The 72,089-nt window shown below is 48.7% G+C and overlaps 1 protein-coding gene across 1 annotated transcript; it reads left to right on the forward strand.

Moving 5' to 3' along the window:
- Nucleotides 1-2,381: 2,381 nt before the first annotated feature.
- On the forward strand, nt 2,382-38,716 carry LOC144147359 (uncharacterized). The gene is made up of 9 exons (XM_077679473.1): nt 2,382-2,963; nt 9,425-9,673; nt 18,951-19,117; nt 19,992-20,777; nt 22,771-22,935; nt 24,628-24,728; nt 26,098-26,351; nt 27,110-27,276; nt 37,719-38,716. The coding sequence occupies exons 1-9, from the start codon at nt 2,900-2,902 to the stop codon at nt 37,902-37,904; spliced, it is 2,139 nt and encodes a 712-aa protein (XP_077535599.1). The 5' UTR covers nt 2,382-2,899; the 3' UTR covers nt 37,905-38,716.
- Nucleotides 38,717-72,089: the final 33,373 nt, after the last annotated feature.

Consider the following 72,089-nt stretch of genomic DNA (forward strand, 5'->3'; position numbering starts at 1 on the left):
ACATTTCTCCTTCAGTGCTGAGTGCGTTTCTGTAACACGTTTCTACTTTGATTGCCGAAGGCCACACCCCATTCGATACGATCACCTTTAGTCAATTAGAAATATCATGCTGTGGTGGTCCAGAAGTTTCATGGCCTTTTCGCATTCCGGAGATCCCTGGCTCGTATCTTACACATGGAGGGCAAAACTTAACCAATTTAATTTTCAATGCGACAAACTGTTTTGTTTGTAGGACCATTCCTGAGAAACGTGGCGTCATTCCGAGAATTTATCGCGCCGTTTTTTTTATCCTTTGAGGAGACGGTCATTTTGTGTGACATGGACTCCGGATTTTCCGCTAGCGTAGTTAACCAGTGCGTTCGCTAAAACACACGCTCCCGTATTCCGTATGTATGGGTCCCGGGAGTTAGCAGGTGTCGGAACACGCGGGATATGCGACCGTTGAGTCCGTTGGCTTTACCGCGGAAAAGTAAACCACCCGAGGAATCACCGCGGTGAAGAAGTGTGTTGTAAATCTGGTGTGGAGGTATCACTTGCGCACTATGCGTTGAAGTAGAGGGGCGTGTCCTGGAGGGCCGAAAAGAGCTAAAGAGGGTGGGCGCGGACTGCACGTTTAGTTCTTCTGAGCACCGGGAGGGCATACCTTCGCGTTGGTAGGGGCGACACCCGACCGTCTGAGTAACGCAGCGTGGTTACTGTGCGTTGCAGCTCCTGCATATTACAAATAAACATCATTTGATGGGAGATCACGTAATATGTCGAGGGCAACAAAACGCTTTGCTGCAAAGCCAACTTTACAGCACGTTTTGGGGGTTTGGGAGAAAGTGATGGCACGCACCCTCGCAGACTGAAGAATTAGGTGTGCCGCCATAGCCGTGACGTCACCGCAGTCTTCGAAGACTCGGGATCTACCAAGAGGTTATACGTGCTCCTTTTTGGCGGACACTAGCCGATGGAAGAAACTATACTGCCTCCAACTTTTTGCGAAACCTTGCGTATTCTCTTCATCCTAAAAAAAATTTCTGAGGGTCTGCTCTGCTACAGTGTGCCTGTCGAGCCGAGGTATAGAAAAAAAGGGGGAATGGGGGGGGGGGGAGGTGCTTGAGTCGCAATTTCGGCGCACGCGAGTGCTTTTTCGCAGTAATTTACTCGACGGTTTGAAGAGCTGTCGCTGTTAGTGAAAATAGGCTCAACTTGTGAGTATTTTTATATAACTTTCCACCATATGCAGAAGGGTGACGTCCAGTTATTACCCTGCACCAGTACTTCGCAAAAGAAAGCTACACACTCCCATTTCCCGATAAAAAAAAAAAAAAAACGTCAATGGCCATTTAGCTTCCAAAGACACACAGCCAAAATTACGTACTTGTAATTATGTCTTAAGGTGGGATGGACAGATCTAATGCAACTAAAAGATTGCGTTCTAACGAAAGGTACACTACATAACAAAGTTAAAGAACATCCATCTTGAAAAGTGGTTATTGTCATACTCATCAATTCTGATGAGCAATGTATGCTGCTAAAATTTATATCATACTCTTCACTTATTTTTTTTACTATTGTATACATGTGTCTTTAGTAGAAAGTAAACCCGGCAATTTGTAACGCAGTGTCAACGAAGTTGTTGTCTCGAGATAGCACGTCGTGCACATCAAATTAGTTAGATGTATTGTATACAACGGCAGACGCTAGAGTACCAATACTGCCGCCGCATACAAGTACATAGCCGAGGTAGTGCACGTATTCCCGGAGCTAGGCTATTGCTTCACTTTGTGGTGATGCTGCTTATCCAAGGATTGTTCCGTTCCATTATAAATGAGAGGAAACATTTACCTCTAAAGCAAAATGCGAGCACGCGAGGTTCTCATGTTTGCTTCAGGTCGTTTCCATTCTCGCACGTATGCATAACGCCATTCCCAAAGCGATAAGGACGCACGTCCCGTTAAGGCGCGGAAGAAACGCGCAGTTCGACGGACGCTGCACTGTTTTGTAAACAACAGGACGACTGATCGATTCCAGCGATCAGCCGTCAAGCTTAGCGGGAGATGAAGCGGTCTCTTCGAAGGTACGCGGCCGTTGCACGTTATGGCTGTACAGCGCGCGTCCAAGCGGAACCGTTCCCGAGCGCGCGGCTGTTTACAGGTGGTCCCTGCGTAAGCACTTCTCTGGATGGCTCGAGGCGCATTCTTCGAAGGCCCGAAGAGCTCAGCGGCGAGCTGTTGGCGACGCGTTTCCACGTTGACGGCCGACGTCAACGCACCTTTCGGCATCCGACGCGAGCTCACCGCTCCCAGAGAAGGAGGCGGCTTCCTGGAGCGCCTTCTTCGGAGTCTCCGCGATCGGCACGAGGGCTCGAGGAACTCCTCGCGAGCCCCGCGCAACATCCGTGGGAACAGCGCCCGCCGCGGCCCATCTCGCGAGGGCCGCCCGATAAGCGCGCTTCCTCGCACGCGTTAGCGCCACGGCGTTCAGATGGGAAGAGCGGCGACAACGCAACAGACGACGTGGGGCGCGACGTCAGCCGCGTCACGCGCACCCGGAAGTGGTCGTCGCGGGAAAGTTTGAAAAAGACGCGGCCGATGATAAGGGCCGGCGAGAGCGCCTTTCGCCCAGCGCCAGTGTCAGAACAAGGTGCGTCGCGAGCGCACATCTGGTCGTCGGGCCGCTGCCAGTGTTTCCCCGACCCCGAGCCCTCCCCCGAGCAGAGAGAAGTGCGCCGAACTCGAGCGGCGCGGGTAATTTTCGACAGGAAGGGAGAGAGACCGGCCGAGAGGAGAAGCCACACGGCACCAGCGAGCGCCAGTCGGCCAGAGACAGCGGTCAGGGTTGCACCTCCTACACGCCCGGGGTCGCGCCAGCGAGTCGGCCTCTGCAGCATCGGGACGAACACGCGGTTGACATGTGCGGAGGCCCCGGAGCAACCCTCGTCGGTCTGCTGCTGCTGCTGCTCGACCTCGCTCAAGGTCAGTTCTAGCCTCCCCTTCCTTGGTGGTCGCGCGATTCCAGGGTTTTGTGGCACTTTGGGACCGGTGGTCATTCAGTCGCCCCGCACGCGCAGCTTTGACAGTCCGTCTTTCGACACCTCGTGACTACGCGCGTTTATGATCCGATTCCTGCGCAAAGATAATTCTCAACGGACTTTGGTTCTTTTTATTTCTTTATTCTTGTTTTTTTTTTCGCATGGGTCGTTTCACATGAGAAACACAAAAATAAGTTTTCAGCCGCAGCAAGACACCGAGACTGAGGCTTTAGCTCTGGATGGTATGAGGCTGGGCTGTAAATTTCATCATTCGTTTTATCATTGATTTTGAGCACTATGAATAGAGGTAAAGCTAGTGCACTAACGACTTCGCTAACATCGCCACCACAATTAAACGCATTCTCTCTCTCTGTCTGTCTCACTCTCTCTCGGTCAAGAAAGCCAAGGAAAGCAAAGGGGAAAATGTGTTAGGTCATTTTATTATTGTAACAGATAGTTTTTTTTTTAAGAAATAAAGAAAGTGGAGAAAAACATGCCCGCCTGGTGGGATGTTTTTCTCCACTTTCTTTCAAGAAACTGTATCTGTAACTGTAACAGCTCGATGTTCGATTGGATAGATTACGATACGGTGAGATACGAAGGCACATTTGCAATAAGGTAATGCCATCACCCGTGAGAATTCCCCCACGCAATTATTTTCTTAGCTATTTCCACTCACAGGGGATCACTGTTTACCTCTCGCATGCGACCTGCGTTGCTTGCAAGCTAGAGCTTTCATCTCGCAAAAACAACAGATTAAGCTATTAAATATCCATGACACTACTGGGGTGAACAATGCGCGCAAATATTGAGCTACCCTGGCTGCCCTTCTGTTGGGTTTTTCTTCTTTTTCTGACTTTGCCTGGCTGAACACACACACACACACACACACACACACACACACACACACACACACACACACACACACACACACACACACACACACACACACAAAAACGAACCTGGCTGTACCTAAAAAAAGAGCTTCAGAAACAGCTTAACGGCACGCGGTCTTCAATCGTAAAAGCTGTCATTTTTGTAACCATAACCAATGACCTATCAAAAGCAGTGAAAAAAGGAACATACACGCCCGCGCGCGCACACACACGCACAAAGGTTCTGCAGCTCCATATAGTTAGACTCCTTTTTTTGTTGTAGCACATTCGCTGGTAATACCGGAAAGGCCACGAGGAGTTGATGCGTTGCAGTTGCTACCTGCATAAGTTTGAATTAGGCATCAAAGCACAGAATTTCAACACGCCGCCGTATTTTACCCCTCCAGACGCCTTGTGTTCGCGCTCACTTTTTTTTTTAAATTTTGGTCAGAAGCAATGTTATGTTTCCGCAAAAGGCACTTCAGATCGATTAGTAGGCCGAGTGGAAGCGTGTATATATACAATTGAGGTGCTGTATCCATCTGTGCTCTCCACCACACGGCAGTCATGCCCATAGTTTTGTGACCTGAAACTAGGGGCGGAAATAAGGTGTGGTGGAGAGGCCGGAGGGATTCGCAGTGCAAGGTACACGTGGGATTCGAGAGAAATGCGGCTTCCAGGGCTGCAACGCGGATCCTCGACCTTGCACGCAGGAGCGGTACAATGAGTGTTCAATTCTGTCTGACTTTCGGCGGCCGTCAAAGCGGCGGCTAACAGGAGCTGTATTGAGACTTTGGGGGAGGAAGGACTGTGGGCTGTGTGAGGACTGCCACAAATGCCGCACGCAGAGCATATTTATGAGCCATATAAAAGGCTGAAAATTGTCTGGAATACTTTGCTCTGTTTGTGGCGAGGGTTGGCGTCATTGGAGGAGGGTGTGGCGACTCAGCGCGTGCCCACACGCACGCACGCACAAATGCTTGCGCGAGGATATATGTAATGAAGATAACATAATGGGTGGCTCAGCCATTCCTTTAGAGGGCATATGCCTTACACGGGTCGAAGTAAAGACGATTTCCATGCCAAGAACGCCTATTTGTTCCAAGTGGGTATATGCTCGAGAACATAGGATACGCAGTCATCCCAAACTGTCATTCCATAGGAAATGGTACGCGAGGGACAGACCCGGGGCCTCAGAGATCGCTTGGGCCACAGACAACAAGGCTTCGCCACCAACTTCTAGTCGCCCTACAAGTAAACCTCAATATAATATACTATATGCTAATCCTGGCGGTTCAATGAGCCTACCATCGGTGCAGATGATACCAGGGAACAAGGTAGGCTTTCCGCAAGAATCCCTTTCGGAAATACAGGCTTCTAGCGGCTTTCCCATGCCCATCGCGAGCCCACACTTGATCGCCTGCTCAACTGCAGCCGTAGGCGGCCGGATCCTCCTGCGTCGGGCCGCTGCTTCCGACGGGACCTGTTTGCGGCGCACAGCCGAAGAAGGCCCAGTACGGGCCCCAGTTCTTGCTGGGAACTGACCGGTCACATGTCAGGGCACTAAGAAAAAGAAGCCAGCGCTTGTTGTCTTCCGTCTGTGCACGTGCTTTCTTCTTACTTGACCGTGGTCGCGTGAAAAGCGGGGAAATATAGTGGGAAGAATCGAAGGGCCAAACCAGCGCTGAGAGAAGGAGCTCCCGCTTGCGGCCTGGAAATGGCCAGTCGCGGTTTACTGCCTCGTTGGCCCTCGCTTAGGCAGACTGTGCGAGCTATTCTGGTAAACATTCTTCCTCGTCCCGTAGCGCACGTGTAAAGGGAAAACCCGGGTCGTGCGTTTGAAAGGGCAGAACACCGGGTACATCGCCACGAATATTATACTCGACGGCATCTAAAGTAATGCCAATGGGAGAGATTCCGAACAAATGCCCCGTTAACTGTGATGGTATTCTCGGCAAAGAGCACGTGGGAGAGGGGGCAACACGAAACTCGCCCTTGTTCATCCCCCGTGGGGTTCCACCTTTCGCCAACTGCTGCTTGCACCTGCTGTGACTTCTCTTGAGAAGCACCCACTCTCAAATGGCAATGGTGAGTGAAACAAGTTATGCGTAACCTGAAATGTTGAGGGGCTTAGCTAACGAGCAGACAGAAAGGGCCATTGCGTGAACAATTTAAATTCAATGAGCTGTGAAATCCGGCGTTGTGTGGTTAGGTCCCACCAGGAAGCACGCGGCATTGTCTTCATTTTTAATCGGCAGATATTATCTATATTACCCAATTCACATAGAATTTATATCCTCTCGCCCCTGATTTTTTGTGGGTTCAAACACCGCTGGCTTGCTTGGTCTGCAAGATCCTCCAAGATCTTTCTGGGCATGTGCGCTACTCGCGAAATCAGAAAAGTCGCTCTTTGCCCCAACATTGTCGGTTAATTTAGGCATATCTTATCGCTCTTAATTTATAATGGGTGGTCTGTTCTTCTGTAACGTAATTTTCGTAAAGGAAAGTTGAAGGGGCCAGTAAAATTGCTCGCATTGTGCAGGGGTTTCGTTTTAACCACGTTCTGCTGACCCTCCAATCTTTCCGTTTTATTTTTTTGCTTCTGCTTCTGAGCATGACGCTAACTTATTACGAAAGGTAAAACAAATTAGACTTATTCATTTTAAAGCTCCGCGGCACCAGCCCTTGTGACTCGTTCTAGAAAACCCCCAGCACGTAAGCAAGCGAGCACGCTGCCCGTTCCGCCTTGACCTCTGGGCTGCCCGTCGGCCGCACGCGGAGCAGCTTTATCGGAGGGCTTTGCGCGCAGTTCCGCCCACGCGCCGTGTGTCCTTGCAGTCTACGGGCACTCGCTGGCTCGCAAGACCGTATCGCATGCTTGGCCCGCCATGAAATCAATAGTCCGCTTCGCAGGATAATGTACGGTTGGTTCACGAAACCGCGCTAGGCTTTCCGGGCATCCGGATGTCGGAGAAGAAAAATAAACGCTCTGCGGTGCACTCCCAAACTCCAGCGGGCTTACGCGAGCAAGACATGCAGGGATGAAAGTATCTGTTGTACGGAAATAATTGCACGTCAACATTTTGCCCTTCTCGTCGCTATTCCTGCCTTTCTTTAGTCGTGTATATCCTCTACGAAAGACTTGCGTTGCACCAATATTCTTGGTGCTCACGGGCAAAGCGAAACATATGAAGTTTATATTCAGAACTAATACTTACCTTGCAAGGAAAATAACAAACGAAAACTGTGTTATTTTTTACGAATACCGTTAGAAGAGTTACGACTGCATGAGAAGTTTTTTTTTGTAAATGTAGCTTGGCAGCGCAGAAGCATTTATCAGGAAAATTGAATAACTGTGGCTTTTTACGCTCTTAAAAATTTCCGTGGGCCTGCTTTGCCTCGATGTACCTGAAAGAACCATCATTGTGTCCAATGGGGCAAATAATAGACATAACTGCGTCATACGCATGACTTAGCGTCAAGTTCTGATCTACGTTGCGGAAATACGCAATGCGAAACTCACGGCTGTCATTGCGTAATGGCACAGCGCTTTTTTCCTACTGGCCATTCGACCTACTGCGATTCGGCTGCGCTGTGGCAAAGAAGAGCCATAATCATCTTTAAGACCGTAGACTGTGCACTATGATGGCACTAGAGCAGCATGGAGGCGCACCAAGCAACACTTTCAACATTATGGACCCATTCACTTATCCTCAGCGCTGTTCCTCTGCGAATATAATTGGTGCAATCGACAGCCTAGACTAACCGCACGTGTGTGGCCAAGTGCAGCGTGCACGCGCATCTTGACCACGATCTTGACAAGCAAGTGCGGTGCGAGTTGGATTCCCCGAAGTGCTCTCGCTGCAATCTGCGTATTGTGCAGTGCTGTGCCGAGTTAACAAGGGAGGGATCTGTTAAGCGGGCACTTTGAAGTCGCCAGGCGTTATCGATTGTTGTGCTCTTAAGAGGTCACGCTTTCGTGCTTTAAGAAACGATCTTCTCTACGACCATCTCCGCCCAAAATGGCGCTCCGCGTATTGCGGCAGTAACCAAAGGACTTCGTCGAAGACAGCGTGCGTTGCCCTCCCCGTGCAAAGGGCAGTTCTTCGAACCTGACCGCGGCGGTCGAGTCACCCAGGATGGCCTTGTCGGCGTTCAGCTGGAAGCCGCGGCCTTGAGACACCTCGCCGGGCTCAGGAAGCGACTCGGCCTAAAGAACGGGGAACGCCTACGCCCGCGGAGGTCGCCCTGGCAGCCGTGAACCACTTGGAAACAGCTTTGTGGTCGTGCGCTATTCTTGCTTTCGCGAAATTTCCGCCGCCGCGCACTGAACCCGAAGAGTTTAATGTGCCGATCCTAGCGCAGAAAGGAGTCCCGTCTTCGGGATGTCTTTCACGCCTAACCTTTAAGCCCACGCCACGTGGGCCCTCGCGCAAGTTCATTTGTGTCCGCGCCTCTGCCGTTCCTCGTATTGCACTCAGGTACAAACTCTGCGAACAGTACTACCGTTTTAGTTTCTAATACCTGTCTTTTTTCTGCTACTTTTATTTGTTTTTCCGACTCTAATAATGAGCGCGTATGATAAGCGATCTTTGCTTGACGGTAATGAAAATATTGTTCTGCATGGAAATTCGATGGGGTGAAGACATCTCTCTCGTCGGGTTAGTAATTCTGCGTTTAAATAAATATACGTGCCTTTTACAGTGAATAAATGTCATGTTTGAATATGACAAAAATCTGAGGTCGGGGCGTTAGCAACAACAGACGGCGCTTAAAACAGGTGGACAAATGAATGTTGAAAAGACACCAAATTTCCAAGGCCGGCAGCGCAAGCATTCTAGTAAACATAAAAAAAGAAATGGACGCCATTCCGCCCTGCGACAGTGGATGTCAATCGAAGCTGTTGTAAACCACTACACATGCTGATGGGGGAGGGTATGAAATGTTCCTCGTTGTATCGGCGGGCTTGTCGCTTGCACTCGGCTTCTCTTGCGGCAAATGCTGGGTCCTGAAGCGTGCGCTCGGCGTCTTGGGCGAGAACTGCTGGGTCCTGCCTAGTCTGAAGCATGCGCTAGCCCTCGAATGACGTCAACCCCGCTCCCCTTTCGAGAGCAGCTGCATACCTAATCTTTACCAGAACCCGGGGGGGGGGGGGGGGGTGCGTTCCCACTGTTCACCGGTGCCTTATCATCCACCATGCGGTTTCAATGCTTGTTTTGTGGTTTTTCTTTACACGAATACTGAGCTCTATGCTGCATGCCCGATTAGCCTGACGCATGCGCCCGGCGTCTTGGGCGAGAACTGCTGGGTCCTGCCTGGGTTTTTTGTTTACGACACGAAATTTTCCGACCAATGAGAGGCTAACAGCTTCGCTGTAAAAGGCAGTTCTAGTCGGCTAAGAGAGTTTATTAGGCCATGGCTTACCGTTCTCGACAAGTCTGCGACGCTCCTCTTCCCTCGTGAATTGGCCCCAGCGGCAGGAAGGGTTGGAGGGTGTCGGGACATCCACTGATGGCGGGCCCGCTTGCAGGATCTACCACCGAGCGCAGCAAGTACCTGCCAATCGTATTCCCCGAGGACAAGCCACCGTGCAGCCCGGGCCTGGTGTGCCGAGACATTACGCTCTGCTCGCCGGCCATCAACCAGGTGCGCAGTGGCGGCAGACCAACCATCTGCGGCTGGAACCGGCACGTGGCCAAGGTCTGCTGCCCGCAGGACTCTCGGGCAGGCACGGGCCGCCCGTACACGCCCGAGTTCATCGCCTTCCGCAGGCCTTCGGGTGAGTCGCTGTTTCTTGTGGGGAGAACGTGCATACCAAGGGTACCTTCTTCGTTGGTGGGATGCATAATGTGCTCTCCATGACCTCATGAAAGAGGCATGCACTGTGGCCAATAGTGGTCGTGGCAGAGCACGAGTGGGGAAGAAATTGCCAACTTACCTAACGCGTTAAGGAGCCAATGAAGTGCCAAGTTCTGTCACCAGGCTAAACGTACAAACGAAGAAGAAAAATAGCAGTATTTGTAGCAACGTGAAAGTACTTTGGCAGCATTCGCAGTCATGGTACGGTGCTGTAATGAGGAGCTGGATCGCTTGATCCGGCTCCTCATTAACGACTCGATCAGGAGGCGGGTGGGCGTATAACGTGGCTCGAATATTACCCTGAAATTTCTGGCTTCATACATAAGAACAACTGGGAGTCGGGGAGAAGGGGACGCTGTAACGTAGTAAATGCTGTCGCATAAAAACAGTCTCGGCACTATATTTTTCAGTAATGGTGTATCATCAGTGACGTGGTGACTGTATATATGTAACTTTTCGATTAATTGATTAAAGACTTAATCGTGATTAATGTTTTTATCGGTTGAAATCACGTGAGCGAAATGAAGCAAGGCTGTCATGGTTAAATTGTGCACAAGCATATTGAGGATCATATTCGTGTTCAAATAACGCGGTGCACTTCACAACAAAAAAAATGCAAGTATGCTCGGGGATAGTGTACTGATTAAAACCGCAAGCTGATATCCAATACAGACGGGAAAATGGGTGCTCTAAATACAAATAAACATAATACAAAAAGCGGCTACCGGGCACACCCCACCACTTTACCGTTATTTAAACCAACTATGGCGTAAATAAACCACAGTTAATCGACGCCTCCTGCATTTACGGCGCGTGCCAATATTCCTGATTCTAGAAACAGTGCGAATAACGAACGCGGTGATAAGCGTCTCACCCGCATCAGCGCCATGATGATGATCTGATCTGCTCAGTGCCTCTAGGATGTGTATGATGTGCTAGCCTGATTTAGTCCTTTTTTATTCTTCTTTCTTTGTGCTCTATCCTTTCACTCCCCCTCTACTCCCCTTCCGCTGCACTGGGTTGTATGCAGGTGACCTCCCTGCCGAGCTCAATATTCCCAGTGCGCTTCCGTTCCTTTTCTCTTCCCTTAAACCACTACAAGAAGCTGTGAACAGGCCTGAGAGAATGTTGATAATAATTGTTATTATATTTTTATAGTTATTATAAAATAATTCATCATTGTTTTTAAACCAATGCAACCGATTAATCGGATTAAAAATTTTAACCGAAGCCAATCCCTAATTATATATATATATATATATATATATATATATATATATATATATATATATATATATATATATATATATATATATATATATATATTTAAGGATTTAAGGTAAGTAGCGACAGAGACACACGAGAAAAACATTCAAAAATAAAAATAAAAGTTTACTGACGTTCAAGGAAGAGGACTTCCTTTCTTCAGAAGTCCTCTTCCTGAAACATCAGTAAACTTATATTTTTATTTTTGAATGTTTTTCTCGTGTGTCTCTATCGCGTCTTACCTTATTTTTTCGCGCTCTGTGCGAGTTTTTGTTTCCAAACTATATATATATATATATATATATATATATATATATATATATATATATATATATATATATATATATATATATATAGCTCCGGGAATACATACATATATTGTGAGCAGTTAGTCGTGCGCCAGCCCTTTGGGACATTGACCGCTACCACAGTTACCTAGGGGCCACTATCCCATACCTCATCTTCCTCTGATAGTCATCCTCATCATCATCTTCCACCTCGGGGCTCGTGTCCGCCTCTTCGCCGCCAGCTGAGTGTGTGTTCCACGAGAGCTACTACGCCTAATAAACGTCCTGTACCGGCTGTCCTTCAAGGCCCTTACAATATACATACATACATATGTAAAACCCCTATACCTTAAGACAATTTCGTCGCCGCAGCTTGACCAGTATACTCAGTGTCCAATCGACCATTCCGCACAGCCAACCAACGAAATTCAGAGAATGACAGATCTGTGTAATCTTGCTCAAAAATGTGATCTGTGCCACAGCACAGAATATATTTTTGAGCAAACCGGACATTTGAACATTTCGAGCAACGCCGAACGTCGTTCTTGCATTACGTAATGCCACATCGCAGACCGAGTGGTTTAGTGAAATCTTGTGCTGGGTATCGTCATTCGGCGAATTCGCCTTGTTCGCGCATGAATACGTCACTCCAGCACACCGTGGTGAAGCTGAAACACAGGATTGTCTCACAGCGTAGTCGCCCACGGCGCAAACGTTACAGTGATATGAGTGACAAGAATGTCAGCGAGACAAGAAGAAGGAGTGCGACAAAGTTGCAGGTTTCTACAGCTAGAGGAAACGTCTTTGTTTTTGTTTAACCGTTGTGATACATCCGGCTGCTGCTAGACAAGTGGGAACGTTGGCACACGAAGGTGCAATGCTTGACCCCTGAACTACATGTGAATGCGCAGGTAACATGTGTTGTAATGCACAATGCATGTTGTCGGCACCGTTGCGGGCCGCCTGGTCGTAGCTCCTGGAATTTTTATTCGCCGCCTGTTATCGCTACTCTTCGAACTACCCGGGTTTGGGAATCATCCAGAAACCGGTCGAGCGGTCCGTGTAGCCTCATCATTTCCCCATATGAAGTTCTCCACGGGGCACTCGTGTGCGGTCTTTGTTAGGTTGGGAAGTATGGCTCCATGGAGCCAGAGAAGAAGTTTTTTTTTTTCAAACACTCGCTTTTTTTTACTGCGTGTTTTCGCTGATCTTGCGCGTACTCGGTGCTGTAGGCGTGCAGTTTTGTTATTTTTCCCTCGGACGTTCATGCCCGGTTGATGGTCTCGTTCTTAGTGACCCAGGGTGTCATTGTGACCCTGACAGTGATTTACTGCGAGTTCGCTCGTTTGCCTCCAACGACGACACTCACGCGGAGTTTCGTGACACGTGCGTTATTGCTGAGTAAAAGCCATTCTTCAAGGTCATGCTTATTTCCCCCCAATCTACCCTTTCTCTAGAGAGCTTCTATTTCCTTGGCACGAGAAACCTGTTTCCCGACATATAGTCAGTGTCCTTTAGAGCATATTGAGAAGCGCGTGATTACGAAACCTGCGCGCCGTCGGTGAATTCCTTGGTGTCACACATCCTGTGCCGGAAAGACTCTGGTTTCCGATACATTAAGCTGCTCAGGGGAATGGGCCGGTTATTTCCCTGGAACGCTCACCAGGACGGTCGGCGAGAGGCGCAGTGGCCACCGGAAGGGCCTGCAATAGAGGGCCGTTCGTCTGTCGCTAGAAAAGGATTCAACAAACGCCCCCTGGTTTAGGAAACCCTCGTGAATCATCCAGGTATAAACTAAATGGGTCCTCGCAATATTTGATACAAGCGTAACAGCGACAGCATAGAACAAATATTCATACACCCATTCAGGATGAATTAAGCTGGTGGTGAGCCCGCACGTGTAGCTTACGAGAGAAGCAACGTGATAGTATTGCGCAAAACGTGTTCCACCGATTGCTTGTGAAGCAGTTGACCTTACCAGGCAGCTGATGCGCATCAAAATTTCAGTGGCAACACGCAGCCTGTTTCCTACACAAAACAACGTAAGCACGGTGGATGCGTATGCAAATGTGACGGCGTTTACTTTTTTTTGGCAAGCAGAAGATACGCGCTTTTACTCCGAATAGACAAAGTCACCGGCCCGTCGCAAAACAATAAAATAGAGAAAGCGGAAGGGGAGGTTAATGCCAATTCTGCAGTCCTAATTGTATTCTCGAGAAGTTCGTTCCCTGATACATAAAATGAGGTGCTCCCACCAAAGGCGTACACAAAGGGAGCGAGTAATTGAGAAGTAAACAGGACTCGATGCGAATTACCATCTACAGAAGTATGGGCGATTGCGAGCAGCCTTTTACGGCAGGTGATGTACTTCGCTGAAAGTAAGGTTCGGATTCTGAGAGGTGAAACAAGTATAGGTTGCAAAAGTTCTGCAGTCTCAAATGGGCAATATTCTGTTCCCTTCACTGCGGTGCAAGGGTTGGATTCTGTAGCAGTGAGCTAGCTGCCTGATTTCCCTTCTCCAATCGTCAAGTAGCAGCGACACGAAGCCTGCATCCTCCCTGCAGCCGGCTGTTCGCGCGCATGGCCTCTGTGTGGACAAGCCTTTCCGGAAGCGTGTTCGTATGCCGAACGCGTTCTCGCCGGTTTCGTCATCGGAGGGGAATCGGCCGAGCAGCGCTGTATTTCTTTTCTAGTTCAAGGGCGCCCTCAAAGGCCGCGAGTGTTATTAGGCCGACGGCGGACGAGCTGTATTCTGTTGCCACGAAGGAGCGAAGAGTTGAATCAGCTGGCCCGACCTTGCCTCTTCTGTGCAAGCAGTCGGTGTGCCGGAGGGGACTGACATGCGGACATTGTCGCTGTCAAACCGCCTCTAAGCATCCCGCTGCTGAGCGAGATAAGCTTTTGAAATTCAAATTAGAGGCAGATCCGTTATCATGTACATTTGCCTTTTGATTGCCTACATGTGTACAGACGCGGCCGTCTGTACACACTGCTTAGTGCGTGCAGGGAACGCACCAATCAATAAATGAACTAATAAATAATTTACTTACAACGGAAGCACTAAAAGAAGGATTTACAAGAAATCTGTGCCCGTACTCTGAATCATGGGCACAAGCCTACCGAAGCGTTGCATACCTGCCAGGAAACACACAACCGCACTGTGGTATCGGGAAACGCTTTATAAACAGAAATGTATGCTGCTTTCGCGCGATTTTCTGTGCTTGTCGCAGCCGAACCGTCTGTCATTTGTTTTACAGCGACGGTTGTATGTTGCGGTTTCGCGTTCGCCGCCATCAAGTACAAAAGCTCCCTTGCTTCACTGCAAGCAGAGTCACAATGAGGGAAAGCCAACGTAATGCATGAAAAGAAGAAGCACGGTTGACTTGGCTGTTGAACGAAAGGTTTATCATTCAACGTAAATACAATTCCAGGATATTGTGAACCGCAATATAGTGCCATAGGAGCATTTAAGCCCCGATAACACGTCTCTGTGGCGAATTATTTACGCCTAGCCATGATCATCCGTGGTTTCTGGCTTTAGAGTGCGTCGGATGCGACCTACATTTTGCGTTTTCCAGGGACTAGTTTGCCGTTTTTATTGGTAGAAAGTATAAATATACACAGCTTTAATAAAGAGGGATTCGTAGGGAAAACGTTGTAATGATTTTTATTAAGGCCCTGCAACACTTTTGAACTTTAAAAAAATCCTAAATACTCTCATAGCGTAGGTAACAAACACATCCAGTACTTAAAATAGCAGGTGATAAAGTACCTCAGGCAAAAAGTACTGCTCTATGACTATCAGATAACTTTGAAACTTGCATAAGAATATTTTTGGAGCGCTTGAATTACGTCATTACAGCGGTGTAGCGGTTATTGGCCAGCTTTCTTTCAGTTGCAGCATTAAACGCATTCGATAGACACATTAAAAAAAATCGCCACAAAAGCGAAGCAGAAACGGAAGGCGGATCTGCTGCGACCAGCAAAACACGCAGTGCCGCTCCGTGCTAGCGATAACTATAGCTGCCAAATGCTTCCGGACGCGAAGGGAAGAGTGAAAGCGTTTATCGGAAGTGTTGCAGGGTCCCTTTAACGCGTAGCGTTAAGGGACCCGTGTCTCAGAAAAGCCGGCGTCGTCGCCGGCATTGACCGTGAGTGGAAAATGAGCGCGAGTGAAAAATCCCGTAGCGCCACCTTGCGGCGGCCACTGAAACGCCCGAGATCGTAAGCCTTAACAGATGGCGTGGAAAGAGGAGCGGAAAGTTCTCACCGCTCGGAAAGTTTTCATGCGATGCGAATGGCGATGCGATGCGATGCGTTCCACTCGAAGCCTAAGCGTCCTCCATTTTTTTTATACATATATATGACCAGCCTTATGGGTTGCGCTTGGGTGACGGACGGCACGGTTATTCGACGTGTAGAATTGCGAGAATACGAGAACAGTGCATTGACATTTCTGGCGTTTCGCTTATCTCAAGCATCCACTGAAACCTGACATTTTTGCAGGATTTTAGGGCTTGGAATAAATGGGTTACTACTATATGTATACACATTAAAAAACCCGTTGGGTCCTCGTCGCCATTACGTGCATGAAATGTCAATTACTGCATTCAAGGAAGCAAATCATGAACAGCGAGCACTTGCATGTGATTTAACTCAAAGGTGTGAATTCCGCGTGAAATCATGACGATATGCAAAACGCCGTGCTCTCACTGCGTTGTGATCCGGGCACAGCGGAGACCACAATTCTCCAATCGTATTTTTAAGCAGGTGTTGACTTGTGGCCGTGGGTGTCTCCGGTTATTCTGGACACCATGTGTTTCAGTGGAGCCTTTAGGCCCACCTTCGCCGCCACCTTCCGTGACCGTCGTCGCACGTACCCACCTAAGAGGAGCGGCCATTGACGATGACAGCTAGTCATCGGAAGCTGAACGAGTTAGGGGCTCTTCCAGTGCTGTTCACATTCCATTGTATTCATCCGGACGGGGCACATAAATTGAACACAGGTGATTAGGGTATCTTTAGGGGCCGTCGGAGATACTGACAGAAAATAAGTTCATCTCTCTTGAGTCTTCTCCTCACTGACCTAAGCAGTGGTATCACCGCCGCTTAAGATTGGTCCATTTAATTGTGACGCCGCCAAGATATGATGGTCAGGTTCGCCGGATCATCATCTGGTCAGCGACCACCTCGCATTACAATTGTTTGAAAGCAACTGTGAGGACAGCCCGAATGCCGTTATAAATTTGTTCATACTGCCAGCCAGAATTCTAGACACGGAGCTATCTAACCACCACATAAATAATTAACATAATCTAATATTCCCGTTTCCATGGCTGGACTGACGGCCGATCTACATTCAAGAATCGGAGGAAGGAAAGAAACAGGGTTCGTCTAGTTTATAAAAATTTCGTGCCTGCCTCGGAAATCCCTTTCTGAAATGCGCGATCTTGCTAATGCCATTAGTTACGCGATAAGGTGCTAAATATCAGGCATATCCCCAATGTATGAGCTAGATATACGAACTAACGAAGACAATGCAACAGCAAGCACCGCTCATGTACTGACACACAAAACTTGGCAAAAAATAGAAGTATTCCGGTCGCCAACAAACGCAGCTGGTTAATCCTCCTCCGCAAGCCAAGTTTGAACTTAAAAAAAGTCTTAACGGAAACTTTTGTTACGCGACAGGTGTCGGGTCATTCTTCCAACATTCTAAACTCTTTCTCCCTTTCCAAATGAAAATTCCAACCTTCTAAGATGGAACTTTGACAATTAACTAGGTCATGACCAGAAATCCGTCTACACGCCATGCGCAGATGCAAGTCATGCGTACACAGCCACAATAACAAACATTCGCTTTGTGGTGGTCCAATCGCAGGCAGCAGAGCTCGAGCAACGCCACGCAAATTACCTAGCCTGGGTGCTGAATCAGTGGCAGGAAAGCAATTGTGTGAACCTGCTCTTTCGGATGACGCATACGAATATAAGAGCTGACAATAAATATGCTATGGTAACGATATGTGGGCGCAAAATAAAGAAATAATGAAGGAGAGGTCGAGACTTATAGGCTGTTTTAGCTAGAGAAATTGCCTCCAGCATTTGGAAGGTTGACGAGGTGGGATAAGCGATTCCGTGGGCTCGACCTGTACTGGTGCGCTCAGCAGTGGGGCAGTTTATCGACGAGAGAAGTGCGGGGGATTATTGTACCCTCCTCCTCGTCGTGCTGGAAAGTTCGGCGCCGTCGAGCAGCGCTCTACGCTCGACTGCCTCAGCCGATCGGAAGCTCGCCGGCGGAGGACCTAGCGAATGCAGTTAGCTCGGCCACTTCCTGCGGGGAACCCGTGGAGGAAACTGGCTCGGCGGCGGGCAACCTGCACCGCAGAAGTGACCAGACGTGTCGCCCAAGGTCGTCACTGCTGTCGACACATGCTTCGGCACAACGACAAAGCCTGCACGAAGGAATGCAAAAGGCCGCGGCGCGTCTGGAATATGCACGCCTTTAAAATAACAACGACGAACATCCGGTGGGAGTGTGCACAGCTCTCCCTGCTACCGCTACACTGCAGTTACAGTGCGTCGAACCAAACTGTGGGAACCAGTCGGTCGTCCTGCGTGCTTTTTGCGCTTTGCCGCCGTCGTTTCCTGCGCATTTTAAAATTCTCAACCGAATCGAACTCCTCCAACTTTACAGCTCGCTGAACCAGTCGGAAACATCAATAAAAATTTGGGGAAGACAGCCTGGAACATTTGACGCCATTCACGTGTGCGCGAATTCTGCGTGCAGGAACGTGTGTTATGTTTAGGCCTTTCGAATAGCGCGGACATTTGTTTCTTTCGTTGGGCGCACAGGAAAACTCCACGAACCGATCTGCATCAACGGCTCGTTCTACTGAGAAATCGTTCTTCTATTTTTGGTGTAATACGCATGAACTATGGTATTCCCCTGAAATGTAAGAATATTACGACCTTTCTGAACGCGTCTACTCCCATCGAGATAAATTACAACCGCTTACAATGCGGGTGGGATTCATCTGGACTGGTATTTGTTGAACCGTTCATTTTGATGATAGAGCCATAAAGGCTTCAAAGCGGTGACAGGTAATAAAAGGAACTTAAGTTTTCACACCGCGGGAAATGGGATTCGGTCGCGCAGTTACAACCCTGTGTGTACAAGCCCCATCAGTTCATTTGTATATGGGTGCAGCACGATGGATGCTGTAGGAGCCTTGCTGGGCGTATCAATGTGCACATACCGCGCCATGATAAACGTTTAAAGTGCGAGAAAACGGTCACGTAGTGAAAAGCAAGACACACAACCACTTTCAAGGCTTGCGGCTTATTTGAGGGGCTCCTTTCATGCAGCCGGATGTATGGTTTAGTGAGTGTGTACGTGCTAATAAAGCAACCAACGCAGGCACTATTTTCTTTCGTCCGGCCTACGAGCCTACATTCACGCCCACGTTCACATTTTCACTTTCGTTTCCATGAGATAGCTTTATTGTGTTTTTACTCGTGTGCTTGGAACGCCACACTCGTTTACATTTGTTGCGTTCTACGTCACTGGTTTGTGCAGTGCATCGATAGCTGCCCGGGGTAACTACCAGAAAAATAATGCAAATTTATTCTCTTAACGTCGCGCAGAATGCGGGATCCTCGTCGTGCCCCAGGTGAACGCTTCAGTCACGACCAAGATACCAAAGACGTCATTGAAGCCGGCAACCAGTGGTGCTCACTCACCGAGTTCAACTCTGTTTCCTGTAACAGCCAAGAAGAGCTACGTCTATTCGACAACCACGTCGCATTCAAAGGTTTGGGTTCTTGGTTATCATTTCATAGTTCTGGCCGCGAAACTGGCGACCTATTTTTAAGGCAGCAGGGAGCCCGTATCCTAGAGGTGGGCTCATCACTTGGCTAAAGTTGCCGTGCTGCACGGTTTTACGTGGGTAAAGCGGAGCCGCCGGGAGAACAAGTTCCTGTTCGTGTATTTTCTTTCTTTTATGTCTCGTCCGTGGGTAGATAGAACATGCGACGTTTTTTGCGTTGATGGAGCTCCGCTGGGCCAAAAAAGTGGCAGCTAACGGACATAATGCATTTTTCTTCTTGCTAAGCGGCAAGAGAACAATCCACTTCGGGTTGTGATACCCTTATACAATGTCCTCTTTTTCCCCCTCTTCTCTCTTTCTTCTGAAAAAAGCAGGTGCTACGTTTTTTTTAAATCGCGGGTTAATTACGACGCAATAAATGTAACCAAAATGATGCAGTCGAAAAAGGGAAATTAATTGGTGTCTTCAGCCTTAGGCCGCTATAGTTTGGGAAAGGCTACACGAAGTCGATGGTGTGCGAAAATTGTACCTTGAGCTGCCTTGCTAGGCTTTGCTAACAGCGCTAGCTTCCGCTTCACAGGTCGCCTACAGAACGCAAACTTGCCGTGAAAATTGTTTCCAGTAGAGGCTAGAGGTCCGTTAATACATGAGTTGCTCATCTTTCTCACAAGAGTACCTTTAATGTGACTATTCGGCTAGGATTGTTTGTGGGGAGATATCACATCTCTCACGTGTTATGGGCTTTGATGTCCTCTGTCAAGTATGAGCTTACTGTGTCATCTGCAAAGAAAAAAAAACTCTTGCGGTGACTTGAAGGTTCTGGGAAAGAGTTATCCCACCTAGTCTGTGTGGTGCGCAGGCGGACGTGAGCGCAGGCCGGCGCGGTTCGGTGCCACCGACGCTGAGGGGCCAAACGGAACCTCCTGTGAAGGGCCAGGAACCTCCCGTGAGGGGCCAGGTACATCCCATAAGGAACCAGGAATATCCCGCGTGGGGCCAAGAACATCCCGTGAAGGACAACAAACCTCCCGTGAGGGGCCACGAGTACCCCGTGACGACGCACGAACATCCCGTGACGACCCACGAACATCCCGTGAAGGGCCAGGCGGAACCTCCCGTGAGAGGCCAAACGCAACTCTCGGGGAGGGGCCAAACTCAACCGACGCTACGGCCGAGCGCAAACTTCGTCTACAACCTGGGTCAGTCGACCACCTCCGCATATCTGACCACGACACCGCCGCCGTACTCGGCGCGGTCCTCGCAGCCGCACAAATCTCCCGTGGCCCCGCCAGGGGGACACGTGCACTATAGCGTCTACCAGAGCAATCAGGTGGTAAGCAGCCACAACCACCACCAGTTCGAGTACGCGGAGTTCCGCGGCACCGGGGACCGCAACTACGTGGGCGGACCTGCGCAGCACCAGTACTGGGAGCCGCCACCCCAGGGCTACGCCGCCAACGGCCACGGTGCCGGTGGGCCCAACGACTGGTACAGCTACAACACGTTCGCCAAGAGGCAGGCCCGCGAGATACGCGCTTGGGGCAAGGACGCAAGGCATGATGGCAGCTTCTCCAACCACGTCCATGGCAAGGGCAGCGGCTCCTACGACGAAAAGAAAGGACGCCGCTGGCCGTCCAAGAAGAAGGCAAGGAACCTTATGAAATGGTCCCCTCTCCCATCGTATACAATAAGCAACCTCGCCTCCACACCCCCTTCTTTTTTTGCCGTAAAGCTCATCTATGTAAATTAAAGTCAAACGTCGGTGTCGGCTAATCGCAAAAGCATGACGCAGAAGTAAGATTTACCCGGAGTCTGAATGTGAGGGTGGAAGTTTGTACGCAAAGTTTTGTAGAGTCTACCATTTAATTTTTTTTTCTGAAAGCGGCTCATTTCTGAGCTGGTTCTCTTTAGCGGCATTAACTTACGCAAATATACATAAACAGCGCAATACACATTTTGTTAAAAATACATGAAGCATGTCTTGGTGACACGCCCTAGGTTTTCTGAAGTAATTTTTAGCGCAAGAATTTCATGTGGTCTGTATTGCACTCATGCTTTAAATTACCCTTGACTTCGGTTTAAAAGCAGTACAACGCCTAAAAACACACGTTGAGGTGCTTGTTTCAAGAGAAAGAAGAAAACAAACACGAGAAACTTTCTGAAAGCCCGTGCAAAGAGTGAAGGCCCTTTTCTGAAAATCTGTGCAGAACCAACAGGCGCATGGTTTCAAGCAGTTGCCTACTGATGAATGTGGCAATAGTCTGCTGCCAAACTTCTGAGTGGGAAAGGTCGTGGCAACTACCAGGGCGCATCGTGCGGGTCTCGTCGTGGTGATGGTGTTAATTAACGGGCGCGGTGTGCCGTCATACTGAACTGACAGGCGATGCTTCGCATGTCCTCACTTAACCTGCGGGCGTCTGGAAACAGACCCAACGGCCGCCTCTACAAATAAATTTAACGAATTTGCGTCATAAGTTGCTGAGGGCTTAAATATAGTATAAGATAGACGACTTAAAATGTCCAACACGCATTGAAAATCTGCATAGGGCACATGCGCTTCCGAAGCAGTTGATTCCTTGAACCATGTCCACAGCGGGAGTCGGAAAGCAGAGGGACTTCAAGGCCACGCTGCCACCATTCACATTGCAAGCTGAGGTGCTTGTGGTTGTAAAATATTAGTTGTAACGGTCGTCGTTCCGATTCCCGCACTCCAGATCACGCATTAGGTCGTGTATCCTCGCGAGAAATATTCTGCAAGCATGAAAAACTTAATCACTCTCGTGCTCGATTAGAAATTATACTTTTTGGTTGCAATTTGATAGGTTATGTTTGCTTGGTGTTAAGTAGCGGTGAAATACCTACCAGATTGCACCGGATTTTATGTAGGAGCGAAACTCGCTGCAATTTGAACACCTTCACTCATAGCTTCAGTGTATAGAATGTTCTGGCGATTGAGCTACTCTTAGCCATACCTTATAGAGACCGGCCTGATTTAAAGCGAGACAATTTAAGCTATCAGTTGAGGCCTTTACACGAGTGAGCCAATATACTCTTCACATCCCGTGAGCGGTTCTTGTGTGGCTCTCGTCTCGACAGCTGCTGCATACAGTTGGCACTTAATGAATCTTCAAGTATACTTCTGTCAGGATGCGCCACTGCCGAGTTGTCGGTTTCGGGGTCACATTGCACAACTATTAGCGGCCACCTGGAAGTCACGGAGAACGAGAATGTAAAACCTTTATTGCGCAGTCGCTTGGGAATATATGCCACCTCAGTTATCAACAGTACCGAGTCGGGGCGGAACAGTTGTGGCTACCGTTTCTATAAATAAGAAGAAGGAGGGCTGCACTTTTCTAAAAACTCACTTTTTGTACGAAGCTCAATCGGGGCACATGTATAAAAATCACTATGCATGAGGATTCGGCCTTCCAGTTGCTGTTCATATTCGAATTTTTCTTTCCTTACTGCGCCTGTAGGAAAAGGCCCGCGTAAACGTTAGTCGCAGTGTGCGGCTGTACTCTCTTGCAAATTTAAACTTGTACGCGCGCAATCACCGCCCCGTTAGAGGCAATAATTTCAGGACTCCATAGCCGGGAACAGGGGGTGCTTGAACTCGACGCGCGTGTTTCTTGTTGCAGGCGTACGCTGCGGGCCATCCCGGCACCACCCACCGTCCTCGGCGCACCAAGCGCACGGGCAAAGTGGACGCCCGCGTGCCGGACCCGGACCTCATCAAGGCCATCGCGCCGGCGGTCAGCCTCGTAGTGGGGGGCCAGGCCGACTACAACACCTGGCCGTGGATGGTGAGAGCCGCCCGTTCGTCCCGCACCAGTGGGGGCTCCGGCCCCCGCTTTTCACCGATGCTAATGTCGCCGGCCGGTGGGATGGATGCTGCAGGAGCACGCTCCCACAGTCGCCGACCAGCCAAACAGATAAAAAACTGAGCGCGCGCATTCGGCAGCTAGCGGAGCCTTTGCACTGCTCCTGTTCGCCCACTTAAGGAGCGCGCCGTAAAAACGATTATTTGCATAGCTATGTATGAAGGAACCAGGAGCGAAAAGTTGACTCGCAACCCTAACTCTCTAAAGGAAGAAACAAACGGATGGCCGAACAGTTATAACGTTATAAGAACGGCCAGAGATATATAATTGCTTCTACATCGATGGAGTTTTACGCAAGCCAAGATGACGCATTAGGCCATTTTATCCTCCTGGTCTTTTTTGCAAACCTCAGTAAAAATTCTTTGCCTATGACGCAACTTATTCCCTTTTTTTTTAATTTCTGGTGACATTTTTAATTTTGAACACAATCCGTACACACGCCTCAACAACATAAAGTATTGTGGTCAAGATTTATTGACCGGCGTGAAAAAAGAGAAAAATGTTGGCTTGTCGTGACTCGTAAGTTGGCTTTTCAGGGTGATTGAAAGCCAGTGACGAAAGGACGTTAACTGAATGCAAATCCCGCAGCACTAAATATTAAAAAACATCTGGTTGAAAAAGGGCTTCAACACTACCTGTACGCAAATTACAGGCCGCGTGGGGAGTTAAAAAACAAACAAAAAAAAAAGTCATGCAGTGTTTTAGCATAATGATGCACTTAAATGGTGCATAGATTACGGGAAATGTGCCGCAGTAATGAGTAAAACAATATGAACACACACACACACACACACACACACACACACACACACACACACACACACACACACACACACACACACACACACACACACACACACACACACACACACACACACACACACACACACACATATATATATATATATATATATATATATATATATATATATATATATATATATATATATATATATATATATATATATACACTCTAAGCAGTGACACAAAAAAAAACTCTCGACACCCATCATCTTGTGCAGAATTAAATTACCTCAAGAGCTTAAAAAGGCTTTGCTGCAAAATGAAGAACAAGCAATAATGATTCTAGCAATTCAAATAATGTCCATTCAAAAAATCTCTAATAGCCTGAACGACACACTTCTGTTTTGCAGGAGAAGCGCAATAATTTTTAGCCACACACACGGCTACGATCTATGGATGACGGTTGCTCCGCGCGCTCAGCTGATCATGTCGGCATTCATGCTGGACAGCCGCGTCTATGGAGCCACAATATGACCATTCTGAAGACACACGCTTTTGAACGCGATAGAAATATCGGGGCATGTAGGCAACGCCGAGTCCTAGACGAGAAAACTGTACCTTGAGTTTCAACTGACTTATATATTAAGTCAGCTGAAGTCCACTCAGACACTTCTTTTTTTGTTTAGGCGTCGCGCTCTTCGGAGTCGCGCTCGGAGTCGCGCTCTTCTAGGCGACTCCGAATGGCGCCAACGGATTCGTACCGACTTGCGAGAGAGATTTAAAGGTGCCCGATATCTTTTGTCACGTGCCATGCAGCCTACTCAAACTTGCTTGTTGAACTGCACGTGTCGTGTTTGTGGCTTTTTCCAGGCTGCCATACTAATGGGGAGTGAGCTCAAGTTTCTGTGCGGTGGATTCCTCATCAACGACAGATACGTCTTGTCGGCTGCACACTGCTTCCAGAGGCACAGGTTAGTCAGCTTGAAACTTAGTCCGCCGAACGTTAGTTGCGGCGGGCGCGGACGTATGGCTTATTATACGTTATTACTTATAATAGTATTAACAATGGACGTCATAGGATTATAAGTAATTTCATTTCATTTCAAATGAAATGAAATGAAATTACTTATAATAGTATTAACAATGGACGTCATAGGATGCTGCTTGCATCGTGTAATGTCCTTGTTGAGGATTTTTGTTTTAACGTTCCACGTTCGTCTCCAGTAAAAACATTGTCTCATTTATCTGCTTGACAATATCTTCTTTCTTTTTTGCGGTTGTCTCTTAGGCTCTCGCATGTTTCATTGTGTGCAGTATTACGACTATCGTACATTTGAAAGGGCCCCTGCAACTTTAAAAATGTTTTTCGACATTTGAAACGCGTTTAGTACAGGGCCAATAAGCACGCCTAGTCGATAGGTAATGGGTATACCAAATACACGAGCCAAATATTACTGCCCTACTCGCATGAGACGATTCGGAGACTGGCTGTAAAGATTTTTCTCTATTTCCTGGTGTTTTTCTAAGACAGATCATTCTTTGTGTGCTTAGCTGACGCCAGACAAGCAATATTGCCGCTATTGGCTGTTTTAGCAATAAAGTCATCCCATGACAGTTTAATAACATTGCAATAAGATCAAATCAAAGGCGGAGAAAAGTCTCCGCCACGGCGAGCACGCCCCGTACTACCGTTTCGTAGTGCCGGTATCTAAAGCTATCGCAGTGCTTCTCAGCACTCAGTAAAGAGGGAAGGTGTTCACAGCTAAAGGGCTTAAATGCTTTTTGTTGTAGTTTTTTGTTGTTTTATCTGTGCGTGAGCACAAAAACCGATCGGCTGTATACCTGGAAGCTTAAATATTCAATTTGTTGATTACTTGGTTCAGACCTTGACCTTTCCTTCTGTCATGGCTCCGTTGATGTCTCTGCTGATTTAAAGGTAATAGCACTGCCCATGTTGAAAAACTGACAAATACGCTTGTCTTGAGGGAAGGAGAAAGAAAGAGATTTACTGAGAAATGCAGAGAGGGGGAGGTCTTTATTATGACTAAGGTGAACAGATCAGCCAGCGGCTTCTCAGTTCAAATGGGCGGTAAAGAATGGCAAACCTTTTAATGGAACGACTTTAATGACCCCTCATGGGCCTATACCTACTCCTTCGCTTAAAGCCTAAAGGTATATTCATGCTTGAATACTTTTGCGCTTTTTGTTTCGCTTTTGTTTCCGCCGCGACTGCGACGTCTTTTACATTCTGTGAAACTGCAGCCCAATGTCTGGACAGGGAATGATCGGTAATTCTGGGAGCCTTGACGATCATAGCGATGCAACGTGTTGTCGCTGCAGGCCTTCGCAGCGGTACGGCGTTCGCCTGGGACAGATTCGCGTGGACGAGGGCCGCGTGTACCACGTGGAGAGGTTCGTGCAGCACGAGGACTACGTGCGCCGCGAGTACTACAACGACATCGCGCTGCTGCGTCTCACCGAGTCCGTCCCGCTGGCGCTCATCAAGCCCGTCTGCCTGCCCAGCGCCGAGCTGGCCCGCTCCGACCTGGTCGGCAAGGAGGCCACTGTGCTCGGCTGGGGAGACACCATGTTCGGTGAGCGACACCATGCTCCTCGGTCGCCCGCCCCCCTCGGGAAATGGGAGAAACAGGGCCGCCGATGGACTGGCGCGGAAAGACTAAAAAATCTAGCGTAGTTAATCGACGGAACTCCTATGTATGGCCGCTTCATCCGTGCTTTGTGCGTGCGCCAGCTTCGAGACCACCACTCCACGAATTCGCGAGGTGGCGTCACCAGTGCGCTACTACTGACAGCCGGCTTTTGCACTGCCGTGCGAATTACATACGTGGTCTCGAGGGGTGATCGTAGAACACCAGAACAGAGATGACCTGAACTGCTCCAGAGTGCTCCTCGTTCCAACTTTCGTACACCTGCGAGCACATACCGCGTTAAGATCAACTGGGGGGCGACCGGGACAGTCAGTTCACTCCAAGCGGATGTTTTTTTTTTTTTTTTTTTGCATTGCATCTGTTGCAAAAGAGCAAAACAACTTCTTCGTCTCAAACTTCCATTCATGTAACAGTACAGTCAGCACGCATCTTCTTCATGTGCACACGAAAAACGTACCCAGGTTTAGGGTGTCCGCAACGGGTAATCTTAATTTCACAATACAAAAATGACTTGTTTTGATTTAGTTCCTCTTCAGGAGCTGTTTCGTACGTAACAGACACGTTTCTTAACAAGCAGAACTTGAGAGGCACGACATGGGGCACCTTTTTCTAGGGTCTGCGCTCTGTGTAGGCATATGACGCTCTAGTTCCTTACAGTTCCACACGTGCCACTTTGCGCGCAGGAGGACCCCGCAGTGACATTCTGCAGGAAGTCAACGGCCTGCCCGTGGTTCCAGTGAAACAGTGCAACGAATCCTACTCAAAGCTCCGAGGCAACCCATTCCGGAGAGGCATCACGTCCGAGTTCGTGTGCGCAGGCTTGCCGCAGGGCGGCAAGGACGCCTGTCAGGTGAGCGCAGGCACGGTACACATTTCATTCTACTGCATATACGCAGATGATGTAGCCAGCTTCTTTTTTGCTTCCCTTTGTTCGCTGCACTGCAGCTCACGATTTACAGCTTTGTCTTTCTACGCTTTTATTGCTTACTTCAGGGCAGTGAAGGTGTTATAAATGTGCGTGCTGAATGTGCCAGAATTTCGGAGTACCATTGCGGGCTTCCGCACACCATAATTAAGGGCGTGTGTACGTACACCCTACGGTACTGTTCATTATTTTATTTCCAATGGGTGTTCGTACACATTTAAAAGGGCCTGCCGCGGGACAAGGTATTCACACCGTTACGTGTTGGGAATAAGGGTGCACAAAAGTTTTGTGTGAAGTGGCAGCCTTGCGTCATTCTGTTGCCAGATTTCCGTTCCCCTCAAAACGCACGGCCGCGTAATTGCAAAACTCATTTCAGAATCGGTTGTTTAGCTTACTCGTGCATGAATAATAAAATGATTGTACAGTCGAACACGGATATATCGAACTCCAAGGGGATCGCGAAATAGTTCGATATATGAGAAATTCGATATAAAAAAATATGGGCTCTGAGACCTCACCTGTGGTGGACGATCATTTACCGATCTGCGCATTGAAGAATGACAACTAATTAAAAACTCACGACGCAACATGGTGCTTTATTTGCGTGAAAAAAAATCGCTGATCTTGGCCAGCTTCTTCGTCCTGGAAATAAAATTCAAGACGCTGGTCTCGATCTTCTCGAGACTATCCAGGTGCAACAGCCCAGTTCCTTCCATGTCGCCGCAACAACGGCGAATCAAGCTGAACGCAGCCGCCACTTCACCGGCGGAGTACGATCGCGCAGCCGCCTCCTCGTCCGGACGATCTGCGCCACTCGAGCTTATCAGCCTGGGTTACTGCGGCCGCAGCTACGATATTCTCGTCACCGACGCTCGAAACAGCCTGAACATTGCTGTCAGCGTTCACTAAGTCGTCGGCAGACACTCTTTCAGCTTTGTCGCAAAGTCCATGTTCTTGCGCTTCTCTACGCTGGCCGCAGTTGTAGCGGCCGTTGCTTCCGCGTCGGTTCACCCTCACCCAGTCACACATGTCGTGAGACACGTACACGACGCCTGCACAACTCCAAAATTCCAGCGTACGCGCCTTCGCGCACCATGCACAAATAACACGCACGCAAAAGAAGAACAACGCGCACGCAACACAAGAATTTTGATGGTAACGTTTCTAAGGCGCTCTGAACGTTCTCCAAAAAGCGCTCGCGATGGTCACCTCCAAGAGAAACAGCAATCTACGGAAGGTGCGGGACAACTCTCGAAAGAGCAACAACATCAAAATGCAAAAGGAGGAGGATGCCGCCAGCGCATTCGTTCCTTCTCTTCCCTTTTCCGAGGCGACATCGGGGGAAGACAGACCCAGAGAGAGAGAAAAAATATTTTCGGCAAGCCTGGGAACGTAGCTAGCCGAAAAAAAGAGGTGTTCCTCATTTCGGAGAACGTGTGCAGTCGGAGCGCAGTCGGGGCATCCTACCTCGCACTGTGACATTTTCCTGGCGTTTCGGGCTTCTGTCCCTGTCGGGTTCCGGCGAAGGCGTGATGTCGCCCGCTAAGCGACTGCCAAAGACCACCTTCGAGCTCACGTGGCGTTCGATATAGCCAATGACGGGAAAAATACCGTTCGATATAAACGTACTAATTTCTACAGGGTGTCCCAGCTATCATGCACCAAGATTTAAAAAAAGAGTAAAGGCGTAACTCGAAAGAAACCAGGTGCATAATGTTTGCAGTACTGTGAAGAAGCGCACAGTATTTTTTTCTTTAATGAAACCTAATTAACTAATTGTAATTAATTATCTAACTCGAGAAATACTGTCCTAATTACTAAAGTGTCAATGAGGCACTTGTAGGTAACCACGAGGGGCATCTAACTGCGGTATTTTCAGCGATGAACTAATTGCGTACACATTTATTTTGACTGATAAAGGAAACCCGCGAAATATGAAAAATACCACGTGACGGCGCCTCCGCGCGCACCGTAAAGCAACGCCCTCAAACAGGCGGTCTCTAAGTTAGCCAGAATAAAATAGACAAAAGAAAGAAAGAAAGAAGAAATCGCGACCGAGTTTATTCCTTATCTGCACACGCGTCCCGCGAATCTTGCTGCTGCTGCTCCTTCCATGCATGCTTTTATCAAGGTGATGCGCTGTCTCTTCGGGCGGGTAACACGCGAAGCAGTTGCTTTCAATCAGCTTTGTTTGGGGACGCTGCTTTACAATGCGCGCATAAGCGTAGTCACGTGGTATTTTTCATATTTCGCGGGTTTCCTTTATCAGTCAGAATAAATGAGTACGCAATTAGTTCGTCGTTGAAAATAGCGCAGTTAGATGCCCCTCGTGGTTACCTACAAATGCCTCATTGACACTTTAGTGATTAGGACAGTATTTCTCGAGTTAGATAATTAATTACAATTAATTAATTAAGTCTCATTAGCGAAAAAATTACTCTCCGCTTCTTCACAGTACTGCAAACATTATGCACTAGGTTTTCTTCGAGTTACGCAATTTCTCTTTTTTTAAATCTTGGTGCATGATAGCTGGGACACCCTGTATACTTTTACACGGAATTTTCGAGGGGATAATTTATGTGTTCGATATAGACAATAATTCGATATACCCGTGTTCGATACACCCGTGTTCGACTGTATTGTCTTACAGAGGAGGAGGCCCAATCTCTACGGTAACCGAGGTTTTCAGTTGGCGGCGCCCATGACAAGGAGGGATAATGTGCACACTCGTTTATTAGGGGCGAAAACCCTTAGTGGCTGCGGCTTTTGGCGTCTCCTGTCGTCTTAATCGTCGTCGTCTTAATCGTCGTCGTAATCGTCGTCTCATGTAGTCGTGGCACTGAAACACCGGGAAACTCGTTTGCGCCTCGTGCTAGAGCGTTACGCGCACTAAAAAACACCGGGACACTTATTTACGCCTCGCGTTGGAGCGCTTCGTAACGCGTATACTAAAAAGAACACTGGGACACTCGTTTACGCCTCGGGCTAGATAGCTTCGTGCTTCAAAGACAAGAGACTTTTACAGCAAAGCTGTATACCTCTACCCCCCAACGGTTTCATCTCCGTTGGCGAAAGCGCCAACGCGCCAAGGATACACTTGTACACTGCACGCTTCGCCCCTTTCCAGGTTTCACGTTAGTGGTGATGGCCCGGGATTTTTTTTTATTAAAAGAACAGACGCGGCCGCGGAGACGCCAGCGCCATCTCTCGCCCCCGCCACGGATCCTCCCGCGGCGAAGTGCGAGGAGGTGGCGCCGCTCGTCGGCACCCCAGCAAAGAAAGAACTGAAACTAAAGCGTGGCAAACTGTTCGCATGGCGACGCAGTGAAACATCCCCCTCGCGAGGGGCACGATCAAATGCAGAGCATTTCTGGGGGCGCACGACGTTAAGTAGTTTGCGTTACGTTAATGTTGTTGCACTTGTGGCAACTGCTGACGAGAGAGCGCTCGTCAGCAGTAATTTGAATGAGTCAACGATATAAGGCGCGTTCGTAGCGTCCCATTCTGTGTCGGCTTTGTGGCGCAGTGGGTAGAGCACCATGTACATTGCGTTCTGCCCATAGGGTCGAGGGATCGAAACCAGGCGCCGGATAGTATTTTCTTTTATATAGTGTAGGGGGAGGGGTGCGGACAACGACGGTGCGGACCACGACGGGACAACGCGGGTGACATCATGAGTTACTGAAATGCTCTGCATTTAAAAGCATTCACAGCGATGGAAGGGGCGCACTGTTCGGTGCTTTTTCCTCCAGCCTTTGAAACATAATCCCGCGTAAAGGCGTTATCATGTAAACACGTCGTTCACTCTTATAACGTAAGAAAATTTGACCCCGAGGAGGACAAGGAAAAACGCTTGCGCGTGGTACAGGGCTCTTGAAGGGTTCAAGCCATGCGATGGGCACACTGCCCGGGGCAGCAGCATGGCAGCGCCTTCTTCGAAGCGCACTTGCCCTCCACTCCTTTAGTGACCCTCCCTATTAGTGGCCCCAAAGAGTTGCGGGGCCGTCGTGGCCCGGATGTGTTCGGTCGAGCAAGCTATCAGTGCTCGCCCCATCGTTAGCCCACTGCACCTAGTCATCGCGAAGCGACTGTTTCATTGCGGGGCGGTGAGCTTGCCCCCGCACTGCCGCATACGAATCGTTTCTGGGGGATGTTAACCGCCCAATTGCGCGGCAATTTTCGATGCAGGATTGCAGCGTCTGGAGCGCAGCCAGGAATAGACGTAACGGGTGGCACACTGCCGTTCAGTTCACTTATACGCGGAACAAGGAGCGTGGCATAATTTCCTTCTTCTTTTCGGTTACCCCCGAACCTTTTGCCCCGGTAGACGGTCGTTGCTGGTTCCAACGCACAGAGAACTGACCGATGCTTATGCCCCTAGTGCCAGGGTAATCCCAGGTTGCTCAAATTAATCCGGAAATTTTGCACGATGGCCCACAGTAGTCGACGCATTTCTTTGGCACGCTGAACTCCAAACCTGTGTGAAAACCTGTGTGTGTGTCCTGCGCGTACTAAGATCGATCGAACAACACGCGTTTAATGAGGAGTTGAGATGTTGGTGCATCCTTACTTTCAAAAGCTTGGATTTGTTCACTCAAACGAGAGCTGTTACGATTTTTTGAGGCCTACGTTTCACAGCATTGTGCCACATCTGAAAGACCTCAATAACACATTTCTGTCGTCGTTTCACGAACCAATTTAGATATAGCTGACCTGTGTGTATAATTTATAGACGCAGAAGCAAACTCATCTCGAAATTTTGCCCTAGTTAGCAAAAAAAAAAAAAAAAACTGTTGTGGTTTTACGAGCCGAAGAAACACCTGCAGTGGAGAAACACCGCAGTGAAGAGCTACGAAATAATTTAGACCACCTGGGGGCGTTTTTTGAAGGACGCCGAAATTCCGACACATGGGCGTTTCCGTTTTTTGCCTTATCAGGAAAACAGCCGCCGCTGCCGGGATTGAACCCGCGTCTTTGGTGCCAGCAGCATAACGCGTTAGACACGGAGCTACCGCGGCGGTAACAGTTTTCAGAAACCGCAGATGTATCTGCATTGTTCTCTTCCCCGATGAATTTTCTTAATATTCCAACCTTCCTCAACCCCACTGTTTTTGTCATGATATCAGGCCGAAAAGACGCGTGGAATTCCTGCGGCATATACCCGTGAGAATCTCTCCGGGCTATCAAGTGGGCAGCCCAACGCGCTCATCGCCTTCCGAGCATGCTCGCTTAATTGCGGTTTCCCTATACATACAGCCGGGCAGTTTTTTTTTCCCCCGGAGGCGGCCGTACGTGTGCGTCGCCCGCGGTGAGCCACCCAAGCGGATCGCATACGACGCCGCCACGCTTTGCGACCGAACGCGGTTGGGAAATAGCCTGAATTACCCGGGCCGGTATTTTCCGCACGATATTTGTCATCGTCCCGTCTTTGTTATGACCAAGTCATCGGGCCAGGGAGAAAACGGTGACAACGGACGCGACGCACGTCAGTCATGGCGCGGAAAGAAATATCACGAAAGAGAAAGCACACGAATAAGGATGCTCATAATTTGCTCTACTACTACCTGCGCTGCTACAACTTGCGAGAAATTGCTTTTCGTTTTAGCCGATACGGGCTGCAGAATTCTTTACAGCGATCGCTTTAGTGTTCTCACTGATGGCATCTGTAACGCGAAAACGCCATGAAAGAAAGTAAACTTTCTCTGGCGATGATGACGAATGATCGTGGGTGAAGAGAAAAAAAAAAAAAAAAGACGCTTCAGTGGCCGGAATCCAACCTGGGTCCCTCGCTATGAAGCCGGCGTCTGTCCGATTGCTTCATTTCGACATGGTCGGAACTGAGTCCAAATTCAGACGACAACCAAGGAATCCGTCACGAGAAAGCTTCGCGTTCAACCATCGTCGTCGTTAGACGGAGGGGTGCATGATTTAATTTTTGTATTATTTGGCGGTAACAATTATTGGGTTCAAATCCTTAGGTTTGCTGTTCGGCGGGCATGATTTCCGTAAAAGAGAAAATAGTAGCCAGTAGCAGAAATTTTAAACAGCTCCTAAAACGCCAGAAGGCCTTAACAAGCGTAATGAGAAAACACTAGCGGGTAACGGCGGTAAAGTGACAACACCAGTGGTAACAAAGCAAGAAGCAGGTTTTCAAGTTAGCACTTTCTCAACAGGAATCTGAAGCAGATTATCACGTTCTTAATGTGTCACAACTGAGAATCAATTGCTTCCGTTTTTATGACGACGCCAACGGACATTTGTCTTAAACTGGCGCGTGAAGACTCCTGTGAATTTACTCTGAGGTCTGTGCTTGTGCTCGCGTCTTTGTGTTTCAGTATGACCAAGCACGCGCACAGGCGCGAGCGCACGAACGCACGCACGCACACACAAAGCCCCCAATTCATGATGTGAACGAGGTAGGGCACCAAAGCCGAACAGAACACGATTTACCGGGCTGCAGTCCAAACGAGCGCAAGAAACAAAACACGGTTGTTTGTAAATTTCGTTTTACCATACTTCTCAGTTAATTAACTTCATGAAAGGTTGAAGGGCTTCAGTTTTATCCTAGCTGCAAGCACGGGTCTGCCCGTTCCACGATGGCTTTGTGATGCTGCGGGAATGATTTGGGAGAGATGTTATTTCTAATAATACTTTGACTGGACTGATAATTATCCAGAATAACTGCTGAGATAAAGCTATTCATGGTTATGTAGTCCTTTTATCAGACCAGCGTGCCGTATCATTTGTTTCGGTATAATTACTGTAAAACAAGATTTACAGCCGTTTTGCATGCATACCCCCTCATTTGGAAGGCCACGCATTGACAGCAAACACGAATTCCGTATTGTTGGACGACTACAGAGTGAACGAAATAATTATGAGATGCAAGCGATACTGGAGGTAATGAAAGAGTCGTTTTGGCGTCCAACTGCGCTTGGATTTTTGCGACGGTAGCTATATTAGATTGAGATATACGGAGCATTCGTGAGGAAGTTGGCCCCGCCGCAAAGCCCGTTCTGTTGGCGGTGGCCTGACACGATCGCAATATTTGGGGGTGGCAGTACACAGCATCGCTGTAAAAACCAGCCACTCATGGTAGCAAACAAATTTTGCAGTAGAGTGGCATTTAAAATGATTCCCCTTTGTACTGTCTACGCCTGCGTGCAAGGGGCGTGATTTCGACTGCTCTGCAGAAAAGCGTACGGGTTGTGAAGCTTGCTTTGAAGGAACGTGTTACCGGTGCATTTTAAAGCTGCACGAGCCAAGTCGTTAGTCTCCAAGTCGGCCAAACGAGTTGGCATCGGCGGGAGGGCGACGCGAGGGTCGCTCTCCAGGTGCCAGCAGCCGCCTTTGAGGCTGTTCCGTTTGTGCGTGTCCCTCCATGCGTGGCGACACCGCGCCAGCGAATGAGGCGCACAATGCGCTCCAGCATAAGCGGCGAAGAATCGGGCACGCGAAGTGCCGCGACTCCGAGTAGGCAGATCTAAACAAAGCAGGGCGCTTTAGTTTGCGTGCTGGGGAATCCTCGCGCCGAAAAAGAAGCGAGGCGTCATCGCCGAAAATAAAATATTAACGCTCGCTTGAAAAACACGCCGCAATAAAGTGCGTCACAGGAAGTAATCGTGTTTTGCCCCAACTTCGGCTCAACTCGAAAAAAAGAAATCGCCAAAACCCACGCGCACGACGCCGGAGACGGACAAAAAACGAAGAAGAAGAAAAAAAATGCGCAAACTAAAATCCGATCCGAAAAAGAGCCTCGTCCGAGACGACTATTACAAGTCCGGCAACATGTGCGTACGGAGAAAAGGAAACGCACCCGAAATGACGAGCCTTGCACGCACGCTGGAAATCGTTCACCAGCGTGGACGGGACAGACTCGACTGCGCGGGGTTCGTTTCGCGCCGTATGCGGAGGCAGTGACCAGGCGCTGGCCTGGAACCGCCCGCCGATTATCCCAGGCAACGACACTGGGGGACTGTGATTAGGGCTCTCGCGGCGAGCATCACGGCTTGACGGGCACCGAGCAGTCGAGAGCGGGCCCGCACCGGCCGCGAGGAGAGACGGCCGAGCGAGCGCGGCGCACAAGAAAAGAAGGTTCGCCGGGCCACGCGGAGCTCATTGCCTTCCTGGGGTCATTCCCTGAGGTGACCGGACAGGAAACGAGCTGCTTTCGTGAAATGTGCGTTACGAAAGAAAAGAGACGTCTGCCGTGCACGCCCGACTTTGAGAAGGGCGCATTTCAAGGAAGGTGGTCTGGCAGTAAAAAGGGAAGGAATAATGGAGACGTAAAGATGCGAATATACACTGCGACCCAGCGAGTGGGATTCATTCAGGCTTGCGCGAGTGTATCTCTGTGACCCTCGCATTCTCTAGTCGTACCGCAGGTCTAACGAGCTGCGTGACCAACCACAGATTCTTCGTGCTGTATGTACTTCGGGTAATGGTACAGACACCAGTTTCATAACGTACAGCTGTGCTCGAGCAACTTTAGTGAAGTCTGTTTTACGTGGGGAGCTACCTTCTGGTATACTTTGCGAACAATTAGGGAGTAAATTTCCGCGTCGAGGCAATCCACATAAATAGTGCACCGGCACTGCTGACTCGATCACTGCCCCTTGCGCAGTCTCGCTTTTGCGCAGGGTGGGCAGACCGCTATACGCGTAACTTCTGGAGGGCTTTCCTGTCGCCGCCTGCAGCTTTACTGCCAGCAATTAACCAAAAACCAAAATACCTTAACCATTTCACTCGCTGTCAGCTCAAGATCGATGCTTCTCGTTACTCCCGCAAGATAAGGCCCATCACTCCACCGCCGCTTCCCTCGGCCTTCTTTTAAACTAGCTGAACCGAAGCAGACGACTTTCCCCGTAACCACGACGGCATTAACCTCGTCTAGCATCCGTGAAAGACCCCTAATGTATATAGCGTGCTGTACTCGCAATGAAACGCGCTCACCGAACGCAAGCAGGCGGGGGATATTACGCCTTCGTTGCACTGACCAACGAGCAGGGTGCGGCCGGAGGTGGTCATTGATCAGTCGTGCGGACACCCGCGTGGCGTGCCTATCCGGGCACGCACACGGAGCCAGGTGGGGCGCAAAACGGCCATAGCGTGCGCCCACACTCGACCGGCATCCGGAGCCAGCTAGTAGCGACGAGCTGCGGTTGAGCCGCTTGCTGTCACGAGAGCTAATCGCCGACACGCGCTGGCCACGCACTCGACGAAGTCCTGATTGCCGGCATGAGATGGATTTCGGCGAGCAGCGCACAGACCGGTAGCCGTGGGGGCTGGCGCGGGGCTGGGAACGCTGCTCCGACGACGGGGTCAAAGTTCCACGCCGAGGAGGCCGCAATCCGGTTTCGAAACAAGCGGCTCGTAATAGGTGGCCTCGCGGTGCCCAGCACGACCACAAATTGGCCACCTTTGCAAGAGGGCTCTTTGTATATTCTATGACTGCAACCTGCGAGCACCACTGCCTGAAGAGGGGGTTCGCTTGGCCACACCTAGCCTGGTGCTTTGATCGCTGGTGCCATTTCACCCTGTTCGTCTCACTGTTATTCCCTGTACAGCTAGAGGCAGCTCGCAGAGGCTCGAGCTGCTAGAAGAGGCACGATGTAGTTGCGTTTAACGTTGTCCGTTCGAAAGAGGCTGCGCCGTGTTCACGGATGGCGGTATGTTACAATGTGTATTGTTTACCGCTCAAATGTGTAGTTTTTCAGTTTAACCGCTTCGATTCTGCATCACAGATGTGCGAATGGCAGGGATGTTTCGTACGGTAAGTTGAGAATTGAACGACCAAGCAGCCTTACAGTTTTTACAAGCAGAGAAGAAAACACATGATGTGCTATTGCAGCTTCTGCTTGGGGCTTAGCGTGCCGACGCTGCAACTGGCCTTGGTTTTGGCTGATGTCAAGGCGTAGAAACTTGTGCGCAAACACTTCGTGCATAAGCCGAGTCACGGCGAGGCGGCGCAGAATAACTTAAACCATCTAGGCACCGTATTGGTGTGCTGATATTGCGTATATATGGAGGGAACTTCTCTATTTCGCTTCCATTACAAGTACCATGGCCTAGAATCGAACCCGCTACCACGTGCGTATAGCAGCACTACGCCTCAACCACTCACCAAAGCGGCAGGTCTGTTATACGCGGCCAGTGGGCTACTAAAGAGACCGGTCTCTCTTAACGCCCTTGCGTACACATCATTATACTTTAGGACAGTGCCTGCCTTCTTTGTACCGAGACTACACGGCTTAAGTTTGGTACCCACTAACAAGCTTTCCTCGTGTTTTAAGTGTTTTAACCTCTTTGGAGGACGTGCATAGTAGCCTTCCCACCACGGGGCCTGACGTTCTTGTGCTTCTGCGCAGGGTGACTCCGGAGGGCCGCTGATGCTGGATCACGATGGACGCTGGACTGCCGTGGGGATTGTATCGTTCGGATACCGCTGCGGGGTGGCTGGCTACCCCGGCGTGTACACGCGCGTCTCCAAACACCTCCAGTGGATAGACAATAACATCTACATGGACTCCATAGGCTACAACACCATAGTGTGAGCCAGGGAAGACTCCGCCACAGCGTGCGGGAAACAGCCCGGAAAGTGTTTTGGGCACTCACTCTCCTAGGTGCGCCCAGGCAGCCTCCCGAGTGACTATAGAGGTAGACGTGGGTAGGCAGTGAAGCAGGGAAGTGAGGGCTACCCACTGACTCGATTCGTTGCGCTGGCGCACGGAATTCGGCGCATATCTGCGCAAGCACGCCTCATCTACCCTGCTCCCCTGCGGCGACGCCTCTGGGTCGTATTCATAAGCCTCACTATGACATTATAGTATAGGACTACGAATAAAGGCTGAGGATAATCGTGGCCGCTAAGCACGCATGCGAGGTCGTCATCGTCGCTGAAGCAAGTGTCCCCACATTCGCCTTGTTGCCTCGGGCAACGATGTACGCGAATGGCGGACGGAAGTTCCATTCAATCACTGCCGAGACTAGAAAGTTGCTGCATTGTGTTCGTACGTGCTACGGTCGACTGCGCAAGCATCTCAGAGGATTCTCCACCAGCAGGCTCCTTCATCCAAAGCGATTGCGTGACGGTGCCAGAAAGTGTTCGAAAAACTGGTTCAAGAATGATGTCAGTGTGCGCGAGGACAGATGTGTGACTGCCAGAAACAGCAACTTCTGCGCGAAGAATTTTTTTGTGGCTTTCACTTGGCATTATACACGAACGTGGTCAACGTTCGTACTACCAACAGACAGCGGTATCCTGCGGTGCTGGACTCCACGGGTATTCGCAGATTTTTCTGTGCTGAGAACTGGTGTTTGTTTTCTTTATAATCCCTGGAAATAAATTCAGAAGACAATGTCAACGGACGAGGGCTCTCTCCTTTTGTGTAATAATGTTCTCGATGGGATGGCAAAAATATGTTGAATTACAGGTACGGAAGAGATGTCTAGGTCGCGGGAGACGACGTTCATCGTCATCGAGGGCACAAAGAACCACAGTTGAACAAAAAAAAAAAGTACAGGAACATACGTTGCGCTTAAACGTATTACTAGTGGCAACACAACCACATGCAACGTGACTAAAAATGTTTTCCGAGTTACTCGAGGCTTTATGAAACTCAAAATGATCTTAACACTTCCAGATAATACAGCGCATCAAATTTGGCGAAAGTGAATGCAAAGTTGTTGGGTAGAATAGCAATCGAATTAAAAACACGTTCGGTTCATATTCAAAATCTCGGGGCATTCGCACATTTCTAAAAAAAAAAAAAAGTACAAACTCCCAAGTGAGAACTGTGTGATAGTGCGTTCAAGTATACATTCCAGGGGTTTATCTTCGCACAACACCCCTACGTACGCCCTAGGATTTAAGGCTTTTCATTAAATGTTCCTCCATATGGCCTATGTATACGTATGGAGCGCATCAGATCACAAGTTAGGGATGGACGGACAGACTTGTGGGGGAGTCGCCAAATGCTAACACACTAAAGAATTCACTGAGTCAGCGCTACATATGATGTCGGATACCATTCGGTGTCAACTCAAAATAAAACCATCCTAAAGTAATTTGACAACCCGGCAACCCGTAAAACAATGCTTGAATGTTGCCGGTACGTCAAGCAGGCAAATTTAATGGAGATCACGAATACATATCGTCTCACTGAACAACTGCAAAATGTTTGTGGATAAGCGCATTACGCCTGCAGATAAATTGACGCGCAAGCTGAAATATACATGGAACCCGCCGCAGTGGCTCAGTGGCTACGACGTTGTGCTGCTGAGCCGAAGGACGCGGGCTCGATTCCCGGCCGCGGCCGCCGCTTTCCTGATGGAGGCAAAAAGCAAAAACGCCCGTGTGTTCGAGATTTCGGCGCACGTGAAGGATCCGCAGGTGGTCAAAATTAATCCGGAGCCCTCCACTACGGCGCGCCTCATCGCCTGTATGGCGTCGGCGCGTTAAACCCTACAATCAATTAATCAATGTACAGGCATAGTGTTGCGCCTCGACATTTTACGGTACAGGGACACTTGTATAATAACAGCGAATTAGTGGTAGAAAAGTATTAGCGATAACCCTCTTATTACTCATTACATCAGCATAATAATTTATGATTAACCAAAGAGTCGAGATACTAAACTAACAATATACGAACTACCTTTGACATGATGCATTTATTCCTCAACGTCCTCATCAATTGGAAGGGTGGGAGTATTGGATGGGCCGTAATTTTAGGCTGAGTGCGGACTTGGAGGGCACTAGAACTGAGCAGGCGTCGTTGTTGCTCAGAATTATGCGTTCTTCGTCGCGGTGGCCAGCTCTGAACACGGCCGCTATTACAGCTGTCACCGCTTGAGAGACCGGCTTCCCACGTGCCCTCCCACCCCTTCCAATCGTGGCAAGGGGTAACTGCTTTCGGTGGGGCTAAAAGAGGGCTCACAGAAGAGTAGTTCATTCCAGTCCAGGCTATGGCTGGCCAAGCCTGTGGGGCCCAGAAGCAGCAATGAAGCTTAATAGAAAATTAAGAATGAAAAGGAAGAGGGCGCAAAAGAACACGACAACGAGCGTTTAAAGAAGTGGAATGTTTGCTTCCCAGTTACTATGGATTTGCAGTGCTTCCAATAACTGTAGTCCCCTTCTATTATATGTAACGGGGAAGCTGTTTAAACCTCTAGTTCCGCCGTGGAGCGTTACCAGAAACCTCAGCCCAGCTGTGCGCAGCCTCGCGTCGCCTAGCAACCACCTGTTATAGCAGCTGCGCCTACCCCAGCCTAGCTTAGATACCGCTCACGTGGACACGTAGTAGCACGTAAACCTAGTCACGTGACCTAAATCACGTAACATCATGTAAACCTGGTCACGTGAGCTTAATCACATAACATCCCGTAAACCTAGTCACGGGACCCAGATCGCGTAACAACTGTGCCCACCTCACGTAAGCTCGGAACAGATGGCGCGGCGACAGACCTCTCGCCTCCTCTACTCCGTGCGTGCATGCTGCTGCCATGGGACGACCGGAGAAAGTCCGGTCGCCCGAAGAAGAAGCGGCTTGCCAGGAAGGGCGCACAAGCTCCGCTGTCGGCTCCAGCCTTGCGCCACTAGTGCAGGCTGCGCACATTTTTTATTGAGCACAAGTCAATTTCTCTGACACGTATTGCGTGACTCAATATAGCGGAAATCAAAGTTCCTAAAGATATATAGCAAAACAAAGACCAAATACAAATTAAAGCCGCAAAGCGTTTCTACGGACTGACCTCTCATCCCGAATAACTTTACCCTTCGCGTATTTTTAGCACAAAGGGGTGCTTAGGGATATTTTAGACTATATCATGAATAGTGTAAGTGGATGAACCTTGCGGTGACGTCTAGAGAGAGAGAAAGAACAACATTTATTGAAAGCCTGCAATTAGGAGCGAGCCCCGTAGGGGCGAGCCATTTCCACGGAACGTTCCACATCACGGCGCATGGTGTCTGCGGGAAAGGAAATAATGAATAGAAAAAAAGAGATCTTGCTGCTCTCCTCCCTTTGGCGTCTCTGAATCATATGGTAGTTTAATTAATGGGAAAATGAACAACGGTGAGCGTAAATGGCTACACCGAAGTTGTGCGCGGAACTTGCTGCTGGTTCGGGGAGTCCATGGGTGGCATAGTAGCAAAAAATGTCTATATATTATCGGATAACTTTTCGCCACCATCAGGTTTTCAAAATTATGCATTTTTTTTCGGAGCGGAAAGGGTTTATCTGTATAGTATTTTTCTGTCGCAACTCAATCGTGACGGTTAAAGAAGAGAATTGGATTGGTTTCAATAAACTTTATTTAAGCCGGCAGAACGACGTTTTTACGAGCGCCCACAGGACCTGCTAAATACTTACACTGCTACCAGCTGAGCCAATACGAAACAAGTTGCCGTAACGTTTTCTGCGACCCTCATAACATAACCGACTGCTCACGGATAGGCTGTAAGTGTTGTTTATTTAATTGTATGGGAATTTGGTCCAAAATATAAAATCAGATCAGCTGAGAATGAGCGAAGGCCACGGACCCGCATAAGAAAGTGATGAGCACGCGCTGACATCCAGAAACCGAGTTACATTGGTCTGCTAGGAATACAGTGCCGTGATGCGTGTCGCCAAGGGTCACGTTTCAACTCGATTTCGGTTTATTAATGCTTGAGCGAATGTTCAATGTGTATATAAGGTTAGACGTGTGGGATCCGAGAGTTAGAATTCTAATGGGACACCTTGTTATTAACTTTAGTACACAAAAATTATTTATCGGCATTCATGAACACGGGAAACAGTACGCAACTGCATTAACCGAGATATGCAACAGTTAGACTCTATTAAATCATCTACAGGCAAGGATTCCTACCTATTTGACAAACAGTAAGTCATTCACTAGAAAATTAAGTAAAAAATCAAGATTTCAAAAAGAACCAAGAAAAATGCACCTATAAGTACTTACAGTCGCACAAGTATGTCACCAGAAAAAAAATTAATTATTCAAGAGCGTGTGTGAACCATGATAAAGATGACACAGGTTTATTGTTGAAAGGCAAGCCGTTTTACGCCTTTACGGGTGCAGCAAAGCGGGCTGTATCTTCACCATAATTAGTTCGCACTGAAGAAAGCAAATATTAGCTTTAGGAACAAAATATTGTAGTATTGGTTTTGGTGAGGGTATATGGCGGTCGATTGTGTAAAGAACATGTGAATCGTGGGCAAGGCGATCGGCGGTAAGTGCCCATGTGGGGCTTACAGGTTGTGTATGTATTCAGTACACGTTAAGTCGGCGCGAAAGAGGTGAGGCTAATGGGTTGTAAGGATGTGTGCGATTATTCAAATAACTTCTTTTTAAATGTTTTTGTAATGGAGCAATGTGCGAGTTGTACAAATTAATATGACTCTGTATAACCGCATAGCGTAGCGTGGGAAGCACTGATATGTGAAAATAGTGAAGGACTCTGAAACGCGCTTTTTTTTCTTTAGGGAAGTCATGCGACCACTGAATTTAAAAAAAAAAGTTCAAGTTGAAAACCGAGAAACAAACACTTATCCATTGAAAATATTGCGGGGGAATCATTGCACAATGTCGAAACGTGCCTCCGTTCCTTGTTTTGGTAGGTTAAAAAACAACAAATTGATTCTTCTTGGATTTCTTGGCAGCTGAAATTCTGACATCATGCAATATATTAATTAGATAACGATTTTGATTAAGTATGAAACCATCATGCATTTGCGGGATGCATACACTGCGGTGTCGTCCGCATAAAATACAATCAGATTCTGTAGTGAGACAATGTACGGTAGATCCTTGGTAGGAGGAGGAATAAACATTTAATTGAGCAGTCAATGTTGTTGGGTTGACCGCCAGGTGGGGGTCCTCCTTAGTCCAGGAAACCCTGGGTCTTGGCAGCCTGTCTCGCCCGGTCTACCAGATGTTGTTGGTGATCCTGGTTGGAGCTGGTCAACCGACCCTCCCACTGCTCAAATGAGGGATTTGGATTTGGGGCAAGGGATGGTGTGTGGCGGCACTCCCATACCATGGGGTAGAGAGTGCATGGCTCTATGCAGAATTTGCAAGTGTATGTACACAATGTCGGATGCATTGAATGTAGTAATGTACCATGTGGAAATGTGTTAGTTTGTAACTGTCTGTAGATGACCGTGTCTTCACGAGACATGTTGGGATGTGGAGGCGGAAAGGTTCTTCGTCCCCAGCGGTAGTCGGCCAGGATGTCACTGTACCTTCTGGGGATTATTTATCGTGTTGAGCTTATAGAAGGACTGGCTGACATCCCAGAAGGAGGCGCTGGTGTGTATGAGCTCGGGCTGCGGCATGAGCCGCCTAATTCCCTTCCAATGATGAATGAGCCGGTGTCCATATGATAAACATTTCGGGTAAATCAGGGTGGGCCGATAAAATTTTTGCTGCTGTTGATGAAATGCGTCCAATTTGGAAGTTTCGACAGGCTGTCTGGGAGTCTGATATGATGGTGACATGTTCTTTGCCAGTGGTAGCTGCAAGGGCAATAGCTGCTTCTTCGGCGGCGTCGATGTCCTTGGTAGGTATAGAAGCAGAAGCTAGCAGTTGCTTGAATAGCTTCTTGCAAGGCGTCCTGCTGCGTGCCGGCAGAGCCGGTGCGTGTCCATATTATGATATCAACGGCGTAGATACCGTGACTGATGACTGGGATATTATTCAATTGTGCTGGAAGGTCTTTCATTACCAAATTGAAAAGTAGTGGTGATATGACAGAGCCCTGGGGTGTTCCTTTTGGTGGTGTCGGGAGTTTGTCTGTTCTAAGGTTCCCTTTGCCAATTGTCGCTGTGCGGTCTGTCAAGAAATTTTGAACAAAGTTGTATATCCGCTCGCCGCAGTGAGTTGACTGTAGGCCTTCTAATATAGCATGGTGCGTGACATTGTCGAAGGCCCCTCTGACGTCAAGGGCCAAGATTGCGCTTTTTTGTTGGCTGCTTAGATTGTCCAGGATGTCTTCTTTGATTTGCAGGAGTATATCCTGAGTAGAAAGGTGCGAGCTGAAGCCGTACATGCTGTGAGGCCAGTGATCATTGTCTTCAAGGTAAGGGGTAAGCCTATTGTGCACCATGTGTTCATATAACTTGCCTACGCATGATGTCAGGGAAATTGGACGTAGGTTAGCGAATTTTATGGGTTTTCCAGGTTTGGGAATTAAGCTGATGTCGGCATGTTTCCAGAAAGCGGGTACTTGTCCCTTTTCTCATTGCTCGTTGATGTACTGCAGTAACCATTCTATGACATCAGAGTTCAGGTTACTTAGTGTCTTTTGTTGATTTTGTCATGACCTGGCGTTGTGTTTCTGGTCAGGGTCTGAAGAGCAGCGGTTATTTCCGCCTCCGTAAAGGGGCTGTCAAGGTCTGGGTTGGGGTTACCGGCATAAGCGGGGACCAGACGAGGAGTGGCGGGGATGAGACCTATGTAATGGTCAGCCAGGTCTCTGAGTAATTGTTAGTCGTCCCTTTGGTATTGGTGAATGAGGCGCTGTATATGGTGTGCGGCGGTTGCCTTCGTTTCTGTATTACCGATAAGCTTTTTGAGAATGTGCCAAGTTCGGCGGTTGCTCAGCGTGCCTTGTAGTTGGTCGCAAAATTGGTTCCAATTCTGTCTTACTGAGATGATGTGCATATTCGGTGGCCTCGGCAGTAATTTGAGCTATGTGGAGCTTGAGGGCACAGTTGGTTTTTCTTTTTTTCCACCGCTTGATCATGCTTCTGCGGGCCTCCCATAGGTGTAGGAGGTGCGGGTCAGTGTCAGGGTTATCGGTAGTAAGCTGAATTGTTTTGGTGTATTTGGAAACCGATTGGATAATTCCGTGTGACCATTACTCAATGGAATCGAAGTTGGACGGTTGGGTCTCTTCACGGAATGCTTTCCAGTCAGTGATCTTTGCTATTCCGAGGCGTTGCGGGGTTCTGTAATGGGCAACAGCAGACTGTATTATATAGTGATCGCTCCCTAACGTTTCATCCAGCCACTCCAGGTTTCTGATGTTATAAGAGAAGGTGAGGACAGGGGGTGGGGGATGTGTCCCTGGATACACTATTTCCTATTCTGGTTGGGGTGGTTAGGTCATTCCAGAGAGTTAACTGATATTGCTGCGCCATGTTGTACACGTCTGCTCCCTTTTTGGTGGTTACGCGATAGCCCCAGGCTACATGGGGAGCATTGAAGTCACCTAAGAGGAGGAGTTTTTGCCCTTGAGCTTGTCGTTTTGCTAGTTGTATCAGGTGACTCAAAGTGGTGATGGACGCCTGTGGGGGACTGTAGATGTTTAATATGAAGAGGCTTACTTGGGATTTTGCCTTCGGAAGGAGCTTAATAAACGTGTATTCCAGTGACGATGAAAAATGGTGCTGCACCATTGTGTGGTCTTTCTTGACGAGGGTTACAGTGCGGTACTTGCCTGTAGTAAAGTAGGTGTGACCGCGGAGACAGACGCGGTCTGTTTCTGCCTCTTGAATCGCGATGACATCTGGGTCGTGTAACTGACTGTAGCAAAGTAAATTTCGTTTTTTATTAGTTAGGGATCTGCTATTCCACTGCCAAATTGTGAGCTTGTTGTATATTTGAGTATTATTCTGCGGTCTGGTCATCCGGAGGAAGGGGGGCATTCAGATGCGCGTTGTCTTCAGTTGTTTTTTGTTTCTTGTGGGCTAGATCGCTTTTCTGTTCTAGGACGGAGAGCCGCTGGTGAATCCTATCGAGTTGTGTACGTAACTGGTGGACAGCTTGTTCGACTTTGGTTTGGTGTTGAAGAAGGGCTTGGTGGAAACTGTACTGTTGTTGCTGAAGTGCTTGTTCTGAGGGCGCCATCCTGGATTCGAGGGCAGCTACGCGTTCATTTGTCTTTTCGCAGAGCTGCATTAGGGAGGTAATGCTTGTCGTGATGTTTGCCGTGAAGACGCTAAATTGAAGTTCAATTTGTTTTGCAATCACTTGTTGTATGCTTGGCTCAGTCTCGGGCCCTGAAGTACACCCTGGGTTTACAACATTGTTGTCCTTGTTATTCTGGGTGGGGGATTTTGAGGTGGACGGCTGTTGAAATGTGGTAGATGGGAGTTGTTGTGGTGTTTGCTGCATGTTGTGAGATTGTGTAGGGTGCGGGGGTGGAGGTTGAGCAGAGGAAGGATTGGTTAGCGTCTGCGACCAGCTCACCTTGTCGGTTCTTGTTGTTCTTGCTTCTTTTGTGGGGCTTGGCTGGGTCGGAAGGGGGGGGGGGGGGGGCATTGTTCACTATCCTGTGGAGGGTTCTGCGTAGCCGTTGATGTTCGGTTTGCAGTTGTGGTCTGCTCCGCTTGGCTCCTGGGGACACGCGGTGGTGGGTTGGGCTTTAGACGGTGTTTGCAGTCCTTGCTTGCGGTTTCGTGGGACAAACCACACAGTTTACACTTTGGGACGCAGTGGTGATCAGGCAGCGGATTGTCCAAGCCACAGGAGGAGCAGATTTTTCTATCCGGAGTGGGGCATACGTCTGGTCTATGGCCAAGTGCCCCGCAGAGAGAGCAGTACTGGTGTGTTCTTTTGTAAGGTCGGCATCGAGTGAGTGTGAAGGCTACTTTTACGTAAAAGGGAACGTGAAGTCCTTCGAACGTGTCAACAGCGGTATTAGAGCACCCCAGATCCTTGGTATAAATAACAAATAAAAGAAATGGCCAAGAATAGAACGCTGGGGCATTCTCACGCCAATTATTTTATTGTTAGAAGATACGCCGGACAGGAAGATTCTGTTGTATAAATAGCTGCACAGTAAATGTACATGTAGTAAATGTAAACTCGAATCGTGAGGTTGGAGTTTATGAACAAGAATACCATGATTAATGCAGTTAATTAAGTTTCATGTAGACGTCTGAAATCATTTGGTACTTTATTCTTTGTCACGGCCCTGACGGCCCTGTTACAACACCAATACGAATCTTGCTTTTGGACGTACACCGTAATCCAGGCGCATATAATGTTCGTGGTAGAATGTAAGAATTAAATGAGTAATTTCATGTTTATATAACAAATTTGAACCCATTCACTGATCAATTGGCAAGCTGTTTTTCAAAAATTGTGAAGCTACCGTAGTTCGACGTAATCATCCACTAATTGTCCCGTTGAATTCTCGAAAGCGTGAGTCAAAATCAGTGATTTATACGTTCTGGTCTCGGTTGTAAAAATCCGTCATCTTGGCTCACATACGAGTGATTGCATGTGGAAATCTACCGATGGGCTGTTGTGATAATTTATTTGCTTGTTAAGAGCAAAAACAAAAAAGGCAAAATAAGTGGGAAATGTCGAATTTAAGCCGCTCTCCCATACACCGAGCCTCTTTAAGGACGGCTTCACTACCACGCACATGCATTGCGGCGAGGGCATTTTTCAGGCGCCGCATATACAGCCGGGTACCAAAAAAAGCACACCCCAGTGCCCTTTATTAAATACCTCCGTAAGGCCCCATATATAGCTACGAAGCGCTATCTACTGAGTTCCTTCAAAGTCGGCTTCAGAACTATGCACAAATGTTTTTTTTTTTTTTGGAAAGGCACTTTTTAAGTGCAAATATAGTTTTAACATGAAAATATGGAAGCCCTAGTGCCTTATATTGATTACCTTCATCAAACCACCGGTTTTCCTACGAAGGGCTACACGTCGAGCCCCTTTAATATCGGCTTCACTGACAAAGACGAAGGCATTGATGCAAAGGACAGTTTTTTTCAGTGCTAATGTAATAAGTCTGATATCAAAGTATGAAGGCCCTATAGCGCCCTTTATTCATAAAATGGCGCACGCTGTGAAGGCGTGAAACATCAGGCGTTAGAGGCGGACAGGCGGGTTTCCTCTTTGGGTCCACATCGGAATGCTTTGGGCGTTTAAAAAAAATCGGGACCTTCAGTCGTAAGAAACGAGGTATCCTATTGGAAATTTAAACAAATGATCACAAGTTCAGTCTCCAGTTTTCCAACGTTGGCAGGCACCGACAGAGGATTAAATTATCTGCTGCATTTTAGAAAGTCGCACCAAAATTGCATGAAAATTAAAGCACGAGAGTTGTTAGGTTTAAAGCGGCAGAGCCGCCTGCAGTTTTAGATGCGAAGCATCTCTTGCTCTCGGGTCCGTCGTCCGTCGTCCGTCGTCCGTCCATCCGCACCTCTCCCCCTACACTATAAAAAAAGGAATAGTTAGCGGCGCCCGGTTTCGATCCCACGACTCTCAGGCCGCAACGGGAGGTACGAGGCGCTCTTCCCACTGCGTTACAAAACCGAGGCAGGAGCAAGTGCTACGAACGCGCCTTATGTCTTTGACTCATTCAAACTACGTCAAGAAGCTACTGATACAACGAAGGCACGCGAAGCTGAACGTCAACGGAAACGACGAACTGAAAACTTTAGAAGAGGATGTTGAATTTTCCGTGGGAAAGCTGTGGCAGAAAGCGCCACGCGCTTTGCAGCTCAACCAGAGAAGAGTACGAAGAGGGCGGGCAGCGGGGTAGGAGCGTGAGCACGCAATAAAGAAAGGCGAGAACCAGGAGGTGTTCGATCAGGTAACGCCGGTGTTGGTCTCTTCGCTATCTCTACATTTCTATACATTTCTCTGTCTCTACATGGGGGTTCACACTACGTTCCCATTCGTGCTCCCATAAATGAAACAACATAACGGCAACACAATGGAACCTACACGGAACCCCTATGATGCTTCGCATCCTCCTCATGGTTCCCCACGGGAAGCTGGTGTAATTTTTGCTGGTGATCTCGAACATAAGTCCAAAATTTTGTGACTTTTTCTCAAGGAGAACCAAAAGAAGCGGGCGTCGGTCGTAACTCTGTAGGAAAGGCCGTGGCACAATTACGTTGCTGAGAGATTTGTAATTTATGAAGCTTGCAATTGTTCGTTTAAGACGAATGGAGCAATAAAGGGAGCAGTTTCCATCTTGATTCTCAAATGCATCGTTCCGTCGTGATTAGTGAAGCGAGATCAAGAAGAATTTAGCTCTGGAGATAACGCCGTTAACAGACGCAATGAGTAAGAAACTATAAACATATATCCGCGTTTCTCACCACGTCTGTGATTATTCCTTGTATTATTTTCATGAATGACCTCTTAATTCGATTGCTTTGTTCAATAACCTCGCTCTTCATTCAGCCGGACTTTTTTTCTTCCAGGCCCTCAAAGTCTACACGCATGATTTCAAAGGTAACCGGAGAAAGTTGGGGTATCGAAGGATTTCGTCGGTTCGCGGACAGTATTTTGCCTTATCAACTCAGCCAGAGACGACAATACTTCTCGTACATGAGTCGGCTTCACCACAATGCACTTTAGTGGCAAATCATGGCATCTACTTTGTTATTAGACGAATAACGTGGACCGACACTCGATTTGAAGCCGAACTGGTTGCCTGCGCTGCGACATCGCGCAATGCGTCGGTATCAGAGCACAGACAACCTTTTTTGAGTCAAATCACATGCTGCGCCTCTTCATTGTCGTAAACGTGGCCAATTTTATAACAGTGGTTGGTTGCTGGGGGCGTTGGGCAGTACCACGGGCGTTTTTAAGAGTTTAGTTTGAAGCGTTCTTCGCATCGTCGTCCAGTGCATCTTTGGAGCAGTTTTTACTCGAAGTCCGCCAAAAGTCATCATTAGCTGCGGATTGAGGGCTGCCGGTGTAGCGGTTAAGTACTACGGGGAATCAGTGTGATCTGGCATAGCGAATGTTTCATTTTTAAGTTGTAAGGCCCCAGTGCCTTTCCACATTTTCGCCAGTTTAAATGTTTCGCACGAATGCTCACGAGTCAAATATGAGAGGGCATCAGCGTCGGTCAGGTGGTCACATGCTCGTGGGAAAACATAGAACGCGAACTACTGGAGCTCATTGGTTCATTACGCAAGCTTACTCCCTCCCCCTTTTCGGCTCCTTTCTTCCGTGGTTAGGAAAGGTTCGGAAAGCACGCGAGCGCTTGTAACACAGCTAAGACGTACTTCGTGGTAAGCAATGCTTTATAAAATGTGCAGGTACGATTCTCTACAACTTTCCGCGACTGACTCACCAGAACTGTCCTGTCTCGGTCTTGTATAGCAGCTCCGGGTCCCAGTACGAAGCACTGGTCAGTTAAGGTGGAGCCAGGTACACCTCACATTCTGGGATAGTAGTAGTTTTGAGGTGGCTTTAATACAATTGACTGGACCGGGCTCAATTCAGGAAGTATTCTGCAATCAGGAGCAAGTAAGTTAACCCTGTCACTAAAAATTCTGGCATACAACCCATGCGTACTTCCGGTGAAGACACATGGGGCGGAACTTCCAGTCTACATTGAAAGAGAGCAGAGGTCGGCCCAACGAGCCATAGAAAGGAGGACGCTAGTAGTTAGGTCACATTTGGAAAAATTTCCTTTCTGGCCCATATAACCCGTAAATTGCGCATTGTTTTCCTCGTTGTAAAAATATCAAATACAAGGCATTCGCTAGTCCAAATCATTGCAGTTTATTTCAGAAAGTTTAATCGAAACAGTTTTTGTTTAAGCAGAGAAAAAAATTTTGAATTTCAGCACCAACGTTTCACCACGCTGTTCGACAGAGCGTCTGCTCTGCATGTCACCAAGGAGCTGTTGGAACAAAAACCGACCTGGACACGTGTTTCCGTATGGTAGCAGCATTCATCTTGTTCTTTAGAACATTTTTTATTTTAGTAAAAAACAAAGTTGGCAGCTAAATTTTCTCACGACAACTCTTTGGAGACACGGACATGCACTGTAGTCGAGCACGAAGTTAGCCCAGCCTGGACAGTGGAAAGGGATGACGGCTCAAAGTGATGGAAGGATCGTGTGCCTTTGATAGAAAGCGCTTTTTCGAACCTTTCTACAAGTTTGACTTTTCTATCTTGTACAGCGCAATCTGGCACCCAAAGCACCGTAATTCCGGTGATGTTCTTTTCCGACCACAGAAACAGTTCATGTGCTGTCATGATCTGGTCTTGGTATGGCCTCTGAAGACTGGCCCTACTTGCTAAACGCTTCACTGTCCCACCAACGCCATCACATGCGCTCTTGCCGTGTGAAGTAGCGAAAAAATTCCACTCAGCAGAGAGATGGAAGTCGCTTTCGTGATAGCAGAGGTTAAGGAAGTTCTTATTTTTATATTGGGATGAAGCACCGTCTGAGAAGTAATAAATTTTTCTCACAGAAGGTAAGTCCTTCGCCAGTAGTCCCATCAGTTCGGCCTGAAAGGTTGATACAGTAGCAGTAATGTGGTCAAGACAGTCAGATATTGCCACAAATGATTTTACGGAGACGTCAAGTACGTTGCCCTCTGGGCGGAAATATACGACGAATGGGTGCAGTGTGCATTGCGTGTTTACCCAATGATAGGACTGTACGGCATCTTTAACCAGAAAAGTGTAGTTTTCTGAGAAGTCCATAAGCACAATGGCTTCGTCTTTCTTGGGGTGTTTTTTTAAGTCGCGTAAATATTGCGCCTGCCGCTTGCTGACATAGTGGTGCGTCTTCTGGGCACATAGCATAGACAGCAATCGGTCACAAAATTCTCCCGGTGGAAGGATAATTGTTTCCAATTTACATCGTGCGCCGCTGACCCACTGTTGCACACGGAAATTACCCACGTTCCTGGACACCACTCGACACCACTGTTGCCTGGGCAACTGGCACACTTGTTCACCATGCATGCTTCGTTCGCGTCTTCGTCAGGATTTCTTCGGTTGTTTTGTTAATGCCAGCAGCGTGATCCATAAGCTTGATATTTTGATTCTCGCGGCACACACAAACTGTGTGTGTGCCAGATCCGCCGGCTAACACGCAATGTGGAGGACGCAGGCTGGCGAAGGAAGAGAATCCGCATTTAAATTGAGAGGTCTTCTTCCACTCCTCGTGCAGCTCTCGCAGGTTCATTAGAAGTAGGCGCTTCTGGTGACCGCGAATAACATCTTTTTTTCCCGGTAGACAATAGGAAACTGCGTCGTCTTCGTAAAATTTCCTCACAGCTTCCTTTATTTCTTCGCTCAAAGGGCGGCCTCTTCTCCGTGGCGGTACGCTAAGAACACCCCTTTCTGATCTGAGCTTAACGGCGTCACGTGCGTGTCGCTCCGGTGCCCCGAAAAAAACCAAAAATTTTTTTACGGGACCACGACCTTGGTGACAGTGTCACAATTTGGATTTTGTTCCCTCTCTCGTGTTCGCAGTTGTACTTTTCCTTGAGATCTTGCATCAGTGACACATAGTCGACTACATTAAATTCAGTGTTAATTAGAGCCGAAGAGCTGGATGGTTGGGCAAGCCCAAGGTCTGCATCCTCAAAGTCTTCCCCTTCGTGAATATGACGAAGCTTCCTTTTAGCACACGAACTTCGGTCCGTCTGCCGACGACTTCTCGTCACCGAGCTCTCACCGGTTGCTACGCGGCCCTCCTCGACGTCTTGGCTTGCTGCTTCTTTGTCACTTTTGCTGGCACCAGTTTCTCTGGCGACTGATCCGGAAGCCTCTGTTTTTAGCGTTTTGTAGCAGCGTCGGTTACACTCCTGGCATAGCCGGTTTCCCGGGATGAGCCTCAGACGAGGATGAAGGTCGGCTAGGGTCGTTGTGATCACCGAAGTTCCGTGGCGGTTTGCGTCGTAATTCCAAGAAAGGATTGCAACAGCTTTTAGGCGCTAGCAACGTTGTGTACCTTTTGACATACGCCATGTAGTCATGCCCACATACCGTTGAAATGCCTTCTGTTTGCCCTGATCGCATAGTCAGCCGGCGACGGTCTGATTCCGGAAGTTCGCGTACATTCATCACGTACTGTCGTTTTGTCTGCGTTCTCTCGTGGCAGTCTCTCGGACCAAGGGAGCAAGCAGAAAGTTAATTTTCTGAAATCAATCCAAAGGAGAACTATTTAGAATGTTACACTTCTATGCATCCTCAAAGCAATGAAAGAAAACTGAATGTTACTTCTGGCTGTAAGTTTTTGTTTGTGCCAAGTAGGCACACCTTTTATTTGGCAGTCTCGTATCGCAATAAGCCATCTAAACGCAACTGCAATGAGTACGCACATACGTAATATGCGAGGATGAAGCAGGGGAGCCAAAAGTTTATCTAAACACTGATATGCTATATTAGAGGCACTCACCTCTGGCATCAGACACCGAAGTCGTGAAACGACTCTCTTGCACGGAATAAGCTGCTCCATCCATTGCCGCTTGAAACTCGCAGCCAATGGGACTCCGTTTTCTTTGCAATGAAGCAAAGTCGCTCTACTCAAGCCATCATCGGAATGTGAAACATGCGATGAAGAATACGTAGTGACCCGAAACCGCACAGCGTAGAACATCTTGTACTGCAGTCGCGGTTTACTAAAGAAGATATCAAAACTGTGCCATGACACCTCCCTGATTTGAACTGCGGATAGCACGGCGATGAGACTGAACAATACGCTGTCCTGTATCGCGCTCCAATAGTTGTGCATAATGCCAGTTATCTGGCCTGTACTGCCTTGTCATCCAATTTGGCACGCGTGCTGTTCTTTTCAAAATTGGGCTTCTCTGGAAAGAGGTAGATAAACGTATGCGTGGTTTCCGCTATGTATGCCGAACATTAGAAAGCGAACAGCGGCCGAGTCATCACGTTGAACAGATTTATTAAGTGCGAATGCACTTTATAAGCGACCCCAAACCATCCACCGCCGGCGGCGGCGGCGTCCGCAGTGCTCCTCTATATTTAAAAAAGAAACAGCATCCGGCGCCAGGTTTCGATCCGAGGACTTTGCGGCCGCAGCGCGACGCTCTACCGACCAAGCCACGGACACGACGGTGATATCAGTGTTAGTGACGCGCCTTATATCTTTAACGCATTCAAACTACGTCGTCAGCGGCGTGCGTTGGCGACTCAGCGGCGTTATAGCGGCTTGATAACTGCGTGGTGTACACGTGATACTACAAACCCGATGGAAGAGATGGAAGAGAAGGCGGCGAGGCGGTGGGCTGCGGGGGCCGAGTGCAAGCGCCGCAAGCGGGCCGACAACCGTGCATTCGCACTTTCACATTCTCCCCCTCGGGGAAATGCGGGGGAATTTTTTTTACGCGTTAGCGGGAATGAGATACACTAGCGAGTTTTAGCTGACCGTTTTTCACGGTCCGCTCCGCTCTAATAGCAAGCGGGAGCGTGATTGCGCATGCGTGGCACGCTTGGCCACGAACGGCATTGGCTCCGGTTGCGCTGAGGGTGCCGCCCATACCGGAGCGGACCGTCGAACACGGTTAGCTAAAACTCTTTACTGATTACACGACTCATGTCCAGCCAGCCGTTGAGTCTACACGTAGTCGTAGAACGGGCGCACCACCACCAGGGCCACTGAAGAAAGCGCTGTCTCTCTCGTTCTTTCTTTCTCTCTCTCTCCATGTTGTACTTTTCCCACCAACAGGGGAACTATCCCTCTTTCCCGTATTGACACTACCAAATACCATTGCAGAGGAAGTTATTCTTGCAGCGCGAAGCCGCTGTCTCGGGCCTATTTCATGAAGGCAGGCGCAAGCCGTGAAGAGAAGACGGTCTGTGGAACAGCGTGATGAAATGTCGGTGTTGAAATTCAAATTTTTTTTCCTCTGCTTAAACAAAAACTGTTTCGATTAAACTTTCTGAAATAAACTGCGATGGTCTGTACTAGCTAAAGCCTTGTATTTGATACTTTTACAACGAGCACAACAATGCGCAATTAAGGGGAAAATATGGGCCAGAAAAGAAATTTTCCCCGAAATTTTCCCCACTACAGTGTGCAGTGTGTACGTGCGCCCTGGTCAGCCCTGGGACGCGTGCCTCCTGGATCGGCTGGTGTCCCTGTGCGCAGCCCGCCATCTCCTCTGTGGTGACTTCAACGCATACCACACTGTGTGGGGAGATGGCCGGATGGACGCTCGCGGAGAGCATCTGTGGGACGCCATGCTGCGCCTCAACCTGTCTGTGTTGAACACTGGTGAGAGCACCTTCCGGCGTGGCAATTGCGCAGCCACCGCCATTGATCTCACCCTAGTGTCAGCAGAGGTTGAGGCCACCTGGAGGAGGGAGCCCAGCACCTGGGGCTCCGACCACTACCCGCTGCACATCGCACCACCCGACAGGACAGCCAAGCGAGCCGCACTGCACCACGTCACCCACTGGGACCGGTTCCGGCGCTGCTTCGCCGAGCAGGACCTGGGGGAATAGCCGAGCTGTTCCGGGGCCTGGTTTGCTGCGCCAGGCAAGCCACCCAGAGCTGAACAGTAGCCGAGGGGGCCACCACGCCGGACCTGAAGCTGCTGCAGCTGCGGGCGGTGCGCAACCACGCGGAGAGGAAGGCCCAGCGCTCGGGGGAGCGGGCGGACTGGACGGCGTACCGGCGAGTGGATGCGGCTTGCCGCCGTCACGCCAACCGCCTGAGCCGGCAGTGCTGGGCTGAGCTATGCGTTAGCTCGGAGGCCGACCCACGCTGCCGCCGCCTCTGGGGCATCTTCAACTCCATCCTGAAGCCCCAGAGAAACCGCAACCCCCTGGCTGCCATGGCCATCCGCAAGCAGGCCAGCTTTGCGGAGTTGGCCGAACTCGTCGCTGCACACTTCCTGCCACCGCACCAGGTGGAATCAGGGCCCGCTGCTGCTGTTGCTGGGACGGGGGAAGTGCATCACCCCCCCCCAACAATGCCCCCATCACAGAGACTGAGCTCCGCAGTGCCCTCCGCAGCTGCAAGCGTAAGTCGGCGCCAGGGGCAGACGGCCTTACCTACCAGATGATGCGCAATCTGGATGAAGTGGGGTTCGGCAAGCTCCTGGTGGCCTACAACCGCATCTGGGAGACGGGGCAGCTGCCACCCGAGTGGCTGCTCGCCATCCTGAGGCCTATCCTCAATCCGGGGAGGGGCCTCGACGCGGTCACGGCATATCGCCCAGTGGCTCTCACCTCCTGCGGGTGCAAGCTGCTGGAGCGGGTGGCCCTGCGCAGGATGGAGGCCATCGTGGTGGAGGAGGAGGTGATCCCGAAGCAGCCCACTGGTTTCGGAAGCACCGAGCGGCGACCGACTCTATCACTGACGTGGTCGCGGCCCTGGAGCACGCCCGTGCCACCAGGCAGGTGGTTGCCCTGGTGTTGCTCGACGTGAAGGGCTCTTTCGACAACCTGCAGCGCCCTGCCATCTCCTATGCCATGGAGGAGGCTGGCATTGCGGGGAAGCTGCGGGGCTTCGTCGAGGCGTTCCTGACGGGCCGAACGGCACAGGTGCAGGTGGGGAACGTCTTGTCTGCACCTCGGCCAGTAGATGTCGGCACCCCACAGGGCTCCGTTATCAGCCCCTTCCTCTTCAACCTGGTGATGCCAGCAGACAGCCCTGCGGCTGTACAGCGCCTCGGCAGTGGGACTACTGATGTACGCGCTGCCGCTGGTCACCCTGCGGATACCCAACTGGCGGCAGCTGGAGGGCGACCATCGGAAGGGCGTCCGCGCCTGCCTGGGCCTGCCCCGAAACTCGCAGTGCGACAGGACTCTGGCTGAGGCAGGGGTGTTGACGCTGGAGATGACGGCCGAGCAGCGGGCCCTGGGCCACATCGACCGGCTGCGCCGAGCCGAGGGGGCAGGACCCCTGCTGCAGCGGCTGCGCACCCACCGGCACTCACGCATGGGGCGCATGCTGGTCCGGTACGAGCAGGTGGTAGGCACCATAGACATGGGGCCCTCCAGCCACCCTCCAGACCTGGCGGCCGAGTTGCACCTGGAGAATCCGGGCCTGCGCAGCAAGCGGCGCACGCCCCAATGCGGGCTGCTTCAGCTGGCCCGGGCCGTCGTCTGGAAAGACCTGGAGGGCCACACCCTGGCCTATTCGGATGGCTCTGTGCGGCAGCAGCAGGGCTCGGCTACAGCGGCCGCCGTGCTGGGAGAGGCCACCCGGCAGGCCCGGCTGCACTACGCCGCATCCTCGGCTACGGCAGAGCTTGTGGGGGTCCAGCTGGGCCTGGACCTACTGCTGGAGCTGGAGCCCGCACCCGAGCGTTGCGCTCTGCTGTGCGACTCCCGGGTGGCTCTGCTGCGCATCCAGGAGGGCGACACGCACTCCCCTCTGGTTCGGGGCGTGCGCGAGAAGGCGGAGCGGCTGGCAGACAGGGGTGCCGGGCTGCGGCTGCAGTGGGTGCCCGGCCACATCGGGCTCGAGGGCAACGAGCGGGCGGACGAGCTAGCCGCCGAGGCCCACGAGCTGACCCCCTCGGCCAAGGATGCCCAGGCAGCGGCGGACGACGCCCGCCTGCTTATACAGCGGCACGTGCGGGCACAGCACCCGGACCCAAGGCTGGCCGCTGGAGAGGCCCCACCACCGGTGCGGGCTGCCCGGCTGCCCCGACAGCAGCGTTCGGCCGGCCATCCTGTGCCTCCGCGTGGGGGCTGTCTGGACGGCTGAACGGAAACACCCTTGGGCTGGCCGACAGCCCTACCTGCCAGCACTGCCGCGCACCTGTTCAGTCCCTGCCGCACCTGCTCTTCGAGTGCCCTGAGTATGCGGCAGGGAGGCCGGAACTGCTGGCAGCCCTGTGGGGAAGGGCTCGGCCGCTAGACGAGCTCCTATGGCCACCGGGCAACACCTGGGAGAGGGACAGCGTCCATGGGGCACTGGGCGGATACCTGGACGCCTCTGGGCTCCGCCTGGCGCTACACTCCCTGTGACTGTGGATCCAGTGACTGTGTGTCTAGACTTTTTTTTTCCTTTTGTGAACCAGACGTTGTGTGTGCATGTGTGAGTGTGCGTTAACTTGTAAATATGCCCCTCTCTCCCCTGTCTTCTGTAAATATGTCACTGCTATCCTCTGTCTCTCCTGTCTATGAATATCTCACCCCTGCCCCAACTCCCACACCAGCAGGCGTTCCGGTGTCCACCCCTAGGTGTGACAATTTACGCCTGCTGGTGGTCTTTCCTTTCCTTTTCCTTGTCAATAAATTCATTCATTCATTTGACAAATGTTTCCTCGCACATTTCTTCTGGTTTCAGTGTCAATATATTTTTAACGAATTTTCCACAATGATGATATTTAGAAAGAAATGATTCATTGGCTTAGACCGTGTGCTTGAATTCACTAAAAAAGTTTGAAAATGCGCAATATTGCGTATTTTGGAATGGCGTAACGAGAACAAAAAAAAGCAAAACTCTTAGAAAAACGCCGTGTATGGCAGTCCAGGGCTTTAACGTGATGTCCACGCAAAAATGATGGCGATTGAAAAAGAATAGATTTTTATGATTTTTTTCCAGACGTAACTTTACTTTAAACCGTCGAGATAAAAAAGCGGCTAGAAAAAGGAAAATTTTTTTTGGACAAAAATATTTCGAGGGAGCATTCCGGACTATGTAAGGATGAGCCACAATGGGACGTTTGGCATGGAATGACCCATGTATGTATGTATGTATGTATGTATGTATGTATGTATGTATGTATGTATGTATGTATGTATGTATGTATGTATGTATGTATGTATGTATGTATGTATGTATGTATGTATGTGTGTGTGTATGTATGTATGTATGTATGTATGCATGTATGCATGCATGCATGTATGCATGTATGTATGCATGTATGTATGTATGCATGTATGCATGTATGTATGTATGTATGTATGCATGTATGTATGTATGTATGCACGCATGCATGTGTGTATGTATGTATGTATGTATGTATGCATGTATGCATGCATGCATGTATGTATGTATGTATGTATGTATGTATGTATGTATGTATGTATGTATGTATGCATGCATGTATGTATGTATGTATGTATGTATGTATGTATGCATGTATGTATGTATGTATGTATGTATGCATGCATGCATGTATGTATGTATGCATGCATGTATGTATGTATGTATGTATGTATGTATGTATGTATGCATGTATGCATGCATGCATGCATGTATGTATGTATGTATGTATGTATGTATGTATGTATGTATGTACGTATGTATGTATGTACGTATGTATGCACGTATGTATGTATGTATGTATGTATGTATGTATGTATGTATGTATGTACGTATGGAAGCAATAAAGAAACGAGTGTCTTGGATTAAGGAGCAAACTCGGGTGAAGACATTGTGGCCAAAAGAGACCGAAGTTGCGTTTGGGCGGGTATGTAATGCGAAGGACTGACCACCAGTTGGCCATCAGGGTAGTAGGATGGCTCCTGAGATACGCGACCATAAGCATAGGAGAGACAGATAACTGGATTGAGGGACAATGTAACAAAATTCGAGGCAAGTAATGGATTCGGACAGCGGAAGGTATGAGCTCTTCGAAGTCTTGGGACAGGCCTTCACCATGTGCTGTACGTAAATAGGATGACCATGGTGACGGCGACGACGACGGTGATGATGTATATATGTCGCGTAAGTGCGCGCGAATGCATGTGTGCATGCATGGTGTGGGTACTTCAGCTGGCTGAGTAGGGGCAAGAAACAAGAGGAGTTGTTGCATGCTATGTTATTGCGCCCTCGCAGCGGAAAATACGAACCGGGGCCTTCCCATAACGACATATGCACGGCAACTACATCCCCACCCGTGTCGTAGGCGGGACTGACCTGTAAGACATTGCTTTCGAGAACAAGTTAACTTGTTCCGAGCCAAAAATACGAACAGATCACTCGAAGTCCATTCGCGACTCTCATCGTATACTTCCCGCCCCTTCCCCCCGTTTATCGGCCTTTAAACGACTGGTGACCACAGGCAATAATACTTTCGTTATTTTCTCACCTTGTAAGCGAAGTGCAGCTCCGCAGGAAAAACCCGCGGGCACTTTGATAGCGTGCGGACGTCCGAAAGACCGGGATTCCCCTCGTGTCTATCAGGGAAAGGTAGCTGACCCACAGGCAGGCCCGACACCATACTCGTTTGGCTATGTAGAATGGAAATTAAACGTGTCGTAGCTTACAGTGCGTTATCGATAAATAATTGTTTCGGTAAAACAAAATTTACGAATCTACACGGAATTTGATGTAAAAATTACGTTTGTGCAGTAGAAACGACACAACTGTCGTGGGAGTAGTTAGTAAAATATGGCATATAGTAAAATATGACTAGTAAAATTGAGCACTTCGGGCTCAATTGCCAATAATTTTGCAAGTATACGCAAGTACTTCAATTCTAATCAAATAAAACTCGGTGTGCGCTGATATTTGTTATTGCGCTATCATGGAATAAAGAATGATCTTAGTTGACAGAGGTATCAATGTCGATGCTTATTATAGAGGGGATGAGGATGAGCGCCTTTAGTCCTTTGTCCCGAGAAGGCTTCAAGCGCATGTATCGCTGATCACTTCCACGAATGTTTCATTTGTCTTAACGGCATATAGTTACCAAATATAATGAAGTAATCAAATGACGGTCGTTAAAAACTGCGTATGTGCAGTTGGGCGTGATGGAGCCTCGCCTTTATGGTAAGACCAGCCATACCGCGGAGAGATAAAATAAAATTGCACCGGACGCAGTGTCCATAGGTGATTTCGTATTTCGCACCTTTCAGAAATTCAGCCGCAGCAACCTTGGATACAACCCCTTCCATAGCAACAGAACAACTTACCAATGAGCCAAAACGGGTGGTATGCATGAACGATGCTCTCTTGGTTAGAGGTTTAATTTTCGGGGTAAATCCGATAAATGCGTCGAACACTCGCAGTACAAACTTTACGAAAACTACCGGTGTCTGAACGGAGAGAAAAGAATAATGACTGACAGGCTATAATTGGTCGGCTCAGCCATCCAATGATATTGAGTGTGTACATATCGTAACGGTACACAGAGGTAGACAGTACTCCACAGTTCCATCTAACCCGCCACCGGCGACGACGACGGACTGGCTATAGCGCGCAGCCTTGTTTTGTCCCTCATGGTCGCTCTGTAAATGAAGCTTCACCTTCATCCATCATGGTTCATTTCACTTGTTCTGCCGCCCCGTAACAATGTCCGTGTGGACGTCTTATATAGGATGAGAATACAGCATATGATTAATCGTGCGTTGTAAGGAAGTGAGCGTATCGCTTACTGAGGCGGACCTACCGGTGCAAAAAAAAAAAGCGTATAAGTAACACCGGCTGGTGGTTGAGGCAACGGGTGAAGACAACGGGTTAAGGCTACGGTTGAAGGCATCGAGTTTCGCCCGCCTGTAAAAGCGTCGCGGGATTTCCTTCCATCCCGGGTGGGTTCCGAACCCCTGCGAGGAAAACAGCATAACTTTTAAAAGGCGCATGCAAAGTCTGGGCACGGAAAATTATGAAGGAACGTGTCATAAATGTATCACATGAGGAGGCCTACTTGTGCTCTTGAAAAGTTACTTTTCCTTGTCAGTGTTGTTATTTCAGCTGACCTTGCACGCTGGCACACAGTGGTGCAATTTACTGCGGCCCAGAGGTTACAAAGACCCCGGACGAAGCTCAAAGATGGGCGTTCTACTTGAGCCATAAAAAAGACACCGGTGTTGGGAGGAAACGCGCGACTAAGAATATCCGACACTGCTTTCGAGTAAACCCCGAAATTGTCTTGTGGATGCTGTAACACTATGACCTAGTCCAGTGTTTGTCGGAATACCGTCTGGTCAAGTAAAATCATGTTTGCAACGATGAAACGTGGGTCATTTCTGACTGGGTCAGTGACCTACCTTTCATCGATGCAAAAGAAAAAAAAATTATGACCTGCTCCATAGAATGGCCTGCTCCATAAAACATTTCCCTATAACGGTTTTTTCCTGAAGCGTCCGCGTTTGTCGGTTATTTGAAAATTGCACTCCAAAATATATTCAAGGGCACTCCTACGAGGAATCCTCAAACAGTGCGTAATTATTCTGGCTTGCATCCATGGCGCTTCTGCAGACTCCTTCCAGACTTTCTCAAATGGCTCATTTACCATTGAGAGACTTTATCTTTTTTTCTTGTTCTGCTCTTGCCTCGTTTCTCTCCGACACCGCTTTTAACCCAGCGTATTTTTTATAAACAGGATTCACTGCAGAACACAACAGCGTTGTGAGAAAGCCAATTTCCCAAATGCGGGGGCCAAGCTTGATTGTTGTACACTGAGCCTATATAAAATGAGCCTTACTGCTATACACAAACACATTTAAGGCAAGGCATACTTATTGGGTCAATGCGAGGGGTCATAGCAATATATCAAGGCTCCAGGGCCCATCGTTGATGTAAGCGCAACGCGTTACATTACGGATGGAAGCACAATTAATTTTAAAAAAGAATGGAGTTTAACGCTTCCAAGCTACACCTGGGCTATGGTGCTCGCTTTCCTTCACGCCGGGGATCTTACACGTGCTACGGGATCGCTACATGCGGGCGTTCAGGTTTTTCGGCCTCACGAGAAAAACGTCCGGCGAGGCTGGCATTGAACCCGTGACATTTGGCCCAGCGGCACAATGCCTTTGCCACTGAGCCACTGCGGCGGGTTCGGAAGCACAATTCACCGAGACAAGTAACCCTAGAATGGTCCCGTATTAAAGTAAACATTTCTAGAAAACTCCAACAACCGTAAGCGTCTCGGCGCCTATAGGAAGCGAGCAGAAGAGAGTGCCAGTGTACAGGGCTGTTGACTTCAAACACCTGCATTGTTTTGGTAAATTGAGCAGGTGGTTGTCATATTAAGTTCAATACACCCCTTGCCCATGTTAGTGTCAGAGCGAAAAAGACTTCCGCTGCCCGAACTTCGTAGCGGCCCTGCATCGCAATAATTAATGAGGGCAGTAGCTGCGTAACCCCCATGATTGCAACAAGCTTCATGCAGCACTTGCTCATATATGGACGAAATAAGCCGTATTTATCACCGAAGCAAACATTCGCTGTCATTGCACGTTTTTACGTTAGCTATGATAAATTATGCTTCAGCGTTAGGCCTAACTTCATCTATTCATTGGAACAACCGACAACCCAGGGAGAACGTCACTGTGAAAAATTGTTGTGCAAATTGAAATTGCGTGAATTACGTTAAATTACTGGAAAATATTACCTGAAATTTTCTAGCAATATCTGAAATGTTACTTTGCATGACCGAAATTTAAACCTCCCCCCGGTTAATTAAAAAGAGGCCATGATGACGGCTATGACAATACCCGTGCGTGTGTGTAACCCTTTTTTGTTCTGAGTCCAGACGTAGCGTGAAATCTTAGTGAGTAGGTAAATAATGCTTTGAATTAAAGGTCTACGACCGCTGTCCTCTAACAAATGAGGCGGGCGGCCGGCGAGAACAGAACTCGTTCTGATGCATGAAGCATGCTTACGAAATATGGGGCCGTATCATAGTTGAAATAAAAAAAACGGTCTTTTGCTGGCCCTTTAGTGAGACGAAATGACAACCGGTGGACGACCACGGTATACAGAGTGGCTACGCAGAGACGGGTCTAGAAGAAGCGGATGTCCATTAACTCGCTGGAGGGGCGAAATAAGAACATTCAGAGGGAGGGAAGGAATGGACTCGCGGGCAGCGCAGTACAGGAGAGAGAGAGAGAGAGAGAGAGAGAGAGAGAGAGAGAGAGAGAGAGAGAGAGAGAGAGAGAGAGAGAGAGAGAGAGAGAGAGAGAGAGAGAGAGAGAGAGAGAGAGAGAGAGAGAGAGAGAGATTTGCCTTTACATGATGCGGGCAATAATGAAAGCCTCAAAAATTCGCAGTAGTTCATGTTATTTTTCCCCATGTCGCTTCCTTGCAATGCGTTTTATCATATGCGTGCTCTGATTGATCTGGGTCGTGATCTTTTTAACCCAAGTGTCCGCTTTGCCTTGTTGATGAAGCCAAAGGCCTCGCGCTCGGAATTCTTATTTTCTTGCTACTATGTAATTTGATCAAATTAACACTAGACTGCACCGCAGGACAGAAGCGGTTGAAGGTCGATAAGAGAGGCCTTCGTCTTGCAGTGGGCTTAAATACGCTAGTGCTGCTGCTGCTCATGATGACAATCCTGAGCGTTGGAAGGGAAGCATACTCAGTACAACGTACCGCAATGGCTTTACAGAAGTGATCAACACATCAAATTTCAATTCCTTTCTCTACTGCATTGCAACGCCATCTTAAAGAGTTGGACCGCTGCTCTTTCGGTCCCAGATTCAAATAAACGCGTCCGTCTCATTACCTCGTACTTAGAGTACGTGTGCAGGGAGAGTTCAGCTGGTCCAAGTTAAAACCTGGTCCCGTATCTGCTTACGTCGCTGCAAATGACGTCGAAAAACAATAGCTTTTCTGCCACTCGCGCCACGTATGACCCCTCTTCTGCCTCCTCCCCCCCTCACGCTCTTCTCCGCTCTTGTTCGATTGATTGATTGTAGGGCTTAACGCGCCGACGCAATGCAGGCTACCGTAGTGGAGGGCTCTGGATTAATTTTGACCACCTGGGGGTCTTTAGCGTGCGCCGAAATCTCGTACACACGGGCGTTTTTGCTTTTCGCCTCCATCAGAAAAGCGGCCGCCGTGGCCGGGAATCGAACCCGCGTCCCGTTCTCAGTAACACTCCGCCCTTCTTCCTCCTCCCATTCACTTCACTTCCTTACCTGTCTCCTCTTCCCTTTACCAATTAACCCTCCCTCAGTCCTACCTTTCTCAAGCCCTTCCTCAGTTCCCCTCCAATCCCATCCCCCCCCCCTCTACTCCCATACCTCATCACATTACTCTCCCCTCCGTTCGAATTGTTGCGCTTTTTACCATGTCGAACTAGTTTCACCATCTAGCCCAGCTTTCTGCGTTGATCGAATAGTCTGCTCCCTACGTCTGCTTCCCTCTATTCCCGATACTCCCACACTCTTACCTTTCCCGACCCCCATTTCTGCCTGCCTCGACCTTGCCTCCTCAACGTGACTTCCCTTCATGTCCTCCCTCCTTTCCTTCCACATCAACTCTACTTCATTCTTTCCTTGTTCTATTACCCTCACCCTCTTTGTATTGCACACTCGCTTCCCCCTTCCGTCTTTCCTTTTCTCCTATTCCCCTCAACACTCGATATTCCCCCTCCTCTCCATCTCCCACTTCCCACTCCACCTCATATTTTCCATTTACCCACTACTACTCCTAGGTCTGGAACGCTCTCATGGTCTCGTAAGGTATAACATACCGGATACACAGAAAAGGCTACAACCACACAGTTTAATACTAATATGGCTGCAATAGACAGGTGCAACCAACGCTTTTAGATCTATTTCAGTTCTTAAAAACCGCCTGAAAGCGGCGCGCGAACGTTGCCCCTGTTATTTTCCGCTGCGTGGTGGCGTTAGATGCTCCCACGGTTAGCCTAGATTTCCTATAGCTATGAAAAATAGCTGTAGCTTAGCCTAGAGCTCTTCTATATAACTACAGGAAGTGTACAGAGGAACTATATGTTAGCCCAGCTAGTCACCCGGCTCGGATGGCGCTTCGTAATGCGGCATTCCGCCATAAGAAGAATGCAAACGGTATTCTTTTCCAGCCGGTTGAGCCAGAGTTTCGGAATTTAAGCTGATGCGGAGGGTTTGGAAAGCCCAAAGCATGTGAAAATTTATGTAATCATGCTGTGGGCTTAGTACGCAATGTGACGGCGGCGAATCCGAGTGAGGCAGTAGACGCAGGAAATTGTTCAAAAAAAAAAAAAAAAAAAAACGGCCGTTTGAACTTTGAAAGTTTCACCCTGCTCGTTGTACATACTAAACATATGACTGATGATCTAAAAGTGCATCCATGCAACATTTAGGGGATACCTTCAAGGCCACGAGTATGGTACGCAAAGTCGCAGCCCTAAAATGGAGAATAAGGCTGCTAATCCAGACAGCGCGAATAAAACAAGCAAAGCATACATAACTGGCGTTAGATACACCCGGAAACGTTTTGAGAACGAAAATGCTGACTTGAGCTGCAAGTAGTATCTCTTTCAATTTTGAAAATAAGCGCTTCATTTACTAATTTGGCTAGGCACCCCTGTTCGTGCTCCATTTGTCTCTTCGAACGAGCTAAAACGAATATGACTTCGTTTCTAACATACCCTACTGCAGACTACCAGGGGGCAAAAAATTGTATTACCTTTACCGAGATGGGAGAAACCACATGGCTGTAGGGAGGATTAAAAACAGCTTTTTAGCATTCTCGCATTTTTCAGTGGCTCGCAGTTTACCGTGGAAGAATATTAGCCCGATGATTCGGCTATTTCTCTGGCCCAACGAGATGTCTGATGGGGTATTTCAAGACTTGGATGCATTGGATGCAGACGATTCAGATGCGCGGTGTGCAGTGGCGTAAACAACGTTTTCGCGTCTGGCGTGAAAGGCGCGCCCAGTGATAGGAGTGCGCGAACAGTCCCGCGCCAAGGCAACCGGAAACGCCGTCAGACGCCTTCCGCTCCCGTAGGGGCTCTAGGCTCCGAGTACGTCATGAGGCTTGTCCGGGTGGGTGAGCCTCTTGCGCGTTGAACCAAAGCCCTTTTTTTAGAGCTTTCGAGCAGATTCACGATGAGGCACTAATATCAGAAACTCAAGCATGAATGGAAGGAAACGAAATTTTCGGGTAGCTGCGGAACTTTTTTCGGGAACTTAAGCCTAAAGGCGAAAGCTACTGATTATGAGATATTTATTCACTGCTGCGTCGTGTTTGCTCCCCTTTCTGCGCTTCCGTTTCGACGTCTTTTGACGCGAATTGACCCGACGGGCAGAGCTAGTGCCCGCAATTCACGCGGCAGCTTCCCCACAGCGCGAGCTGTCCTCCACGTGCACCTGTTCTACGCACACATGCCCACGCGTTCACCTGTCACGGGGCATGCATCAGTACTATTATTGTTCAGTTTTGGCACGATGCCGGGTTAGCGGTGTGGTTAGCGCATGGGCTGCTGCTCTGGTGACCCGGGATCAGATGTCACACGAACCCAAGTGTGTTTTTATTTATTTTCTCTTTATAGCGGCAGCCGTTTCGGTACCATTCGTGTTGCCGCCAACAACAATGTACGTTAACTTTTTGCGTTTAATGAGACATCTGAGGTTTTCGCCTTAATATATTTTGAGAAGGCAGGTGCTTGGATTACACTGAACTACGGTGGATATGAACTTGGTTAAGACGAACAACGCTTTTACTCTCTTGTAACGTCCACAATGCAAAAAAAAAAAAAACCTCCGCTTAAGACGAATTTCTGATAGTACGAGCAGATTTTTATGGTCCCTTCGGGTTCGCCTTAACGGGAGTCATTTGTGTAACCTTTTTGTGCGAACACAGTGCATTATAGTGTCGATGGCTGGGGATTATGGTTAGCGTTTTTAGACACACACAGACGTATGGCAACGTAAACAGATAAATGCTTTTGACACAAAGCGGATCCTCAGAGGCTGAATTATTTCTTCGTTCAATAGCATTACGTTCTTTAGGCCAAGCGCTATCCTTGTGCCCCGTATCACGGTCAGTGCTTCATCAGTTCTTATAGGCCCAATATTTTTCCTAGGCAGCATACAATGCTCGCGAGCGTAGTGTTCCTGCTTTTTATTCCCTCGTCCCGCGGTTTGGACGAGCTGTGAGTGTAGCTTTTTTCAGTTTGGAGGTGCCTCCCAAGTTTTTGTCCATGCCATGAAGGAAAGCGAACGATTGGTCAATGTTTATGACTTCGAGGCTCTCATGCAAAAGACGATAAAAGGACGAAGACTGGTTACAACTCCCTTGAAATTTTTTAGTCTTGCAAACGTACATCTTCGATAGGTTCACCAACTTACTACCTCACTCAGTTGCGGTCTATACGCATTCCCTTATATCGGTGTGGGTAAGTAAATAAACGACTGCAAAATGTTAGCAAATTGGAACAAAACTCGTTAGAATTTTTCGTCGGTGAAAATATAGTCATCGTTCTGCTGCAACCGTTTGCGTGCATTCTTGTCATTTCTCTTTCAGTTCAAAACGAAAAGTCCGAATTTTGTTGCTATGTTTTTCTCATGGTCTTGTGGACTTTCTTGCATATTTCTATACACAAGAATTCCGAATAAATGCTTTCCAGCGTTGTGATTTCTTTGATCAATGTGGAGCACAGGCTACTTGGGTTTAAGTATTCCTTCTTTATCTAAAGATACAACACATGCGCCGTTATTTTTATTGTGCGGAAAACGACCGCTCGCCGTGCTTTTCGAGGTTTTCTGAGCCTCTAGTCGGGTTTCCCGCAGTGGCCTATTTTTTCTCCTTCCAAGCCGCCCGTGAGCCTAATGTGTTGAATCTGTGGTGTGGAGGGATATGCCATCACCCCTCTTCCTTGATTCGCAACATAATACGCGCCACTTGTTCTTTTGTACTTGTGCTGAAGTACACCACATTTTTTTGTGCAGCTTTCCGCTTTTGGAAAACTTCTAAAACGATTACAGGTGTGATCCCTTCGCGTTGTCGCAACCCAAGATCACCACGCTGGTCCACAATTTTATGAGCACTTCTTGTCAGGAGAGAGAGCATGTTTGCATCTAGTATTATGTAGCTAAAGCAGTCATCAAAAACCTCAGTAACAGCTGCACAGCAAAGAAGAAGAAGAAGAAGAAGAGGGGGAGGAGGAGGAGCAGGAGGAGGAGGAAGAATACGATCAAGAAGAAACTACAACTACAACAACACCCACAACTATAAAGGCGCGAGTGGGAACGAATTAATACTATACCCGTGCTAACAGCGACATTGGGCGCAACTGAAACAGGCGGAGTGCGCGGTCAGCGAGTCCAGCAGATCTAGCTATTTTCCCGTGATGTTGTATACACGGGGAGGACCTCTACAAAGCGTGTCCAGTAGTTTCTGGTACACTATACAAACGCTACAATTGAGCTGAAGACACAATATTCCTCCCTTGTGAGGCCACTTGCAGGCTTGTAAAACATCTCTCCGTAGTTTGAAATAGGATGTTTTTGCGCCAGCATCCGTCTTGCTCGGGGAAGCAGATCCTGTCCAGGTCTAGAGCCTAAGCGCGCGTATAGGGTACAGCAGGGGCGGAGAAACACAATGTCCTTGTAAAGCGTCTTTTCATACACAGAGACCAAATATAGGGGAACCGTGCGCTCAAAAGCTTCACGTTATCGCTGTCTGCTATCTCCTTCGAGAAGCCCTTCGAGCTACGTGCTGATTTAGGACCGGTGAACCCAATAAACTCAGGGATATGAGCTACAAGGAAAGTATGCGTGACACTTCGTAGGAAGCTGTTTTACTCATCCCGGATAAACAGAAATCGGAATACTATAGCTGACGTAAAAACAAGTTTGAAAGGCCAAGGCCTCCTGCTTTCACTGAAAGAAAAAAGGTTAGCTCGCGTCGCGTAGGCTCCCGTGAGAGCGCCACACAACCCTAGAAGACGTTGCAGCTTTGGTATGTTTAAACGTCCGCAAATAGAAGCTTGTAGAACACGCAAATGTTTGCGCTTGGAAAGCTATTGGCGATCATATACTCTGAAAAAAATAGGTGTTTCCAAGTACTGAGACCCATCTGCCGCTCGTGTGCGCAACGACTCATCAGCGGCGCATGAGCCCATCATACCGAGAAATGCATAAACTATGTAACGGCACGCTTAAATATCTGCTTGGTGGTGGTGGAATGTCCCAAACTATACACCTATAGCAATGTGGCGTTGAACCTCACAATCCATGCCCCAAACCCGAACACTTTGGCGCATTAAGGTTAGCGGCAATATTGGCGCAAAACGCAAGTCCCATCTACGCTCTTGGTTTGCCGCGACAAGAACAGCTACACTGTCCGAATATGCAAGAATTTTGACATCGGAAGGCAAAAATCTAAGTCCACGTATACGTTTAAGTTATGCAATAAGGCTAAACGATAAGGCTCTAAGTAGAATGCGAATAACACAGGAAACAATGGACAGCCATGGTGGACAGCGTACACGACAGGAATTTTGTCTGTTCGTTGTTGACAACAAGACGAGTGAAACAGCCACTGAAGCAAAGCGCTTCCAGGAATCGGCGCAGATGACAAGTTATAATTGCAGGGTTTGTGTTCAAGCTTTGTGGTACGCTTTAAGGCCTAGGAGGAAGAGAAATTCACCCTTGCAGATTTCAACGCAATTGCAAATAGGAACACACAAACACGTGTCGCTGATGCTCCAGAGCCATGCACACGCGCACATGTTACACGACACACATTTACGCGGCAAATTGACCAAAAAGAGAATTACACCTAAATAATAATTTATCTGGAAGCCTGCCATCTGCCCCAGGTCAATACCCTAATATCAATTCGTGACACAAGCCCATGCCCAGTTCTTTTTACCGTTTTAAAGCTACTATTACAAGATTTACCGCATGCCCCATTTATTGACAGATGTAGTCCAGGAGCTGTATAGGTATGCAGGTCGCATTACCTTGAGGTGATCACCGGTGAATTTTGTTCCAAGGATGTAATTCGAAGGCTGCAAACTTATCCCGCACATCATCGATGACATTCTCCCATTCCCTACAAATATGAGGTGCCTGTGCACTGTTCCGGTCCTAGGGGTGGGCGACCAGGGCAGCCACAAAGGGCGCCGGTGAAAAGTGGGCGCCGACGTGCACTGGATGCCGCCCCTCTCCCTCCCTCTTCTGTCCACCCGGCTTTGTCTTCCATCCACCAAAAGAAGAGACTACGGCGGTGCACTCTGAATCGAGGGAGAAAACGCCCGTGCCCAAATAATCCCAAATTGTCCAGCTTATGCCGAAAACCATAAACCCACCATTTCACATCCAAAACGAGGGTGCGAAGGTAGAGTTTGTCTTCCGAGAAACCGATTGAGAAGGCTTCGGTAGACCGTACGCACAACGCTAACTCAAATGTAACTTTTGCCTTCTGACACTTATGCTTAAACAAGATGCTGAAACAAGAACAAACTTATGCTGAAAGGGCGCCTTTTCGCGACGTTTTTTGGCCCGAAAAGTAAGCTATACTTAAGTCAGAAAAAAGTGAAGCAGAAAATTGAATTGATTTCATTTTTGAGTAAAGAACAATTTTTTTCTACTATTGTTTTTTGAGCGCGGATATGGAAAGACATTTTGTACAATAGTCTGGCTACTTCGGAAAGAAAACTTGCATTTCCGAGGTCTAACATCATTTTAAAGCCCAGGTTGGTTTTATTTTGAGAGGGACAAAGAGAGTAAATCTTCATTTATCGAGCAGACGCTCATGTTATGGGCTTTAGCCCGAGGAAGGCACCCCTGGGATTCTTTGGCTTCAATTTAAATTTTCTCTCTTCCGTGTTGCAAACAAACTGACGAAAAACTTTATTACGGCAACCCGTAGCTACATCTCTCTCCACTTACGCACATTTCTAAGCATGGCTATTTTTTAAATGACTACTGACACAAAATTTTGAAGGCGAGAGGCTTGGGAGCTAGATTGGGGAGAACACACATACATCATCTGCAAAATATCAGCGGCACATACAGCCTAGAACATACTTAAAATCAATTTTAAAGCGTGCGTAACGCAACCGAGTAGCCGGCGAAGGTCCTCGCGAGATCGACATCTACTTGGATATGGAGTAAATAAACAACATCCAAACACGTAACAAGTTTGTGTTGGCCGCATCCGCACTGCCGGCGTTTCTCGCCGGCTCACCGCTTCGGTCGGGGGTCGGAGCTTTTGCTCTCGAGCTACAAATGATCCGATCATTGGCGGCGAAGGCGGCGGGATTTCGTTGGCTCATCGGGCACCTGGCCGCGACCTAAATTCTACAGCGATTCCAGGCACTCTATATTTATTGCTTTTCATTACACTAGACGCGAAAACGCGCCGGACACACGACAGGCGCACT

The sequence above is a fragment of the Haemaphysalis longicornis genome, unplaced genomic scaffold (assembly GCF_048455015.1).
Source record: "Haemaphysalis longicornis isolate Haplotype H1 unplaced genomic scaffold, Haemaphysalis longicornis Haplotype H1 scaffold_1, whole genome shotgun sequence".
NCBI lineage: Eukaryota > Metazoa > Arthropoda > Arachnida > Ixodida > Ixodidae > Haemaphysalis > Haemaphysalis longicornis.

Bases quoted from the DNA above. Each gene is read 5' to 3' on its own strand.
- LOC144147359 (XM_077679473.1), top strand. From the start codon at position 2,900: ATGTGCGGAGGCCCCGGAGCAACCCTCGTCGGTCTGCTGCTGCTGCTG. The intron at 9,674-18,950 runs GTGAGTCGCTGT...AACGTCGCGCAG, and splicing joins CGCCTTCCGCAGGCCTTCGG to AATGCGGGATCCTCGTCGTG. The intron at 27,277-37,718 runs GTGAGCGCAGGC...GCTTCTGCGCAG, and splicing joins GCGGCAAGGACGCCTGTCAG to GGTGACTCCGGAGGGCCGCT.